The sequence below is a fragment of the Carassius auratus genome, chromosome 37, assembly GCF_003368295.1.
Source record: "Carassius auratus strain Wakin chromosome 37, ASM336829v1, whole genome shotgun sequence".
Lineage (NCBI taxonomy): Eukaryota > Metazoa > Chordata > Actinopteri > Cypriniformes > Cyprinidae > Carassius > Carassius auratus.
Window position 1 is genome coordinate 6,196,050 of NC_039279.1, and position 52,251 is coordinate 6,248,300.

At 35.7% G+C, this 52,251-nt stretch overlaps 1 protein-coding gene across 1 annotated transcript; it reads right to left on the reverse strand.

Moving 5' to 3' along the window:
• Positions 1-467: 467 nt before the first annotated feature.
• On the reverse strand, positions 468-48,481 carry LOC113055984 (serine/threonine-protein kinase LMTK1-like). Its single transcript, XM_026222406.1, is given in 15 exon segments — positions 468-2,297; positions 3,068-3,277; positions 3,366-3,510; positions 3,587-5,658; positions 5,661-7,060; positions 7,783-7,932; positions 8,131-8,252; positions 8,472-8,556; positions 9,116-9,249; positions 9,779-9,866; positions 10,409-10,527; positions 11,260-11,339; positions 17,193-17,334; positions 22,696-22,829; positions 47,953-48,481. Coding segments are annotated over 14 exon segments (4,956 nt in total). The 5' UTR covers positions 48,035-48,481; the 3' UTR covers positions 468-2,297; positions 3,068-3,074.
• Between the last annotated feature and the right edge of the window lie 3,770 nt (positions 48,482-52,251).

Below are 52,251 nucleotides of genomic sequence, written 5' to 3' on the forward strand. Positions count from 1 at the left end.
TCTCAAGAATGTGTTTATACGATCCACTTGGTAGCCCATTTCAGAATCTTTTTTTTTTTTTTTTCAGATGCATTCTCTTTTGTTTTCTTTGTTTTTGTATGTGTCATATCAATATGCACAAATAAGATGTGTAGATAGTCTAATAAAACAGTTGTATAAAATTAAGGGTTACCTGTGTGTTTATCTGATTTATCCTGCTAAAAAATCAGTTAGAAATATAACCAGTGCCATCTAGCATATATGTTGAATCTGTTTTTAAATGTCTTCAATTTAACTCAGGATTGTTCCTGTGGCTCAGTGGCCATTGCATTAGAAGCACAAAAGGTTGTGGATTCTTTTCCAAAAAAATTAAATGCGCTGTAAATGCACTGTAAGTTGCTTGCGTATGCTAAATGGATAAATTAATAAATTTAATGTGGTGTAATTAAAGTTACATATTAAATCAACAACAAACTACAAGAGAAAACTGTCAAACAGAATAGTTTTATTTTTCTCACTAAATTTGTGACACATTTCATGAACAGAATTACATACACTCTCAGTTAACATTATACCGCAATTCAAAACCACCGCACAGGCAAATGTCCCAGGAAAAATCTGTGAATCCGCTGCTCTGAATCATAATAATTTTTAGGATGCAAATCCGGCTTGTGCCACATCACGTCATACATTTTGTTGGCAGAAAATATTTTTTTTCCCCTTTACCTCCTGAGTGCCAATTTGATCTTTCAGTAGTTTCAAATTGTTCAATCAAATACAAAAATAGTACAGACTGTTGTCTAGTTTGATCTAAGCTAGACGATTACATAGAATAAATGCCTTCACAGGCAAACAAACAGAACATATTGAGAAGCATATCGAGATTTATGTTTGGTCGGATGCACAGAAGCGTACAGGTAGCATCGAGTCCCTTTGTACTGTACACTGTTCTCAGTCACATCAGCAGGCTCATCCTCCTTGATCGAGTCTAATGTATTGTTTCCCAACCATATGAAGAAAAAAAAAATCACAAGATCATATGTCCATTTTGTTCAGCAGTTTAAATTGTTCCTATTGGTCAAAGTCCAACTTTAGTTCAGTGTGACAGTCTGTGAAGCGCTGCAATTAGTACAATCTGTTCTTCAAAGTTCAAGGAAATATAAAACATGTTGACTAATAAATAACACTCTTTAAGTATATGATGAACACCCTGATCATAATACCTGGCTTCAATCCTCAAAAGATAGAAAGCATGTATAGCATGTATTAAGCATCTTATATTAATGATGATGCTTGAGTTTAAGTGTCCCTCTTCACCAGCAGTCACCCTAAATACATCATTAAATACATGTCTAATCATGAAATCCTCCATTACATAATAGGTTGTCAAGTACATATTGTTTAATATTTATTTTTGAGATTATTTCGAGTTTTTCTACTTTTCTACTGCATGTTTAAACTTCACTATTTTTAAAAAAGGTCATCTTTTTTTGTTATTATTTTATGGATTTAACTGCAGATTTTCAGTCAGACTGTGAAACATGATTTCTGCCATGAACATGGAAATAGCAATCTCATGTACATACTGATTCATATTGAAGCACTGAATAAGTAAATAAATAAAACAAAGTATCTAAAACACTAAACATTCAAATTATGAAGAGATTCAATAATAATAACAACAATAATCCAAGTTTGATTATTCATAAAATCATAAAAGTGGATTCATAATGCCATGTCACCAAACACAATGCTACTCTCAGGCAGGTGACAAACACAAGGCAGCTGTGTGTCGTGAACTTTTTTTTTTGTTGTTGTTGTCATAAAAACAATTAAATAACTTCCTTTTTTGAAACTCCTCCTTTTCTAGACAAACACTGCATTGATATTTCACAATAGAAATCAGTTCGGTTTAGTTTTGTTACATTTCGCTAAGATTTTAATGCAGTTGATACCATTAACGTCTTTTCAAAACTGTCCAAAAATACAGTAATCAGTGTTTTAAACAGTCACAGTTTCCAGCAGGTCCATATAAACCAAGCAGATCCATCCACAATTTAATTTTAGTTTGTGTTTCCTATCATGTTTTAGTCATTGCCACAAGTTTTTTCTTCTTCTGGGTCCTTTTCAAAAGGGCTGCTCTAAAGTGTTTGTTAAGAGGCACTGTCTTTGAAAGGATCCAAAAATGGTTTCCAAAGAGATCAAAACTTCTTTCTTATTGTGACCGCCTCAGTCAAAGAAGTACATAAACAAAAATAAATAAGAGTCTGCTGGCAGTAGTATGATGATTCATTCTCTTTCCCCATCTTCACTTATTTCTTTAAAACAGAGGGGAAAAAAAAACACATTAAATTGACATAAGCTTTATATTTAATTAACATGCAAATTATCCCAGGAGTGTCTAAAGTATTGGGGAAATAGAACACAGATTTGTCTGTACAATAATTAATGTGATGTGAAATATGTTACAAGTCAAAATATCTTTTACTTCAAAATGATACTTAATTATACTTCAACATTCATTTATGGACATTTTTATTTTAGCTGTTTTGGAGTCATGAAAACGTTTATTATTATTATGAATAGTTTCACAATTATATTATTACATTTTATTTTTTAAAGAAAAAATGTTTTCATTTAGCTTCTGTTAACACTTCCCCATATTTGACAGAATTTTCTGGCAATCCATGTTTTCACAGATAAACATTAGAGGGCAGTATTGTGCATCTTCTGAACTAGTACAGAATCTCCTGATCAAAAAAGCAAGCGAAGAAGTTTTTGTTTAAAACTGCTTTTTATTTAAAAGCAGAGGCTCTGTGTTTTATATATATATATATATATATATATATATATATATATATATATATATATATATATATATATATATATATATATAAATATTGTATGTTCAGATAATCATACAATAAAATATTCTGGGGGCCGTGACAATTTTGTGAAAATTATAAAACATGATGGTAATGTCTTGCAACTTAAAAAAAAAAGAATGCTGGTGGGTAAAGAGTTGATAAGATAATGTTGATAATGAAGATAATGATAAGAACAATGTTTCAAACACGTGCTCTCTCACCTCCAGCTTAATCCATATCTGAATCCGAGACATGTGTGATGGAGAAACGTGACACACTGGATGGAGAAACAGTAAAACGGGAGACCTGTGCCACAGGTTTAGTACTGCCACTCGGTAGGCTCGGCTTTGCAGTGATGTCTGGAGGAGAACCCTTAGAAGATGTGGGAAGAGGCAACAATGGGAAGTCATCTTCCCATTCAAACCCTGCACCTTAGAACAACGACAAAGCAGGATGGAAAATAATTAGTGTTTAAAATACCTGAGAACAGATACAAAAATTAAAAAATGTGTGTCTTACTCTCTTCTGAGATGTTTCCATCAGACGACTCATCGGAGGGATTGACCTTTTCCTGCTGGTTTTGTGCTTTACCCTTTGCACTCGGTTTGCTTGACCCTCCATCCAAGGGAAAACTTTGATCTGCCAGCTCTCTGGTTGGGCTTTCCTGGAGGGGTTGACAAAATGTTATTATTAAACTTCAAAAGTAAAAAAAAAAACTGTGAAAAAACGAAAAGAAATACCTGGTCAAACAAAAAGACGGTGACATCATCAAAGAAAGACACCACCTTCTTTTTGTTCTCAGTTTCGTCAGACAGTGAATCGCTGAGCAGCGTTGGCATCTTAAGCAGACTTCTGAGTTTGTGTGAATCGCTGCAGTCACTCACAATGATAGGTACGGTCAAGATCTCGTCCTCGCTTTCTTCACTCTGTTCCTGGATACTGTAAGTCCGCAGCTCCTCATCAGACTCATCACTATCCTCAGAGTCGCCGTCTTCCTCATCAGCCTCCTCTCCATCTGTGGGAGACACCCGTCCTTCTAATGGAGGGGGAGGAGAGCCAGAACGCATGGAGCTTCTTTTACGTCCCCCTTCTTCACACTCCTTACTCCTAGATTCCAGTACCTCATGTGTAGGGGAAATGTTCCTTTCCTTCTGAGATGCTAGTTCCTCTTCGAACAGAATTTCATCTTTGACTATGTCCTCTTCATTCTCATCAGTAAGGACCTCTGGAATATTGGTGTGTTCACCATCACCCTCAAAAGTTATTTGGTCGAGAGACAGAATATCTTCACTACCTACATGTTTGAAAGATTCCTCTTGCTTTACATCTGGACCAAGCAAAGCATCTGAATCAGAAACGTCAGATGGTACGAGTTCAGCAGAAAGATCTGAATCTACACCAACGTTTTCATCCTCACCAAAATAATATTTTATGGTAGACACTTCATTATCAGGAGATGAAAGAGACACACCACTGATTCTGTTGCAACCAGACATACATTCTTCAATATTTGATGGAGTGTTTGAGGTTGCATCATCAGGCTGTTCAGGAGCCTTTTCAGTTTCCTTTAAAGATGGAAAATTATATTCATCTCCATCTGCCTCCTTTTTTGGAGGAAGTTGGTCTTCTTTATCATTTATAATTTCCTCTGGTCCATCTTTCTGATCTTCAAGTTCATTGATGTCCTCTTCGCTTTCTTTATCTTTCCCAGAATCATAGTCAGAGAAGTAGGCCGAATCTCTGTATGGAGTTTTATCACTTAGTGCGTTCAACTCTCCATCACTGCTCTCAGATGTTGTCAGTGCCATTATATTATCAACACTATCCTCTAGTTTCTCATCCTCTGCCCTTTTAATCTTTTGTTCTTCACTGACAAAATCAGACCCAGATGACACCTTTCCCAAGGGTTGGATAAAAACCTTAGAATCTTGTAACTCATGGGGTTCCTTTAGGACAAACTCTGGAGATTCATTGTTTTCTGTGTCATATCCACTGTCCACTGTCTTGGGAGAGCTTGACGGATGAATGGAGGCAGGACTGAGTGTCTCACTGGAACATGCAGTATATGGTATGTCAATGGAGTCCATGGAGTCTGGCGTATCAACCTGCTTTTGTAATGACTTGAATGTCGGATTGGTGTAGTCAACAGGTTCAACTTCAACGGTGAAGTCCCCAAAAATCCCAGAGGTTACATCAGTGATGTCATCATCGCTACAGTCATCAATCTCCACCAGACTGATACTAGAGCGTCCATGGTCCACACCACTGTCTGCTGCCTTACTTAAGTCTGACTCTGGGTCTGATTTGGGTAACTCAGCTTGGGTTTTCTCCAATTGTGGAGTGGTGGCAATAATTTCCGTTTTGGTATCTGCTGGAGATGCATCTTCATAAAAAGCATTTTCTTGCCTTAAGTTTGTTTCCCTTTCAGCAATATCCCCATACTGCTGGGAGACATCAAACTGTTTAGCACCTTCCCTTGATGACTCTATTTTGGAGACTATATATCCAGCAGATAATGGTGCTTGGCCTAAGTGTTGGTCTTTTTTGGGCATTGGCATGGGTTTCCCTGGAACACAGTCGATCATGAAGCAGTTCCTCACAAGTGTTCCTGTTAGAGGATCTACAAAATGTGAACTGCTCAAAGCTTGACAACATGGCACGGGATATACTTCAGCCTCTCTGGGTTCATGGCACATATGGATATATGAGCTGCACTCAGGTGAAGGGTTTGAAGGTACATGTCTTCCATGCACTAGACAAGTGTTGCTTTTGACTGTTGCATCTAAGCAGTCAACAGGTTTGGCCATATGCACGGCAGGGTCTGCTCTTCTGGCCATGTATCCTCAACATCAGTCATCGGCATAGTGTAGTGAAAATCAGCATAAGAATCTTGGATACAAGACCCATGCCTTTGATGCAAGGTCCTTGTGTTTGTATTTGCTGGATTGCTGGTGGACCAACTTCTTCCTCGCCTGTCCACAAAGATGTCTTCCTCTTCCTCAGAGTCGCTGTCATCTCGTCCTACAAATATAGCACCACCTGATGCCATGTCAATATAAACTGAGTGGTTACCTGGCATAGTCTTCCTCAAAGAGCCCATCATATCATAATATCCTCCTGTAACATTCTTTCCTATAATGGAGTCTTGAATGTTCTCCAAGTAGGGATCAGCATAGTCTTGTGGAGGACTTCCAATTGATGGTGAAATGCCTAAAGGCTCCTCCAGTTCCCCAAGTGCTTGTCTTAAGCTTCGAGACCCCCAGCTCTCTCGTGGATGCTCTGTTCGATCTCGTATCATGTAGCAGTCCATGATCTTAGGAGGTGATGGTTCATAGTAGTAACCTCCATCCCTGTCTTTGTATGAGACATAATGACCAGACTCCCATGCTCTAAGAGGGCTACCATGACCTAAAAGAGGCTCCATAGTTAGAGACATAGCAGGACTGGTGTCTGAATCATAGGCACTGCTTTTGTGGATATCCGCTGACCAATAAATGTCTGGTTTAGCTTCAGGGGGACAGTTCATACACTCCTGAGAGTCTCCACTTCCTGTTAGAAAACTTGTATTGCTCCCCCCAAACTCTGGGCTGTAAGCACACATGGTGAAGTTATCAATATTGCTTTGTAATGGCTCCTCAATACGAATGTAGTACTCATTACCCACTGGTGGACTGTGAGCACTCAGGACTGGTACCACACCAGGGGTGTGTAGTTGTTTGGGCTCATAATATGAAGGAGAAACCCCTAGGGCAAGTCCGTCAACAGCACAGCCCCCCACCATTCCGCCTGGGGGGTAGTAGACCTCCTGGCAATGGGGATTGCCTTGACCCAAAGTGCCAGTGGTGGATGAAGATTGGTAGTGCTGTTCAGCCCGTGCCTGCTCCCACTTGTACTCAAAGTTGAGGCCATGACTGGTTTCAGTAACCGTTAAGATGTCATCTCCAGATTCTGAATGGTAGCCGTCTCCACTGGGGAACTGTTCCAGTAGGGGGAATGAGGAAGTGGTGGATGACATGGGCATGTCGATTGCTAGTGCACCAGCTCCATGGACATTAGCATGACTTGTGTTTGGTCTCATGGAGTTCCATCGTCTCTCAAAGTCTTCCTCTGCCTCACTGGCTCCTTTGGCACATAGGTAACTTAGCAGGAGATGAACTTCTTCTGCATTGGGCCTCTGATCAGGCTGAAGCCAACAGAACTGCATGACTTCATACCTGGTGATATAGAAACAAAAATTTCATACAGTTTTAGAGCAAATGTTACTAAAAGTTGGATTTATTTTTTGGATTTATTTTTCAATAGGAATAAATCTAAAAAATCTTAAATTAAGACACATGTACTTGAAAAGTAACTGCATAAAATGTTTATAATGAAAAAAAAGTATTTTATAGCTCGAGGTCAATCTATAAACAATGTATCTTAAAATCTAATGCAGTTTTGGACCTCAAGCTAATTTATTTTGTTTCAAGGATTTTTTGAAGTTTTAATTGGAAACCTGTTGTAAAAAAAAAAACTGCATATGCTGGTTAGGTATATTATGAAGCATGGTTTGAGCTGGTTATGAGCTTGCTCTGAGCAGGAGCTAGTTGCTTCAATCCAGCGCATGACCAGTTAAAACCAGCTCAAGACCAGCTTAGGATCAACTATGGACCAGCTAATATCAGCTCAAACAAGTCGCCATGCTTCAAAACATACCTAACCACCTTAAGCTGTTTTTGTCAACATGGAAATTGCACAAAAATACAATCAAATTGTGTTCAAACCAAACTAGCTGAATATAATAAAACAAAATTAAAACAGTTTTAAGAGCAAAAGCTCCAAAAGAGAAGGGTGAAAACTGAAAGCCTCTAGCAGAGTGAAAACCCTGGCCTCTAACTCTAGATAATGGTTAATAAAAGGAGAAAGAAGATCAATTTAAAGTTTATTAGACACCCACCAGCGGTCAGAAAGAGGGTACTTGAGAAGTGGCTTGGGCAGTTTCAATTGCTGGTCCTTTACAGCATAGCTGAGAACCTGTCGGTCTGAATAATGACGGTATGGCTGATTCCCCAACTCAAACAGCTCCCAGATTGTTACACCAAGTGACCTTATGCATAGAGAGAAACAGAGTATCTTGGTTAACAATAGCAATTAATGCATCGATCAATAATTACATGATATCTATAATAAGTGATAAAGGTTATTGAGGAGGATGTGTGTTCTTCATAAAACTGCAAAATAAAGGCCTAAATTCAACACTAAATGTATGCTACATATTGCTGAAGCCTCATGTGAAGATACTGACCAGATGTTGCTTTCCTTGGTTTGGTCCGCCACCAGTAAGTTACCATGAACCTCATCAACCAGTTCAGGGGCAATCCAGCGTAAGGGAATCCAGGTCTGGTCTGATGTCACAAAGTAGTCATCCTGGGGATAAACAGACATGAACAGAGAGAGAGAGAGAGAGAGAGAGAGAGAGACAGACAGAGAGTTAATGAAATACACTAACCACATTTTTAGTAAAAAAAAGCATAACATCAACTAGTAAATGAATGCAATATATAATATTCACGTTTATATTACTATTCGTATTATATTACTATTAGACATTTTATACATAAAAATTTGTAGATAAGAAAAACCCACCTTGTACTTGTTGTGTGATAGTCCATAGTCTCCAATCTTAACTTTTATGTCTGATGTTAGCAGACAGTTTCTTAAAGCCAGATCACTGCAGAAAATCAGAGCACCAAAAATAAATAAATAATAAGCATCTTCTGAAAATAGGACATTGCTGATTTCATATCGCTAGCTCAAACATAACTGGATGTCATTTACAAAACTGCAAGCCTGCCCAAAATTAACATACATTTGCAAGTATGACAGATGCAATGCCAGAAATAGCCGTCATTTTACTGCATTGTGATGCTACTTTTGTAAGCTAATTCTTCAGGAACCTTTTCAAAGTATCTTGACAAGGACATGTTGTAGTTGCTTGTAGATGTGTGGTGACCCCCGGCAACAAAATCACTGATGCTGGAGTGGAGTAAAAACACTCAGGCAGCATCAGGAGATTGTTGCAGGGAGAAACCATGAGACAGGAAGCAGGCAATGCAGATATTCACACTCATAAGCTTCACGCTTATACTGTTAAATCTGATGGCAGGTTTCCACTCCTTGAATTGAGAAGATAAAGAATATTGCGATGATAATTTCTATATTTCGGGTTCTAAAGGATTCAAAGGTTCTCCAAACATGGATTTGTACATTTAAAAAAAGGGTTGGCTGACCTATGGGTGAAGTTGTTTTTGTGAAGGTGGAGCAAGCCTGAAGTGATCTCACACGCCATCCTCTGAAGTAGTAAGGGGTCAGAGGTCATGGAATCTGTTGCCCGGCAGCTGCGCAGGTAACCTTTAACATCACCCTGTTGAACACATAAAACACAAGCTAAAACACGAAATGCAAATCAGCATAAACATCAAAATAATGTGAGTTTTTTTTCAGCTAACCACTGGGGGGCGATATATAACAAGACACCACGAGAGCAGCTTTTTGATGTTGTTGCAAAGAAGGGCAATTCTGTCTCAAAATATGCTGTTACACATGTGACCTAGGCAAGCAATAACAGGAGAAGAATGACATCAAATAAAGAAGCACATTATCATGTTGTGACCCTTGCATTTCCACCTTATTTTTCAATGCTGAAGCTGAGACTTCTGATTTATGAGCTGCTATAGCTGAATAGCTAACAAAGTGCATTAATAAAATTAATTAAAATAATATGATGATAAATACCGGTTTGCAAAATCAAGCAGCTAAAATGCTAAAATTAGCTAAAAACGGGCCTACTGGCCAAACTCTCTAAAGTCTCTAAAGTCATATTCTGGTATTTAGAAATGGCCAACTTCAAAGAAAGTCGATGAAAAAAAAAAAAAAAAAAAAACTGGACTAACCAGCAGGCAGAACTCCATGACCACTAAATAGGGTGTAACCTCTGTGCACTGAGCGAGACATTGCACTAGAGCCGGATGCTGGAGAGACCTGCAAAAACAGTTTCAGCCCAATCATCATTTCAGTACACTCAGAGATAGTTCACAAAAAAATTAATATTCTGTCATCATCTACTCTCCCTCATGTTGTTCCAAACCTGTATGAATTTCTTTCTGTTGTAGAACCCAAAACCCCATACTAATTTTTTATTATTAGTATTATTATTATTTTACATACAATGAAGTCAATGGAGTCAGTGTTGTTTTGGACCCCTTTGACTTTGATTTTATGAAACAGTTCATCAACCTTCTTCAAAATATCTTCTTTTGTGTTCCACAGAAAATCCTGCAGTTTTGCTACAACATGAAGGTGAGTAGACGATGAGTGAACATTTATTTTTGAGTGAATTATCCTTTTCATATCTTACATTTTAATGCGTTTATTACAAATTACTCATCTTAGCAGACATTCTAGCCTAATCATCCGTATATATTTTTCATAGGGTTCGTCACCCTAAAATCTTTTTATTTCTTCTTGCAAAAGAGATGAAATAAAACGTATCAATTAAATATACAATGCAATGATTTGTTTACCGGTATGGCCGTGCCTCTTCCAGAAAATGCATCTGTTCCTGCACGCTGGCACTGGCCTTTAGTTCCTTCACCAGCACCTGGGTACTGCTGAGACCAGAGTGAACCTCCCCCAACAATACCTGCGAACAACATCCCACGACACACAGATACACAAACACACAAGGGAAAGACAACAGAAACACACATACAGGTATGAACAGAGGGAAATGGACAACACACACACAATCATGGACAGTGTGACACAGATAGACACAAACAGATGTGCACATAAAGGAAATGGGTAAACAGGAAGGAAGGAAGGAAGGAAATGGAAGACAGACATTCCACACAAACAAACCCAAAAAGGTTTAAATCAAGTCCAGGAATTATGCGAAAAGATGCTCAAAGGGAAATGCAGGAAGATGAAACAACACAAAACCAGATGAGACATTGGTAAACATGCAGCCGCAGAGACACAGACACACAGATGGACATACCCATTCAATGGAAAGTTGGGGTAATTGGGATAGTGTGTGTTTATGTATGTGTGTTACAAAAAGACAAAGAAGCAGAGAGAAAGAGAGAAAGAATGAGAGTGAATGAGGCACAATTATTCCTAATACTAAAGTGATTCTGGAATTCACTGCTACACAGAAATATCATCAAATTCTCGCAAGTCCAACATCAAAGCTTGAGTATTACTAAGGCACTTCAAAGGTAAAATGGCGTGTAAGACATTTTCACATCCTTGGGTCTAAACTATAGAGCTAAATCTTTGATCCGTGGCAGAACATGCCTAAGGCATTCATATCTGTGAGGTGCACAAACATACAAAACAAATAAACAATGAACAATAAACCAACTGCACTTACCTTGCCAAACCAGCCATGCCCAATCTCCTTTATATAAAGCAAACTGTGACGGCCAAGATCTGTGGATCTCAGGAGCTGGACTAGAAGAGGATTATCAGGGAATAAAAGACACAGACAGAACAAGATAATAATTAGCAGCTGAAAACCTGGTATTCAAGGTTTAGGATGGAAAAAAGCGACACGAAATGAATAAAAAAAAAAATCTGTTTTACAGACAATCAGATGTTCTTGCTTCTAATGAAGCACAAGATGCTCTTTAGATCATTCTCAAAGTGCTGCTGTCATCAACACTTCAATTAATTTGTTATGCGGACAATATAATTTGAAATAAAAAATCTTTATTACGTTAGAAAAATGCAGAATAGCAGTATTTCATCTAATATATGTTAGGGTCACTGTGTAGTCAAATAAGCAAATGTATAAAAAGAAAACTGATAAAAAAAAATACAATTAAACAACATTAATAAATATTTCAACACACCCTTAGTGGACAATTGAGCATTGCAAGTGCATAAAACAAAGTTTCGTCAGGATTTTCCTTTCCTCCAACAAGAAATCATCCTCTGAATATCCTCTCCAAAAAGCAGTGGGCGACCTTCTGTACAAAAGTGATGTTGAAAGGCACACAATCAAATTCAAGAGAAATCTCCCTGTGATCTATCAGGCTGCTTGAAAATCATTTTTCTGAAAAGCAGAAGTCAGTGACAGCATGCCGCAGAAGGGACAAATTTGAGGAATGATTTTCTGTACCGTCTGACAGATCCTTGCATATCTCTATCATCTCAAAATCCCATAACAGTCCATTTCTCTCTTTCAGTCATCTCATCGTGCCCACAAACAGTTTATTGTAAAAGTCTATGACGTACTGTCTCACTCTCTGTCCCCTTTTTATGCAGCAGCCATATTTTACACCCATGTGGTGTTGTAGAGGCTGCTCATTCTGCCTGCCCCCTCACAGAAAGCCCTCGCTGGGGAGAATCAGGCTCTTTGTCATGCTGCTGGTGCTGCTTGGTACCACTGACAGGAAGGAAACACTAATGCTATTATTCCTGAGGTTTCTAGCTCAGCACTGGGAAAGCAAATGGCCGGTAAACAAATCAGAAATGTTTGATGTGGGCGCAGGATAGGAAAGAACAAATCTGAATAAATATTATATTACAGTGGGATTGCAAACAACAGTACAGAACATATAAAGAGATTGAAGATATAGTTACAAACTAGATTTGGAATTCAATTATGAGTTAAATCAATTTGTATATCAAACGTTAGCAGCACAAATAAACACAAAGAACACTTTCAAATATTCTATCAGTGTTGTTAATGTTAACTAAAACTAAAACTATATATATATATATATATATATATATATATATATATATATATATATATATATATATATATATATATATATATATATATATATATATATATATATATATATATATAAAAGGTTTTGGTACTTGAAATAAATATAAATATTAGATGAAAATGTTAAATATAATAATAATAATAATAATACAAATGAGAAATATTGCCCTGGAAAATAACTGAAATAAAGTTAATAAAGAATAAAATAATAAAGTTTAAGTTCTAAAATTAATAAAATAAACTTAGAAATACATTAAATCTAGTAATTAAAAAAATCTAGATAAATGTCAAAAGAAATACTTTTAAAATGAGTTACAAATATGACTTCGTTTTGAAATGACTACAATTTTAACTAAAAAAAATTAAAACTAATTCAAAATATTAATAAATATTTAAAGCTTATGGTAGTCATGCTGGTTTTCGAACATGGTCTAGCCAACTTAAACCAGTCAAACCGGTTAATTATCAGATTAGATCAGATAGAAACCTGCTACGCTGTTCCAAAACACAGCTGACTGGATGTTCCAGCAGGTTAGCTTGGTAATAACACAAACTGCTGGCATATGTTTCTTGTTTACAGCTCAAAGACACTGAAATGTTGCTATTCATGTTGCTATGTTAGTCCAGTACTTTATAAATGAACTTTCAAAAAATATAAATCCAAACTGAATAAAAGTTTCCAGATGATAATCCATCTTCCAGTTGCTATTCAGCTGGAAAATCCATGGTTACCAGGTTAGTGTTAGTCTAGCCAAAAAATTAAAATAACTGGCATTTCTGAACTGGCATTTCTTTTTCTTATACAGCCATGACACACCAAAACATTTCTGTTACGTCAACCAAGTTCAAGATTTATACATTAATATATACATTATTCTGTACACCACACACACAAAACGATAATTTAGGAGATTAAATCCCACATTAAACGCACCTGTCACTAAAACTTCAGTGTGTACTTAGCTAAATATGAACAAAACAGGCTAAATAGAAAAACATGGAGGTCTGCCAACAGTATGACAACAACGTGCCAACAAAAATCACATCACGTGTCAGAATTTGCTCAGTGTTTATGTGAATACATGATTGACTGCTCGGCTTGCTCATTACTGGGGTGTTGGTCACTGACAGTGACGCGCTGGCCAGATGGCTGCTGGGAATGCAATCGTTAGGAAAATAATCGAGAGAAATCGTTCCACTCTAACCAAACAGAATTATCATACATTATCAAACACGGTGAAATGTGTTTACTGCTGCGGCGCACGTCTTGCTTTATTGGTCCCTCTAGTCTATTTTTCCCAGCAATGCAAATGAGTTTGAATAACAATTTTAGTGATGTAGTTTAATGAAGTGAGTGTTATAAAGAGGATGTGTGCACGTTGCATATAAAATGATGTGATCTTCAGAGAATTCACTTGCTTAGATATAGATTTGTGTGTTTTAGGGTGTGTTTATGAGCACAGCTGCGTTGGGGTGGATGCTGCACACCAGAGTGCAATACATAAACTCTTTGGCTGAAACATCTCAAATCAGATGATAAACATTAAAATTAGCTTCTTCATTTGTCTAACTGACATCCTAGGAGAAGAAAGACACGTCTGATTACAGACAGATGCTATCTGTGTCACAGTGAATGAGACCGGCGCTCCCCGGCAGGAGGTTTGTATATCTTACCTCAACCTCATCCTTATGGAGTGACATCATTCCAGCCACTCCTAAAACCAGCGCTGCTGATGAAAGTCTTGTTGCAGACTACTATACCATAAAGGAAACCAGTGGTGGCTCCTGCCAAATGTTTGCTTGATCAATGAGGATAGGTCACCCATTCAATTGATAAATTAACAGCTTGTTAAAGAAGTAAAGGGAACTGAACTAAACTGACATTAGGAATCAATCTCTTGTTCTCCTTATGTTCCTATATGCGTGTTAACACAAATTCGGCAGCAAATGAAGACTGATGCCAGGATGTGGTTTTTCCAAAAAATCGTTTTACTTTGATTTCAGTTTAATAAGAAATAACTGAAGTCACATAAATCATTTATATTACATGGCTCATTTATATCACATTCCTCACTTAGATTACTCGCTTATATTACATTTCTCCCTTGCATTACACTACTCCCTACTAACCAGATTCATTTTTGCTCTTTTGGGTTTTTTCACCTTGTCTGGGAGACATTCGATGTCTGTCACGCTCTCGCGATGAAACAAAATGCAGCGATAAATTAGCAGAATAAAGCGTCAGCTTCTTCGCAGCTTATTAGCCTTTTTCTTCGCTCATACCACGTCCTCGAAAATCCTCGTTTATACAACTTCCCGCCCTTTGTAGATATTTGTTTGATGTTTAAATTTGGTCTTGGTTGTCCTAAATCTTTAATTGCCAATTTATCGTTATTGCTACCACGAATGAAATAGTATTTCTTTTAATGACACGATAGAATTAATCTGCGCTGAGGTAATGTTCGCCGTGATATCGATCAAGTTCAGCTGACAAAGGCATAGCTGTCCCAGTCTCTCTGTTTTTTTTTCACATTTGATAAAGATATTAAAGTAGTTTTTCATTTTTTTAAATATTATTGGATGTCACTGTTCCCACCAATCGTTGCACAAGTTAAGGTTACGCACGATGACAAAAGCACGTTAGGACAGAACTCATTGACATTGCATTGCAGTGCCTGCAGTTCGAAAAAAAAATTATCTTTGTAGGGAAGTCTATGAGAGCACTCGGGGCGATTCACAGTTTGACAGAAATCACCCAAAAAGGGGCGGTACTACACAAAACGTGACTCGATGCTGATTGGACTATTTAGAGGCAGCACAAACAGTCTACAGTAGAATAGAGAAAGCTAGCATAACACTGTGGTTGAATGTAAAAGAAAAAAAATACCTCCCTTTCCTTTGGTGGTGCGTCGCTCAATCGCCCTAATAGAGAAACCGCCACTGAAGGAAACCATAGTGGGATTTTTACTTTGATGAACTGGCATTATTATCTGTCCAGTGGAAAATACTGCATCTATTATTCACTTATCGCGTTAATGAAATGCCAGAGCATGAGAGTTCTGTGAGCTGAATCCAGAAAACCACAACCTCTTAACCTCTGACCTTTACTAATCACACCACATTAAGGCCTGCTAGGCTATAATAAAATGAGCTGTTGTGGGGAAGAGGGAGACAGGGTATCCATGGATCGGACTGTACCCATCGTCTCCCAGATTCCTCAGATTCCAAGGCACATTTATGTAGGCTGGCTGAGGCGGCATTATGCAACAGGCAGATGTTGTGCTGATTGAAATGGAATAAGAGAGAGAAAGCCGAAAAACAAAGACAAAAAAAACGTTGGAGTGAACATTTTTTTTGGATTTCAAGATAATTTGCTTGTGGGGTAAGAAAATGTAAACAAGTCTTAATTTTTAAGGATGTTTGTACTGAAAAACAAGAGAATTTGCACCAGTGAAGCGCATGCAAATCACAAAAAAGAGAAGAAAAGTCTTTATCTCTTCAAAGTATTAGCTCCCGCCAGCCTTGTGGTCTCAGGGCAACCCATAAATTACAGTTCAGAGAGACTGAGAAAAGAAAGCCACTGTTCTCCATGGCTTTTAGAGTTGTGCACTATTTGAATTGAGAATGGTTTTTAAATGCTAATTTATTAACTTTGAATTGATGTAGAAAAAAAGGAAGCAGAATTTCAGTATGAATTTTAATGAAAGAAACGTTCAAGTTAACTGAAATTTAACGTTAATTGTAATTTTTAAATAGAGAAGTAAGTTTAAAAAGCCTTTTAGTTTGAGGGTCTGTTTTACAAAGAGACTGACTGACTGTAATAGTGGTAATTGAAAATTCAGCTTTGCCATTAGAGAAATAAATTTAATGTATATATTGTTGTAACAATATTTCACAGTATATTATGGTTTTACTGTATTTTTGATAACATTCATGCATCCTTGGTCAAAGTGAGACTTTTTTTCAAAACCCTCTTTTAAATCCCCAAACCTAGTAGTATTGTAGATATGTCTGAAATGTAATCTATGGAAATGTGTATTTAGTTTGTCTATTTCATCACATGTATTCAATTAAATTTGAAAATCTATTACATCAACTAAAATTGCTAAATTCCTCATCCCTTCCTTTAAATTCCAATTCAACTTCCAGCAGGGCGGGGCCAATTCAATGAAAATTCCCACTCATAAAATTGAAGTTTTATTTGTGAATAAATTGTTTAATTGTGAATTTTGCCTGGGTTCTGAAGGTCCATAGCAAGGCCGTGATGTGGGAGAGAGTCTGTCCCAGGAGGGAAGAGTGGAGGCAGCAGCAGGGCGTTGGTCTCTCCTGGATTTTACACTAGAGATCTTGTGGGTTGGAAGCGGGACCGAACACATTAACAAAATCCTCTGGAAAAAAAAAATTCATCCAGAGAATGCGAAACTCGTATGGGAGTTGCATAAGCGGGGTCTGAGTGGATTCAGGACTGGGAGGAAATCCTCAATGGTCTTGCGCTTTCGTAAGTGCTATCACATCTGGTCCAGCTCATATAGCAATTTCTTCAGATACGTGTGATGATGACCCACCTGATCGGCCTGGTTGCTTGGCGACGGGCAGCGAGACCTCGGTGAGAGGCAGGATGTAGACGTCAGGACCGGTGTGTGATGCAGGCGATGCCGGCGTAGACATATCCGCTTGACATTCCTCTCCCTCTGCATTCTCAAATTCCTATGGTAGCAATGAAAAAGGTCAGAGGTCAGAGGTTACAGCAGCATAACAGTATAACAATCGACTAGAGTGGGTGAATGGGTGAAAAAAGAATTGTCTGCTCATGTAACAAAAATATGCTCTAAGAACAATTTGCTAACATTTCTATTAAGTAACATTATCTCTAGAAAGTTTATTCTTGGTTGTACGTATGAACGTTAGATGAACATTCCATTCTATTATTTTGAAATGTTAGCTGTTAGTTGATCCTTCTGATAATTAAAGGACAATCTGAGAATAAAGAAACAAAAATGTTTACTCCTGAGATTTGGTTAATCGGTTATTTATAATATTCCAAGAATTTTGTTCCAAGGTCATTTTCTAGTAATATTATAAAAACATCAAATGGATGTCCTATGAATATAACTGTCAAAATGTTTTCTGCTAATTTTACAGAAACATTTAGCCAATATTAATAACATCATAAGAATGTTCCAAGAACATTGTTCTAAGTACCTTTGATTTTAATTCGTTAAGTTCAAAGAATGTGTCCTTCCTCAAAATTACAGAAATGTATATTAAATATTAATAGTGCATGTGTATGAGAATGTTCTATAAACATTATATATATATATTATATATATATCTTTAATATATAAAAAGAAAGAAAATAAAGCCATTTATGATAAGAACTTCAAAAGGAGTTCACAAAATACTTTTAGAGATCTCAATAGATGTATTACTATGTTGCTTATCTCAATTCCATCTTTGTGGGAAGGATTTGAGGACCCTTTGTTTGTGTGTGTGTTTTGGGAATTGATGTACAAGGATAAACAAGCAGATTGTTAAACTGAAAAGAAACATCAGTGACTGTTTAGGAGCATGAACCTGATTATTTTAATACAAAAAAAAAAAAGCAAACAAACATTTAATGCTAACTGTAACAAACGACAATTTATTAAACAGTCCATTAAACAGCACGTCATCATAATCAGATCAAATAATGAATCTGTTTAATCTCAAGAGCTTTAAACTTGTATGTCCTCCCTCAGTATGCTTTTCTTTTCCCCATGGGTATGGTGAAACTACAAAGAGAGTCGAGACAGTGCTATGTAAAGACGAGACTTGGCAGCATCTGGAAATCGGAAATGCTCCTCCAGATGCAAGCAAATTTTCTGTGAATTCGGTTGCAGAGATACAGGGTTGAAGAAATGGAAAACAGTGACCTAGAGGGGTCGCACACTCTTAAAAGCGTAAGCTAACAGACATATACACACAAACACTCAAGTTCCCCTAGAGGCCCCATCATCCACATCTTCACACGCCCCACACGGATGCCATATGACCCGGCTCCTGATCTTCTCAGCGCACAGCAGCGCTACCGAAAACTATCTTACACAGACAGTGTAAGGATTCCCAACAAGGCAAGCTGTGATCCTAACTGAGGGACTGCAATATTTTGCCTGAAACCACATTGCTAAACTCAAGTCACAGGATAAATATTCCTGCCAGCTGATTCGCACTGCATTTTTATCACATCAAGCTAATAATCAGAAACATCATCTACTCTGCACTGTTATATCATCAGATGAAACATCTGGTTTAAGCAAGTATTATACTGTCTATTCCAAGAATAGAAAAAATATATATATTTAGTTTTTAAGGATTATTTTTAGGACATGACAGCACATTCAACCAAAAATAATGGACTAGATTAAATATTTTTTTGAAAATAGCTAAAAAAAAAGAAAAAAAGATTATTTTGACACACATGGGGGTAAGTTGTCACAATGAGAACCTGCTATTAAACAATCAGCTAAAGACTTTTCAGCAACATTTAAACAGTACAACATCAAGCACACAAAAAAGTAAACTGTTATTTTAGACTACCGTAACTGTATCCACTATTTAAAATAAGGTGAATTACACTTTTAAGTCAACAACACATTAATGATATGCACACAGTAACTTATAGCACACTAACCATTATTCCAATTAAAACAACTTTCTGAAGAAAAAACTATTCCAAAGTCCAAAGATTAATTAATCTCCCGTCTTACCTGCCCTAAATGCGCAAGTGTTACATCAGGTTGTGCTGAATCTTTATCTCTTCCCTTTCACCCATGAACCTGCAGTGCTGGGCTCTTCACAGAGCACCTGTTAGGTGCCCACATGACCCCAGACGGATCCCTCACCGGATAGAACATTAGGAACTGGCCCATGCTGCTGCACAACCGGAGAACCCAGGTCTCGAGGATACATCATGCTAACTCTCAAGATAACATACTAAAAAAGTAAATAGATCCTCCACTTGAGAGAGAGAGAGAGAGAGAGAGAGAGAGAGAGAGAGACTGAGAGAATGCAGGGAGGGGCAGTTCCTGTGTTCTTCCCATGAGAGTTTGGACAACCAGTGATTAAGAATAGTGGAGACGCTTCCATAAAAATGTGAAGCTGAAAAAAAAAAATCTAACTGGGAAAGGCTTTCACATTCTGTGCTTATGACATCACTCTTTTTTCTTCATCCTTCCTTCCTCGTGCTCATTCTTTCTCACATGTGCATGACAGGCCCTTGCTCCAGCCATTGGCCCAAATGAGCACGCTCACATGTATGCATTTTTCAAGAATCGGCTAAAAACACATCTCTATTTGAGCCTCTAATTTTAGCGCTCTCTATTCTAATTATATTCTTTAAAAAAAAAGACTTGCACTCTATTCATTTACTATCTTTTTATATTCTATCTATTTGTTTTCTTTTTATTCATTATGCAATTAACAAAAGCAAAAAAGGCCTCTAACAGTAGATTGCTCTATTCTTTTTTTCTATTTTATCTGTTTTCTTTTTATTTATTATATAATTGAAATGTGCAATCATTTGGAGAGATCTGATCTTGAATCTTGAATATTTATCAAACTAAAATACATTACTGTTCAAATGTTTGGGGTCATAATTTTTTTAAAGAAATGAATAGATTTATTCAGCAATTAATGATCAAAAGTTACAGTAAAGCCATTTATAATATTGCACAATTTTCTATTTAAAAAATGCTGTTCTTTTTAAATTTCTATTCTTTAGAGGAATGATTTAAAAAATCACTTTCCACAAAAATATTAAGCGGCACAATTGCAAATGCAATTATGATAATAATAATAAAAAAATATTTAGGACCAAATCAGCATATTACAAGGATTGTTTTTTTTATTTGTGTTAATATTTCATAATATTGTGGTTCTTAATGTTTTACTCAAACAAATGCAGCCTTGGTGAGCATAAGAGACTTAAAAAATAAAAAAAAATTACTGACCCTACACTTTTGAACAGTATAGGTGCACAAATAAATATACTACTAATTAAAGTTTAAATATAACCCTTGAATATAATAAAATATAAAATATACAATATACAATACAGAGGAACATCAGTGGTGAACCACACTAAACCTGCAGGTTTCTACATAGGGTCTAAAAACACTGACTTGTTGAAGATTCTGATAAAGCAAAGTAACACTAATTTATTCACCACCACTTGAGTGTTTATTATTAGCCCTGCATATACAGCACTTAACATAAAACACACGTGGTGCATCTTATATAAGCACCGTATTACAGTTGCACTTCAAACTAACAAACGGTTGTTTCTCAGCACTCACGGATTGTGTGTGCATGTGAGGCTTCCAGAATGCTAAAGGGGAATGAATTAATCAATTACCCTCAGGCTTGTCAGACTCCCAACTTGTTTACAAGAATGAAAGAGTGTTAAATAGACAGAAAATGTGTTTGATAATAGACGCAGAGAGACAAAGGGAAGAGGAAGAGTCTCTTCTCAGCAGCTGATGTTTAAGCGCTAAGCTGGAGTTCCACTGAGGGACTGTAATTACAAATATTTGGCCTTTACAGGAGAGCAGGTGCTTAGAAGCATGAAAGAACCATCCTCCGCTTGCTCACACACTCACACAGGTCTCATTTCTCCTGTGCCTTGACCCACTTTAAAGTTGTTGCTGAAAAATGCACAGTGCGCTCTGAGATCTGTAGCCGTATGCCGTTTGATGGCCTCCGCTGTCCACTATAAATTCACGTCTATAGGGAAGCGACTGTTTCCCTGCGTCGATTCCTTTAACCTTATGAGACAGGACTAAGTGGTCTGCACTGAAGAAATTGCTTTTCTCTGAAACTCTGGGGCTCTGTAACCTCAAAAGGGCAAGAGGACATGCAGCTGAACAGAATGCATGTGTTGTGCTACTTTTCAAGTTGATCAAAGTGTTCCTAGAGATCTGAAACAGACTCAGACGTGATTCATGAGTGATGCTCTTCAGACTTTACAATTTCATTCATAAGTGCAGGATGCCAACAGGCCAAGAAATTGCAATAGAGAGAGATTTTTTGTGATAATTCATTGCTGACTGGCAAGTGTGAATCTTTCAGTGTTAAATAGTGATTCAATCTTAAGAAATTTATATCCGGGTATTTGCACTTGATTGTGATTGGCCAGTTGTGGGATTTCGCAATTCATTTTTTATTATAATTTATTTTCTTTTATTTTTCATAATGACTGCTAAATGGTATAATTGATTAATGCTAGTTAGTTTAATGGCTCTCATATCACTAAATGCTTTCTTTATCCTCACATAATAATTTCAACTGATCAATATTTCATTTTATCCTATCCTATTTGTTTACTCACTTGGAAGAGTAAAGTATAGTATAATAAATCTTCGCCTCTGGCAAAGTGTTACATTACTAATGCACATTATATGCTTTATAAATTCATAGTGGTATGAGGAAGTCAGAACATTTACAGTATAATATATAATGATCTTGTTATATCATTGTTGGTGTGCTGCAGAAACTCTAATAAATATGATTTGTTTTCCAGTTAAAATATTATAGCTGAGTGACAAACATGCATTAAATGTTACAAGAAAAATAGTCTTTTATAAACTTTTCACTTCACAATTAACAGAATAAATCTAGACCGAAAACTTACATTTAAAAAATGAAAAATAAAAAAGAATAATTTTAAGGGGAAAAAAGAAAGACAAGCAAGTTTGTTCATACATAGTGGTATTTCAAAGTGTTTGCAGTTTTTTTTTTTTTTTTTAATTTTTTTTTTTTTTTTTTTAAGATGTAAGAAGGAAGAAGAAATAGGTTACAATTAAATAAGAATCAAAATATGATTTTGACTAAAAAGAAACAAGATACTGTGAAAATATTCCGTGGAGATTTGCACTGGCTGCTCGTTTCGTGGGCCTGAGACCAATATGGTGAAATTTATTCAGTGTATTCTGATTGGGCCTGAATTTTGCTGAGTTAGCTCATTCCAAAGTTTGTGTCCAATGGAATTTAAGAGCTACTATTAAAAGTGATTAAAACGAAAGAGGGTCTCACCTTAAAGCCAATGTCTCCTCGTTTACAGCATAGGCAAGCCAGCATGAGGAAGATGAAGGTAAAGAGTCCAGAGAAAGACACAGCCACCACAGCCAGAGAGGACGACCAGGACAACTCACTCAGTGGAGCGCCATCTGCAGGACAGATGCAACATTACACAAACTAACCAACTACTATCACCAATCAGGATGAGGGAGCATGAATACACATAATGCAAATTAGTATTTTTTGTTCCAATACTGTTATTTGTGTTCCTAGACAACCAATAACACAATGGTCTTTACCCATCACATGGATGCTATAAAATGTAAAAAGGTTATTGACAAATTGACATGGATATGATTTTTGTTAACATAAAGATTATAGGTTACAGTTTATATATTGGCATCATTTTTTTTTTGTCAACTGATTACCATTCACCACTCTTATCCACCTTTTTAATTTCACTAGTTGATCTGAAACATGAATTCGAAATTAAGCTGATTTTTTTAAAAAAGATTGCCTGTCTAAAAATTCTTTTCAGGCAGTTTATTCAAGAAAACATGGACTACAATTTTACAGAAATTGCTTTATTTGTAAATGAATCACATTTACACAAGTGTCAACATATATGATCAGTAAGTAAACACCTATGATACAATGACAGGTGCTTTTATACAATATATAACAAATATTTACTAAGTATTTCTGTTAAATATGAACAGAAGGTTGTAATAAATTTGGGGACATAAGGCTATTTTGTATTTTCTTCTCAAAATGTAATGAGAAAATCGAGAATTGATCGCTTATTAACATTTTAAAATCCAAAATATATCCGTTTTATTGTTTTTATGAATAGATAATGAAAGCATGCAATAATGTAATGTACAGTGTAATACATTTATTACTGATGAAATTAAACTGTCCTATATTGTGTACCCATTTGACATCAGCAAGAGAGAATTTTGGCCTCACACACTGAATAATCCATCATTGAGTATTTTCTGATTTCAGTGCATTTGGAATTAGCAAAACAGCCAAGAGAGCCAACATTGACTGAAGAAGACATTTTGTAACATTCTGCTGTTTTCTCTCAATTCTTAAAAACTGTCAGCTCTAATACTGTGATATGCTGCTCAGTGGCACATATATTATTAAAGAAGTTCCAGGGCAAACATATACAGTAATAAAGAACATTATTATCAATAATACAAGGATTATACAATCTAATTCATCATCTAACACAACAAAATAACAAGACCATGACTGATATTCATTGTCAGTAAGGTTGTATTTGTTAGCTTTATTTATTTATTAGACTTGCAAGGTCTTTTTTTCACTCCAGATTCAGCTCTAATAGTTGCCGTGGAAACTAGAATAGATAGAATGAGTGTAACATTTGCAGTTGATGCAAAACGCTCCGTGTGTCAACACATCCCCTCAATCCATCTATATATCTATTTATCTATACATCCATCCATCCATCCACGCACCAATCTATCTAAAACAAGACAAAAAAGTAGAAAACAAAGATATGGATAAAGATATGTTTATTGTGTACTTGGCAGGTTTTAGAAGCAATACGTTGCGAGGTCTCAGGAAATGCATTCATCTATACTTCATTGCCTCTGGTGCCGGGAGGTTCTCTGGGTGCTGAACCACTCACTGCAGTTGCATTACAATCAGACGTGAATCATTCAGTTCAAACCAGCAGAGAGGCGCAAGAAACGTGGCCAAACCACTACAGAGATACTGCTTTAATGAATAGCAGCTGGGTTACTTCTGTAGCGTTTGGTAAAGCAGGTAATCAGTAATGTATTTAAGAGAGATCTAGTGTCGCTCGGAGCATATGCATATCCGGTTATTTTGAAGGACGAGTCACAGTGATCCGCACAAACACTGAAATTAGTATTCATGAATCAGATCGCATGCAGTGATGAGGCACAGAGGGGAAGTGACAAAGACCCTTTCAAGCATCCTTCATTAGAAAAGGTTGATCGGAGGGTAAAAAATACAGTGATTCTGTTGCTCTAGGATGAGGGATAAAATCACACATTAAAGAACATGTCAAATAAGGAGTTTACCTAAAATCATTTGATGTTTCAATTGTAAATATGTTTTTTTTCTTCTTTCTTTTTCAAAAAGGCATAGCCAAACCTGTACATATAACCACATTCTGTTCAGTGTGAGATCAGTCTTATTGAGTCCCGTCTTAATGAAGGCATTGAGAGTGTGCCAGAGAGCCTTCCACTCTTAATGAGAACACATTACTAAAGGCAGGGCACAAAGACACTTTAAAAATGAAGACTTTAGACCCATGCACATTTACATCTATTATACTTGCATTTAGCATTTGATCCTTCAATTTATTTGTAATAAACTCCTTTAGTAATTATTGCAATTTACTAGCTTATAGATCTGGTTTCAATGCTTCTAGTCTATAATCTAAATACGTTTTCTGTTCAATCCACTCAAATGAGACGGAACAATTATTAGATGTGTTAACTACATGCATGTCTGTCACTATTCGTTTTCAGAATTCAGCATTTACATTAACACATTAGTTTAGATTAGAGTCACATTAGTCATGCAACGCCATTCTATTTCTGGGGTGTCTAGTTACCTTCATTTTAACACAATCTCTGAAATGTCGTTTGGATTCTGTGAGATCAAATTCCAGACTGATTTTCAAAGTGCGAGTGCTGCAGTGACAGGAGCATTACAAGGCTTTCAGATTCAGATGCTCTCAAAATATGTTGTCTTTGAGATTTGATGTGACCCCTAACTCTCAATTTTCAATCAAACTTGAGTATAAAGTGCTTGAAGGAACTTCAAATCTTTACATTTTTTTTTTTTTTTTTTTTATCATTCAGTGAACCCAGACAGAAAAAAAAACAATCTAAAAAAACTAAATACAAATGAGCAATAATCATCAGATTTAAAGCAGTATACAGCTTTTTGGAGCCTATATTTTCCCAGATAATAATAATTTCTCAGAAAGCCAGTTTCTAACAGAGACAATAAGCCATAAATGTATTTTCTTTTCACTTGTTAAAGTGTCTTTTAAACCAAATGTACATGCATAGACTCAAAGTGTTAATAGATATAGTTCTACTCTATCTGTTTAAAGTTTGAGTCTACACAGGCGTGTCAAAATTGGCCTTCTCTAAAAAAAGATTTTATAAAGCTGACAGCATAAAAAGTATAGTTTACAGTAAATTTAACAAATAATCCAATGTGATGAAAGAATGATACTGTATGAATGACAACAAGTGATTATTTAAAATGATGTTTTAAGGAGAAATTAACACTTGTATTCAGCAAGGATGCATTACATTGATAAAATCAACAGCGCATTCACAATGTTACAAATATCTATTTTGAATAAATGCTGTCTGTTCTTTTAAACTTTTAATCATTCAATTATCCTGATTTCTGAAGGATCATGTGACACTGAAGACTGGAGAAATGGCTGCTGATTATTCCAACGCTATCTCACGGCCAATTCGTACGTACTTTACGAGGTGGCTTATTCGTACGAATTTGTACGACCTCACTCATACGATTTTATACGATTTGTCTAAACCCCAGTGACGGTTCGGTTTAGGGGTGGGGTTAGGTGTAGGTCATTTTTACGAATTCATCTGAATTGTGCAACTTGTAAAATACGTACGATTTGGCAACAATCGTATGAATTTGTACGGGTGTGGTCGTACGAATTCGTACGAATAAGCCACCTTGTGAAAAATGAACGAATTGCCGTGAGATCAGGTTGGAATATTCAGCTTAAGCATCACAAGAAATAATTATATTTTAACAACAACAACAACAACAATAATAATAATTTCTCACTGCAGTTTGCTCTTGCCCCCCTCCCCCTCCTCCTCCAGAGTAGCTCAGAGGTTGGGACCAATTTTCAGTGAGCTCAGGCAGAGAGCAGAAGCAGCTCTAATGACTAAATGATGAGATGGGTGGGGGATGAACCAGAGCTGAGCCACGAGAGCTGGAGGAAACGTGTACCCTGGTCCTGGTGGGAGGCTACTCGAACTCGACAAAACAGCCCAAGCTGAACCATTCATTTACAGCAGTCAGAAACAACAACATTCAAGCAGATTTATTAACAGAAACCAAGCCTGACCAGATAACCAATCATAAGACTGGATTAAGGAGCTGCTCGTTTCTATGGAGATGACTGACAGGTGATTTAAACGACACAGGCTGGCGCTTACATAGGTCATGTGCTTTTAACTTACGCAGGAACTAAACTGCCTGAACAGCATTAATGGGCCTCTGGTCATGTCAGCACACACACACACACATGTACACACAGATTTTTCTCAAAACCAGACAGCATGAACTGACATAAACTCAGCAGCTCTAATGACTCTACATCCACATTTCCCTTGATGGACTGAAATAAGGAGGCAAAGCTTTAACCTGATCTCAAGGGAAAATGTAACTATTTACAGAGGTGGTGATTTTGTATTAATAAAAATAAAAAAACACCAGCCCTAAAAGCACATTGTATGAAAACGTGCCATTGAGATTGTATAAAAACATATGATTTTGCCAACACTTTGCTAAAAAGTAAAATAGTTGAAATAAATAAACTGCAATGAATAACCCCCCTCTACATTATGTACTTGCGTATTTGTTAGTTAGTTAAGTGTGAATTCATGTTTAAGTTTTGTAGGTAAAAACTACATTATACAGTATACAATTTTACCTTGTTCTCTCAATAGAAAAAAAATAATGCTGAAATAATACAAGATGCATTTTTGTATTAGTAGCTTGAAACAGACACACACACACACACACACACACACATACATATATATATATACAAAGCAACTATTTTTTTAACAAAGTTTAATGTTACAGATATATATATATATATATATATATATATATATATATATACACACACACACACACACACACACACACACACACACACACATACATATATATATATATATATATATATATATATATATATATATATATATATATATATATATATATATATATATATATATATTAGTGCTGTCAATCGATTAAAAAAAATTAACTAATTAATCGCACAATTTTTTAAAATTAATCGCGATTAATCGCGATTAATCGCGATTAATCGCAATTAAAAGACTGAAACTTTTTGGATATGTAAATGCAAAATGTAAATAATTAATGTAAATTCAAGACAAAGAAACTATTTAAATTCAAAATATGATTGTTTATTGGAATTTTTGTTTAACTTGTAACACAGATTTTCTCATGTAAACAACATACCTGCAATAAACCATCAATATCCTCCAAATTAACTGTTGGCTTGAAAGCCATATTTATTACAGAAATTAAAACACAGGCATGTAAGTACCATTTGAATTTCAAAACAATCAATGCCAATAAAAAACAAAAATGATTTCCATGTTAAATTCTAAGTGGACTGCAAAAAAATTCCAAAGTATAGTCATTGCCAGTGCTTTAAGTGGCCAGTACGCACCAGTACTCAGTACCGCCACTTCCAAATATAGCTCTTGAGCGTACCGCCACCTCTCCGTGCGCCCAGAACGTGCTTGTAGCGTACCGGTACGCTCATTTGTGGACATCTGTTTTAATAGAGGTTATAATCTTTTACCTGCACTTCCGATTTTCAGAGCGCCCTTCACAATGCAAGCTTCCTAATTCATCCCACCCAGAGCAGAAACTACATTACCCATTCACCCTTAAGTTATACAAGTGAATAGCGCATGTGTCGCTTTTCCCACTGTTAAGTGTCAACAACTCAACGTGGCCGGAGAAGGTGTGTGAAACTCGTTTTGAGTTATACTAAAGCAAAATCTTGAGTATTTATTGTCTGATAAACATTTAAAACTGTCTGCGGAGGTTGAGTCGTCCTGCAGCCCCCGCTGGCTGTTCATTGGCTGCAGCATCTTTTTTCTAAGTTCTAAACAAATACAGTAGACGGCAAGGCACAAATTTAGATATTCATTTATCTAATTAATCTATAGCCTATGCACAAAGACAATATGATCTTTTTGTTCCCTTTTTGTTTTAAAGCTTGATGAAGAGAGAGAGCGCAAGTTGCTGCAGCTGCGAGGAGGACAGTGATGCACGCGTACAGGAGTGATTGACAGTTCGCGGTACTGTGTACAAAAATACTCCGCTACACAATTATTTCGTCATTTTCGTTTAAGCTTATTAACGTTAGCGTTACAGAAAGGTCTGATTTACGCACTGTTACAGTCATTGTTTTTTTTTTTTTTTTAAACAATGACATTTGATTTCATGATTTTAATGTTGCTGTTTCTTGTGGCAGACTGAATGAAGAGTAATGTTTCTTGTGGCAGACTGAAGAGTAATCCGGCAGAGTTTTATACTGAAACTTTCCGTCTAAAAGTCCTTCCTTGGTCTTATCCATATTTCTTTGCACGTTGAACACACATAGGCCACAACTGGAAATAAAAAAAACTGCAACCGCGTTAATTGCGTTATTTTTTTTTAACGCGTTAAATATTTCAAATTAATCGAATGCGTTAACGCGCTAATTTTGACAGCACTAATATATATATATATATATATATATATATATATATATATATATATATATATATATATATATATATATATATATATATATAATGTGCTGCCAATCGGTCAACAATTACTTTGATTCAGACTGATAATGATAAAAGATTTCATAAACCTTCATGACATTATGAAAGTAATGACCTAAGGTTCAGTAAATCACATGTTAGTTCAGGGGTGGCGAACTCTGGTCCTGGAGAGCCACAGCCCTGCAGAGTTCAGCTCCAACCCTAATTAAATCTCACCTGCCTGTAGCTATCTAGTAACCCTTCAGACCTTGATTATCTTGTTCGGGTGTGTTTGATTAGGGTTGAAGCAAAACTCTGCAGGGCTGCGGCTCTCCAGGACCGATGTTCGCCACCCCGTGTTAGTTCAATAACCACTCTAGCGTATTAAATTAGCTCATTCAATGAAGCATCAGACTGATTCAAACTCGGGAGAGATTCATTAAGAGCAATTCATTAAAAGAAAAGGCTCACATGAGTCATCTGTTAGTGAACTGGACTACACTAATTGTGCCTTATTTTTTTTTATGCACACAGCCAGTGAGGATAATGTAATAGAAAGTGGTAGACTTGGTTTTTACCAAATCACATTTACATTTACCTAACAACTGGCAGATGCTTATAACCCAAAGCATTCAAGCTATGCATTACTTCAGTTCATGCATTCCCTGGGAATTGCACCTAAGGCTTTGGTGTTGCTAGCGCCATGCACTATCATTCGAAATACAAGAAAGCATGCAATGCTATTACAGGAACAATAATGCTATAGGAACCTCTGCAACGACAGTGCATGAGCTTAAACATTGTACTGAGAGAGATTTCTATCTGAAACACACTTATCCTCACACTGATAGTCAGGTAGTTTTAATGTGCTGGCATTATTCACATCCCTCACTTGCTCACCTCCAACAGCTTTGCGCAGTCAGCACAAGAGCAGGAAAAAAGCAAGAGATTAAAGACAAAAAATGAGGGACACTAGAGGATGAATGCCAAACATGCTTAGAGAAAAAGAGAGACAGTCTGTTCAAACATGAACGAGCGATTAATCTAATAAGCTGAAGCGTAATATTGATGAAGTGAAGAGACAGAATGTAAGAACAGAAGGCAAACGGAGGGACGGGTTTAGAGGTGGAGCTGGACCAAGGCCACAGCAGACAAACTGGAAATGGACGTAGACATTATGCACATATGGCCAAAGAGCTGCTCATTCTGTCAGACTGACCCCGAATACAGCCTGAGTGCATGAGAAAGCCAGCACCCTGGAGACATCAGCACACAAGAGCAAACAAACTGGCTCCATCCGGGACAAGATTCAGCTTCAGACTTGTCCTAAATGAGTACTTTAGGAACCTAGTCAGTTCACTTGGTGGCCATCTTTGTAACTCCTCCAAGCAGGCCATTTGCAGAGGATTTTCCTCACGTTTCAATACAGTCAAATCACCAATAATATCAGACCAAAATGTTATCAAAAATCTTTAGCTCAAACGTCATTTTTATTAAATTCAATTTATGTTGATTGAAATAAAGCTAAAATAAATATAAATATTCAATGAAAATGTAAAATTTTGCCTTTGGAAATTCAAGTTCAAATACTAAAAAAATACTAAAACTACACAAAAAATTTAAATAAACACAGTATATTTTGCAAGAAAATATGATTTCAGTTTTTCTACTTCAGAATTTCACATTTAATTCAATGTTTTAATTGCCGTTTCTTTGTAATTAATTGTGAAATTTGTTAGCAGCTTTTTCATTGTAAAATAAAAGTTAAATAGAAATATGATAATAGAGATAATAGAAATATGACAAAATAACAAAACTAACAAAATTACTAAAACAAACTAAAATAAAAACTGAAAACTAGTACTTTGTGTTTCTCCACCTAATAGGGTTTTGATTAGGTATCCACTCATAAGAACATTCTGGATTATAAAAATAATGTATGTTATTACAGATGTTTTTTTTTTTATTACATAAATTTTACGTTATTTGGTAAAAAAGGAATGAAAGAATGAATGAATGAATGAATGGCTGTATGAATTAATGTATAACAATAAACACAAATCAATTCAATATCTTATATCAACACGGTTATATTAAAAAGTCACTTTTATATAATGGTGCTTATACCGTATCCATCCCTATTTAAAAAAATATAAATAAAAATCTGTTCATATTTTTAACTAATGTTCGGTAATATTCAGTATTTTAAATGGCACATCACCATGTGTATATCTCATTTGATGTCCTTTATGATACTCTCTCATTGCTTTCTATTAAATTAAGTCTATTTTTGTCTTCTTTTTTTATGGTATCTCTGCCTGATGCTTTATTTTAAATGCTAATGACATTTTCAGGCCCAATGCGGACTGCTACTTTCTGGTTGTTTTGAGCTCTACAGTAATACCATGCTATGTCACAATATCTAGTCTCCATGGTGACTCTCAAAAACAGTCTCTGTCTCTAATCACTGTAAGCACTAATTAATTCAACTCCTCTCAAAACGTGCTCAAAGGAAGTTAATAAAACATGCACACAATACACAACATTGTGATCGAGGAACTAGACACTCTTTACAGGTATCCACAACAATTAAACATTAAAACAGAGAGGCTGTGTTTATTTGAATAAAAATACATTTAAAAACAGTAATATTGTGAAATATTATTTCACATTTTAAAAATAACTGTTTTCTATTTTAAAATATTTTAAGTCTTCTATGTTCAGAAATCATTCTAGTATATTGTTTTGGTGCTCAGGAATTATTTCTTATTATCTATGCTGAAAACAGCTGCTTAATATTTTGGTGGAGACCATTATATTTTTTTCAGGATATTTTATTTGTATTATTTATTTATTTTTAGCAATGAAGAAGTCTTTACTATACCTTTTTATCAATTGAATGTGTCTTTACTGAACATATGAAAAAAATTAAAGGAGTGTATGAATGCACTGATTTTTCCTCACTGTTTCTATAGACATTCACTATGTAGTGTATAGGGAATTAGTAAACAAGTCAATGGTGTTTAACAGTTTATGCATGAATACATACATTCTTGTGCATAAAATTGCATAAAAATCTGAGTTTAACAGTGTGTTAACATGCTTTTTTAGGCAATCAGAGAAAAAAGTTTTAGGTTTCAATCCCCTCTAATAGCTACGTTTCAAATTAAGTTTGAACAAGAAACTTACTCAAGGGTCTGTGTGTTTTGAAGAAGCTACATGCATCTGTTAATGCACACACACACACACACACTCAAGCATGGCCGTTAGCAGATCAGCTGTGTAGCAGCAGTTAGGTCTGTGTCCCGTGGTGCCCCCGTCTTCATTAAAGCTTGAAGTTCTTGGAGCCGTGCTGGGATCAAAAACATTGGGATTATTTAACTGCCACCTTCAGTGGAAAACCTAGGAATGTAATTGAAAGTAATCCTTTCCTAAACTACCTTACCACCACATTGCAATTGTAATACACCCCTGCATGCTTAACTCGTATTCAAATGGCTATAGGAGATCAATCTTTTACCTCTAAGTGTATTAAAATATGCATGAAAATGTAATATATATATATGTGTATATATATATATATATATATATATATATTATATTTCCCATATCCTTGGATTCCTTTACACCTATTTAAAAATACATCTGGCACTTTGCCATCTGCATGAGAAAGAAGGCAAGAGAAAAAAGATCTATCAAGTTTTTCCCACTGTGCCCTCTCAGCTGTATCTCAAATCTAATTTTCTTCATATTCTAATTATAACTTGAGGCTCTTCCATGCCTAATGTTTATTTTTTTACAGGCCTCATTTAAAATCTGTGTTCTTTTAAAAGCTATGGTACATGCTGATTTTGCCTGGATCCAAGCAGCTCTTAAAGCACGATAAGAATCTGGAATGGTTTATATGGATCAAGGTCCCGTGATTCTCCTTCAATCAAGATCTTCAAGATTTTATTTTTCTATGTGTCAAATAGTCGTATAATCCCTGAGCAAACAATGAAAAGTTGGCAAGCCAAAATGTGTGAAAAATATTTCTGATATATGATTCATGGACATGTCTGATCTATTAAATGCTGTTTATTTAGATGGAACAGTTTGGCTTTATGCTCTAGGCTAAAATCAACAGAACCATGCCAGGAATGACTGAACCAAAAACAGCAGAAATCTGTGTAGAATTTCCTTCCAACTGAAAGTGATGATAACCATAGACTATTTTACAGACATATACTCAAAAAACAAAGCAGTTTACAGTTGGATCTAAATTCACGGAGACTAAGTGGCTTTAACTAAACTCAGTATCTTTCATTTGATGCCACCCTTAAACTCTCAACTGATTAATCCAGCGATCAGTATTTCCTCAAATGCGCTCTTTGCTATAACCTTGTTTCTAGGCGGAATGCTGTGCCTCGACTCCCAAAAGTTGCTTGGCGCCAATCAGATTCAAACGGCCATTTATCAGCTAGTTATGCTAATTTCATCGGATGGTGAGTGATCAGACTGTGGGTGGCCGTAGGTGTTCAGTCTGAGACTAATCAAGCTCCTCCCTCAAAAACATTTTAGCATTTCTTACATACTAAATACTGACACAGACTCAAATTTTTTCACACACCAGATAAGAATTGCAACATATAAATGTTTTCTACTGTACACACCGACAGCACCAAGATACCCCAGTTTTTCCGTTTCCTGTTGCGTCACTGAGTGCCACTCACATAGTTTCTCATAAAATGTAATTATATTTGTCCCAAATCAATGTAAGTGCATAATGACTTCACCCTAGGGTATAGGATTTTTTACTGTGCATTTTTTTCATTAAAATGTTTGAATGAAGACATATGTTTCATATAGAGTGCCATAACAATATCTCACTTTCTTTTTCCTTTTTTTTGGAAACTCACTTCAAACTCACCAGTGCCACTTTCTTGTCTTGAAGTGATCTTTTATCTTTTTAGATTGAATTAACTGTTTTTGCACTGCTATCTGCATGTGATGCATTCGGTGTGCAATACCTGTGAGTTGTACTAGCTGCAATGCAGCGGTGCCTTTAAGGTACTGGCCTAATGACAGCTTTGTACCTTTTTTATTTTTTATTCCCGGAGAATGCAGGGTTTAATGGGGAAAAATGTCACGGATTGAAACAGACTGTTCAGTCATAGCACATGAATATGTGCCCAGTAAAAATGCACATACAAGCTTACCGCTGTTCCTGTCTGTGCACAGTATGAAGCCTTTCTAATCTATAAACTCCCCTTATGTCAGCATGTCTACATGATGCTTGTGACAGGAATGGCATCTCTCTGAATTCTCTGGCTCACCTGAACACAACCTATGGCTACTAAAACATTTGGATCAATCACCTTGTTGTCTTTACCTCCTCCAGCCATTTCATTTGCTTTGTTCCAATACTCAAAAAGCCTTCTTGTTGTTTTACCATCTTAAAATGAAGCATCACAACTGAAATGAGTGGCTAATTTTCAACATTCTACATAGACAGCAACAACATTACAAAATCTCTTCAAATGAAGCACACAAGAAAATTGAACTCATTTCAACAGCTTGGTTAGCTTTCTGCAAATTAATTCAAAATAATTACAATTGTAACTTTTTTTAAAATAATTAGAATTATATAATTACCATCCCAAAGTATGAGGTCAGTAAGAGTTATATTTTTTAATTAATACTTTAATACTTTAATTTAACTCCAGATGAAAATTAGTCTGTACGGCTATATCTGGCTCATTTACATTTGGACATAGTCCTAATGTTTATTAATGTGCATTGTCCCTTTTAAATAAATAAACAAACAAACAAACAAACAAACAAACAAACAATTCCGAAAGGACTAAATTAATCAAAAATTAGATTAAAGACATTTGTAACGTTACAAACAATAAAAGAAACCTGTTTCTTTTGAACATTTTATTCAAAGAATCCTGGAAAATATACAGCAGCACAACTTTTTTTCAACATGGATAGAAATGTTTCTTAAGCAGCAAATCAGTATATTAGAATGATTTCTGATGGATCATGTTGCACTGAAGACTGCTCAATTCAGCTTTGTCAGCACAATAACAAATTCAATTTTAAAATAGAAATCAATTATTTTAAACTATAATAATAATACTAACTATAATAATATGTATGTCACGTTACAATTGGGAAGGAGTGAGGAGAATTCTTCAAGCTATAGCATTCAATCATCAACAGACATACACAGGAACTAAAAGACATTTAACAGCAGACCAAGAACTCAACACATGGAACTCTATTTAAACACATGACACAATGGGACACACAAACTAATTAATGACACACAGCCGGAACCAAATTCACTAAACAGGGAACACCTGGAACTTATATAACTGAGGACAAGAACAGGAAACATGACCAAATAAGGAAAACTGGAATAAACCTGACAATTTAACAGCATTATTGTTTTCAATGTTTTTTAAAATCTCGATAAACGCAGTCTGACTGAGCATAAGATACACTTTTCTAATACATTACATAAAAAATATATGTATATATATATTTCTTACATTTATAGTTTAGTATTTAAGAACACAGGACATGATAACTATGGACAAATATATTTATAATCAACATTTCTCTTCTGTACTGTATAGGATTTTGTTCCCCACTAAGCTTGTCGCAGTGAATTATGGTATTGCCTTTGTGAAGGATACATACTCCTTTTGTTTAAAATTTAACTTTTAAGGCAAAAAAATACATGCCTTACTTCTGGCACAGATCTTGTGTCAGGAGTTACTTAAAATGCTGCATATGTAGGCAGCTCACCAGAGCCCACCTTTGTATCTCTCAATCCATCTACTCGCTGTCATTCCAGCTCCGACACTCTCTCCCTCTGATCCGCTCTGTCTCTGTGGTGAGAACCAGCTGCTGGCTCTTGGGAGTCTAAATGTCTTACTCCTTGTCTGATCCTTCTAGACACCCACCACATCATCTCCTCTCAGAGATGAAGATCTCTGCAGGTTATGTGCCACTCAACTTACGTAACTTGCACAAAAAACAAATGTTGCTAGGCCTCTTTTTGATGTCTTTGCATGCACTCCTAACTGGTTCAGGTCCAAAGGCTTACTGTATATCCAGAGAGGATATTCAAACTCTGAGAGCAAGAACATGACATTAAAATTTAAACATGAGTGAAGTAGGAGATAGCTGAGAGTAGTTGGTGGAGATGTAACTCGGTTCCTAAGAGCCTGCTGCAGCATCAGGCAGCTTGATAAAAAAATAATGAAGAAATAAAAGGAAGACAATTTACTACACAATAAAATGAGGACTATATATATATATATATATATATATATATATATATATAATATATATATATATATATATATATATATATATATATATATATATATATATATATATCTGAGAAAGACTCTGTGTTAGATTTTAATTCAATATTTTTCTGGTTTTCTTCATATCAAAAATGTATGCAGACATACTATCTTTGTTTTCAACCTCAGGCTATTTGTCTTGTTAAATATTTGTATAATAAATATGGGCTCAGTGTTAATTTTGACAGCGAATTCGGATTTAGTCTTAGTCTTAGTCTTTTGAATAACACACCATTTAGTTTTAGTCACATTTTAGTCATCTGAAATGTTTTAGTCTTAGTCTAGTTTTAGTCGACTAAATATCATAAGAGTTTTAGTCTTAGTCTAGTCTTAAGTCTTTTAGTCTTAGTCTAGTTTTTTATTTTAGTAGAACAAAGTCAAATTAGTTGACTTGACTAAATGTTTCCATCAGTCTGTTATGGAATGGTATTTATAAAATAAACATAAGGCCTGCTCTCAATGAAAAATATACATGCTCTCTGAAAAAGATATGCATTCGTCCTGAATGATATGCAATGCATATGACATTCTTTCAAGATGAAGTACAGTATTATTGAAATAGACAACCACCTATATTATATTTGTATTGTTTGTTCATTCTATTTCTTTATTTGTGCTATTTACACAAAGTTTACATTTTTTTAAGTTTGTTTTTGTTCATTTAAAATAGCACTGCATAGTTTTCACTGTAAAATAAAATACACAATCAAACCAAAATGTATTCAGACACCTTCAACGTTTCTTACAATATCATAGTTTATTTGCTGTAGTTTAGAAATTGGTAATAAAATATGACAATAACTCGGGGTTAAACTGTGTCAGAACAACAAATTCATCTTGATAATGTCTGATGCAATGCTTAATTTGGTTCAGTCTGTGGTGTGAAAAGGTTGCATTAGCAATTAAAGAAAGAAACACTTAAGCAAAACATGCTCAGGTCCCTATTATTTTTATTTTTTATTTTTTAGTCACTAGTAAAACAATATAATCTATTCTATCTGATTTTTGGATTGACTTTGGATAAATTCTTGTTAAAACTACAAAGTAATTCAATCAAGAGCAGTGAGTGATTTACTTTCATTTTCATACATTAAAGACACTGACAGCAGAGCTAGTAAATTAGGCGCGGTCACTTTAAGAGACAAATGCATCCATTATAAAGATACGCATCCGATTTCTTTCCAACTCTTTACTTTCACTGAAGACATAACTACAGACTTTTTCGAACACACTTTCCAAGACGGGTATTTCGACATATTTAGTATGTATTTGTTGTCGGTACAAAAGCAAGAAGACTTTGAGACGCGTCTCTGCTTGCTCCCTGAACACCAGAACACCGCGCTGCTGAATTGAGCTCTTTCACTTTTCGCTCTTTTTCTTATGTTTATTTAAAATGCGATTTGTATTTGTTCGTTCAGGTGCAGGAGGACACAAACGTCCTGAAAGAGAGCTCGGTTCAGTGTCGTGCGTAACCATCTGCTCAGTTCAACTTTCCCGCATCGCGGGGCTGAAGCCAACTTGATGTGTTGAATGCTCGGAGCACGTTATAAAACGTATTCTTAAAATACACATTTCTGTTTTAATAAATGCTCATATTAAAACATAGCATTACACATAAGTAGGTACAAAAATAATCAGTGATACATTTACGACCCCATAAAAATTTGGGTCCAAATGGCATTTCAAAAGGTCGCAGTGTAGTTCCCTGTGTAAACAACTTAACTGTTATGAAAACGTCCTCGAAACTGTGCGAATTTCTGCAAACTCATCTTTGTTCTCTTTTCTGTGTAACTGCTCCTGCGTTTGTTTAGCTGTTGCGCTTGCATTTGCCGCGGCTTTTTAAAATGGCTCGGCTGCTTCTGCATAGATCAACCTACCCTCAAAGATTCGCTCTGATTGGATCTCTTCTCCATTCGTCCCTCCCATATATTTTCGTCTAATTTTTATTCGTTGACTAAAGTGTCAGTTATATTTCGTCACGTTTTTCGTCATCATATCTGACTTTTTATTTAGTTTTTATTTAGTTTTCGTCCGTGAAAAAGGTTAGTTGACGAATATTTTTCGTCATAGTCTTCGTTAACGAAATTAACACTGTATGGGCTGAGAGTTATTTAGCTACTTACAGATTTCTAAAAAATTTCAAAGCAGCATTACCTCCTGAAAATGGATAAATAAATGTATCAACCAGTTTAAAGGGATCATCATGAGCAATCAAGGAGGAAGTAGGACTGATACTAATATCCCTAGTGCTGCTCTGCATATATATTTACATTCACATGTAATGTTTATATCAACTAATTGAACTCTCATTCTGACGGCACCCATTGACTGCAAAGGACCCATTAGTGAATGCAATGCTAAACTTCAAATCTGTTCCGATGAAGAAACAAACTCAACATCTTGGATGACCCGAGTGTGCAACATTTTTTTAATCCACTTTTACAGTGTTCACAACCCATTTTACTTCTGTGAGGTGATTTGAGAAATTTTAGAAAAATTATTATGTACTTTAAAAGAAAAACAGACAAATTTTTGGTCAATATTTTCTATCAGTAACTTTTTACATTTCAAAGAAAGATTATAAACGCATTCATTTTCTTAAGAATAACATGCACCCATTGATTATTCACAGTTAGACCAGGGCCACGTACACATTTCACTGCGGATTATTTTTAGAGCTTTGCAAAGAAGCTGTTAAAGGATAAAACCAACTACACTAGATTGAGCATCAAATTTGCAAAAAGTGGTGCTTCTCTTTTCAAAGAGGCCCTTTAAAATGTAGTCTGAATGGAACAACAGCAAAAAGGGGCAGGGAGAATTAGAAAAATAGCCATAAAAAGTTCAATTATATTTCTGGCTCAAAAAACCTTGACTAACTTTCTAAGTGGTCAGCTACCAAAGAGCAAACATCTTCAAGGCTGAAATGTCAAATACTGGTAACCAACACACTCATGAGCCACTAGATATATATCATATGATAATATCAGTATGGTGGCAACAGCATGAAAGGTCTTTGAGCTGCCTGGTGGAGAATGACAGTTCAATTCAAGCAAAATACAAATTTTTCCTTCCCCTCTGGAAAACGGATCTACAAGACCTGAAATCAGGCAGTGCCTCTAATTCCTTCAAACCCTGAATTGGTCTTCCTGCTGTTGCCGTGGTTATAGATGGCCACAGTGCGATTAAGCATTGACAACTGAAAGCTTAAGTGTGCTCACACTGTACCATGGATGCTGAAGAGCTGTTGCCATGGAGACACAGGACTACATATGTTTAATTAATTTCAATGCATATCGCATGATGTGGGCTTTGAATGTCAGGGCTCAATTATCCATAAATAGCAGGTTCAGTTCTGCCGAGTTTGTGCTTTTAGACTAGCCACAGTGAAACAGATCTAGAATCTTCCAGCCTGGGTGATCAGAACGGCAGCTTTATATAACCTTCAGTTACTATAGTCAGCTAAAACAAAACTGAAACTAAAATTCCATTAAATATTACAATATTTATAATTTTTGGTTGGAAAAGCAACATTTATCAATGTAATAACTTGATGTACTAAAACACACACACACAGAGAGACATATATAAACCTCTAAAAATAACAATTACTAAAAACAAAATTACTAAAACGTAAAATTTGAAATTACAATGTATATATAATCAGAAAAAAGTCTTGACCAACATAAAAAATGGACTTCAGGAGAAAAAAAACAAATGCTACAAGTGTATGTGTACTTTAAATAACTACCAGCACCAATATCGTCCTTTGACCTCCTAATAAACTAGAGATGATAAATAACATCTAGTTGCCAGGGGGGGGCAGAAGTGACAGAGGTGACAGGATTAGTGAATGAATGCTCCAGGCCAAGCCAATCAGAGTTTGATTAATGAGACTGAAATGATGGGATGGTGTGAGATCTGTGTCACATGCTGCTTTGGAAATAGAGCGAGGGGCATCTGCTGTATAAACTCACCAGTAACATGTCTGTCGTACACTCTTTCATCACATGTAAATGTTGTGAGACAGAGAAATACTAATGGCCACTTACATGTGTTTTTATTACAAATACATTCACACACATTAATTGAATGCAGCACATTAATGCTGGGTGTTTCCCAGCTTCCCTGCAAATGCACACCTTTACGCCAATCTTTCATAATCACAGAAATCTTTAGAAGTATTACACTTGCTGCCAGGATGTAAAATGGCAGCTAGTAGACACTTTACACTTTAATGGTGTTCCATTAAATTTTTAAGTATATAATAAGATGTTAAAAATAAATGTTTAATAAATAATGGGTCATTTATAATATAACTTAAATCACTAGCAGAGAATGTTTTAAACATGTCAAACGTCTATATCCCATCTACCATCTATAAATAACATCATACTTTGATATAATCTTTTGAAATGGCATTTACAGTGATTCTGTGTGATACTACTTTTGATTATAAACAAAATTTCACTTATAAATTATTTTTAATTATAAACACATTTATAAAAATGTTCTCCCTTTAAAAAAATTCCTTAAAATTGTCACACCCAAAAAGTAATGTCATTTGGTCCATATAAAGCTGGAAGACAAGTAAATAATAACATTCTATTTTCTCAGCTCATTATTAATTAAGTTTGATCTTGGACAATTTAAAAACTGGGATTTTAAACTATATTTAGGAATGTCCAAAATTTTGGTAGCTGCAAAAATAAAATAAAAAATAAAAATAAAAAAAAATAGCTCATAAAATATTTATAAAAATATTAAAAGGCTGACATCAAAGTTTTCTGAAGGTCATTAAGCATAAGTGTGTGTGTGTGTTCCCTATGTGTTCCCCAATCCTGAAAGCCAACACAATTCAATTCATTTTTGCTGAGTTCTATTTCTCTAAATATATTGATCTTCCAGATACTTTCAAGAGAACCTCCATGCAGTTAGTGTTTTTCTGCATCTTATTCAATATCTGTCTATATTCTACAAGATGCTTTGAAATTGCCTGCAACAGGAGAGAGCAAGCAATTGCAATGGATTCTATATTGAGCTTGCATCTTAGCCTTACTGTCCTTCAAAATGGTAATATATATTAGATGAGAACAACATAATGGCTTCTGTTTCTCTCTCTGGAACTCTCCATGGTGCTGACACAGAAGTAAACATGCATTAAAGGGATACTCCACCCCCAAATGAAAAAATTGTCAAATTTTAAATTGAATCATTTACCCCCATGTCATTCCAAACCAGTAAAAGCTTTGATTGTCTTCAGAACACAATTTACGATATTTTGGATGTAAACAGGGAGGCTTTTCACTGCCAACTCTCAAGGTACATAAAAGTATGAAAGACATCGTCAAAATAGTCCATCTGCCATCAGTGTTTAAACCGTAAAATTATGAAGTGACAAGAATACTTTTTGTACATGAAGAAAACAAAAATAATGACTTTATTCAACAATTCGTCTCTGTTTCTCTCCACATCACCGTAGCTCCATTTTTAAGATTATGAGCTGAACGCAGGCAGCATACGCTTTTCTGTATCAGTGGCACTACAAGAAACAGAGGAGAGGAATTGTTAAATTAAGTCATTATTTTTAGTTTTCATCATGTACAAAAAGTATTCTTGTTACTCCCTAATGTTACGGTTGAACCACTGATGGCAGATGGACTATTCTGATGACGACTTTCATAATTTTCTGGACTTTGACAGTGTAACTTACTTGTCAGTCTATGGGACAGTAAAGCGCCTCCCGGTTTTCATCCAAAATATCTTAAATCGTGTTCCCAAGATGAACAGAGCTTTTACGGGTTTAGAACGACATTGGGCTAAGTGATTAATTTTTTAATTTTTATTTTGGGGTGGAATATCCCTTTAAAAGCCTGCTACATACAGAATACTCCACTAAAAGGCAGAATAGTATAGTTTAATACAGGTATACAGGGTGTAGTACCTTCTCGAAACAAGATTAAAAACAAGCCCACTCTGACCTTTGGGTACAAACAACCAATTTGTCATTTTTGACTTAAATTACTCCTACAGTCAAACTCATTTCAACGGTCTCCTTTCAGCATTTTGTTCTATCTTGTGTGAGTGATTTTGCTGTGCAATCCATCTGTATTTTCTGGGTCAATGCAGCCTGCAGTGAGTGTGACAGCAAACAACTTTCCTCAACCAGACACTGAGGACCATCGGCCCATTTACTGCGTGACGCCCTGTAGGCCTAGAGAGGGAGAAACTGAGTAGCAGGAGGTGCTTAAAGTGGGGGCATGGCCCATCTAGAGGGATTCGTTTAATATGTTTGCAAAACTGCTGCCAGTTTCATCAATGAAGTGGATGCGTTGGAGCAACATCTGCCTTAAACACAGATAACAGAAATAATCCTTTAAATACATAAAGGGATTTGCAAAGCCCTCTTAACATTCTGTGCATACAATGGCATGCAAACCCAGTGAATTAGAACCAGTTTATATGTTTTCTTGGCTCTTTCTGTTAAACAAAAATGGCCAAAAATTATTGATATACTGTGATACTATCAAGGAGAGAAAAATCCTTGTCATAATTATTTCTTATGGTAAATATTATTTATAAAAGGATACTCCTTTAAACCTGAATAAATGCCACCATTTGGAAGTCTTCTAAAGATCAGCACAGTTAAGTTACATTGCATTCAACAGTAAACAATGGTGTTCACAGGTAAAATCACTTTAAAATTACATTTAGCAAACTGTTTGTATAATTATTTGACTTTTTACTTTTTACCGTTAATTCTCTAGTGAGCAATCTGTAGCATTTCAATAATTTGAATGAATAATTGTATTTATTATTTAAATACAATGAAACACTCAATCAATTATCTTTTTTGTCATAATCTACTTAATTTAATTGTTTTTGATTGTTATATATATATATATATATATATAGTTGTTTTTCTTAGAGTCAACCTCTGATTCATCAGTGAATATTTAAATGAAGCACCCCGCTATAAAATGGCTGAAAAGTGACTAGAGTTTTTTTTTTTTTTTCCTGCAGGAAAAAAACGTGTTTATTTTAGTGGTGTTCTAGGTCACAATCTTCCTTTTCTCTCACAATGAATAACTCCACTTAGGGCATTATTGCAAGTTCATCAAATAGTCTTGCTGTCTTGCACTTGCACTTTTGATAAAACAGTTTGATAGCGTAGGAGAAGCATTCAAATTTACTGGCAACACACAAAAATACATACAACTTACAGATTAGAAAACTCTCCCTTGAGTCTGAGAATGCGCACTTTTGTTTTTCCAATGTATTTCCTGAGCCAAAGCAAACATACCTCTTATATTTAATTAACATTTATAATAGAGTTTTGCACTGGACTAGCAGACTGTAAACAGACTCCATCACTGGGAGTGGCATCTGTTAATGGATGCCATATTTTGGGGGGAGAGAAAGAAGAGAGATGATGGACTGCTCTTTTCTAACTGCACTAGTCTTCTTTCCATCAGGATCGATTATCTTCCACCATCTCCTGCACTCCTACATACTCTTATTCCCTCACTACATAAACAGATGCAGACACACATGCTCAAATGCAATGGCAGAGGCCATTAGCAACATTCATGGTGGCTTGTTTGTAACTGAAAATGAAGGAACAAACGACAAAGCTTGGATCCAAAGAGTAGGTGAGAGCTTAACTTAAAATAAAACTAATGGGAGCAAATGTATCTTGAAAATAACAGAGAGCTCAATGAAGAACGATGATTCTCTTCCTTATAGTTAATGCCTTTGGCAAATAGGAATATAAAATAAAGCAAAAGGCTATGCAACAACTTTAACTTTACAGACCAACATTAAGAGAAAAATGAGGCATACATTTGATTTTCCAGCACAAGAATTCTCCTGTGCACAAAGCTCAATCTTCAACCCATAACACCTTTGAAATAAACTGAATTGTGCTGTTCAAACATTTGGAGTTATCAAGATATTTTAATATTTTTGAAAGAGGTCTCTTTTGCTCACCAAGGCTGCATTTATTTGATCAAAACTACAACAAAAACAGTAATATTGTAAACTATTTAAACTGTTTTCTATTTTAATATAATGTAACACATTCTTTCTTAACTATGATGAAACTATGATTGATTTTGTCAGGATTCTTTGCTGAATATAAAGTCCAAAAGAACAGCATTTATTTGAAACTGGTAACACCAACATTTTAAACAGTATATGTTCAGATTCTCTACCAAATATATTCAGTCAACCTTAAGTAAATCAAAATGCATATAAACCACAGTGCCACTCACCTCTCTCCAGCTTGTTTACATCACACTCAATGCCATCTCACTGCCCTTCACCATTACTTGTGCATCATGTAACCGCTATGTCCTTCATAAACACATCTGAGCACAAATAATCTCAACCAGACACATTTTATACAAACTCAATTTCAGAGTTTGAAGAATTTGTTGATGTTCACAAAATCTTAAAATTGTCTTGTTTTGTCTTTCCCTTGTTCTCGCTTATCTTAACAACCATACAATCTACTATAATCCACTGTAACGTGTTCTTACCGATCCTTCTGTCAGATCCTGTGTGCGAAATTCACTGGAGGGGAATAAAAAGCAATTGTTCTTTCAGGAGGAGCCCAGTGCTACAGGACAGTCTGATTGTCTGGCAGTCAGGAAACTTGAGCTTTGGAGGCTGGCATGGGATGGCTGCCAACACCACCAGCAATTACCCAACAAACACTGCTTCCGGAAAAATGATGTCATGATTACAATCGACAAGCCTCTCTATCGTTTCAGTTTCTATATTACTGAGAAGTTGCAGTAAATTTCAACATACCCTCAGGAACAATCGTCTAACTACAGCCATGCTGTTCTGGACCTATTTAAAAAGTTTATGGTTTTGTTTTTAACAATCTGTAACAGCCACTAATTTTAGAGTCCATTATGAAGATCCTGCTTGGCGCTACATCACCGTGATTCGTGGTCATAACTGCTGACTTACCAAGTCATTGTGAGTAATTTACCTTCTAGCTAAACACAAACAAAAAGGCAATTAAAATGCAAATGATGGGGTAAGACTTCCCAGACTCTGTGCCTAAATTTCAGACTGAAGTGTGACAACATTTGCATTTTAGACATACAAAATGATGTTTCTTGTCGATAGATACACTGCTATTTATAAATTTGTATTATTTATAAATAACAAAAAGACTACTTCAAACTTCAAAAGTATTACTTCAAAATTTCACATTTAATTCAATGTGCTAATCACCGTTTCTTGATTGGTTTGTGAAATTTGCAAGCAACTTCTGAGTGAAACTTATTTCTGCACCAGTCTTCAGTATCCTGGTCTGAAACGAGCTCAGCAGGACTACAAAAGCAGATTCAGTTTCTTTATCTCCCTCTAATCATTCCCAGACTCTTCAGGAGTCCAACTTCCATTCATCGCTGTGACAGACAGACCTTGTTCCCCTCTTCATCACCGCTGGCGGACATAATTAAATTCTTTGGAGGGGAAGAGGTCTGTGACTTTGTGAAAGTCAATTTGGAACATGGTGTATGAATTTTGAAAAGAGGCTTTGATAGCAGTATCCCATAAAAGGTAATGATAAAAATGCACAGAAATGGAATCAATGCTTAGGTTCCTAAATCCAAGTCTGCGGACCACCTTGGTATCTACAGGAACCATGTTAGGAGACAACAAACACACAGCTGAGTCCCAATTTAGAAGGGAGGGAATACTATTCACTGTTGGCAACAACCCACATGATGGCTCATTTTCACACCATAGCAAGGCTTTAAAAGGAATAGTTCACCCAAAATTTGGATCATTTACTCAACTTCACATTGTTCCAAACCCATTTGCTGTTATTTTTTTAATCTAGAAGAACACAAAAGTATAGCTTTGTGTTAAGAACAAGTAAAATCAAGTTAAACATCAAATGTCTCTCAAAGGAACATCACTGATGTCAAAGACAGAAATTGATCTAACGGCTAACGAAGGGCAAGATTTAAAAAAAAAAAAAAAAACTCCTTACCAAACTATTGTGTGGTACCAGAAGACTTGCAGTATAGTCCAAGAGACATATGGACCAATTCAATGACTGTTTTTGCCCTTTCTGGAGCCTGGCAGACTGTAAACTGTTGTTATATGGACAATATCCTATTCTGAGGATTCATCACCAATCAACCAAATCAAACAATCAATAATATGCAGGGTTTAAAACAACACAAGAGATTGTAATGTGTACCATCAGATATTTTGCATTTTCTCTCATTTCATAAAAAATAAATAAATAAATGAACAGGGACAAGTGCAGCATAATTAATAAAGCGTGAAACTTATCAAACATAATCCTATCAAGGATAATCAAGATCATGTGTACTGTATATTCTTTCATTGCATTTCAGTATTACATTGAAAAAAGTTGTAATTGAAAATAAAGATTTTAATTTTTCAGTTTTTCTACACTTACATACGCTATTCCTCTGTAATTGTTTATGCCATTTTACTGAATGAAAAGTGTTTCCCCAACAAATTTTACTTTTATTTAAAGCAACACCAATGCCAACTGATCATAAAGTGTACCACTACACCTGTATTTCAACCTAAGTAAAAGCCATGAACAATTTCATACCTTTGTTTTCCTTTTTCTTCTCTTTTTTCTTTCTTTTTTGCAGCTTTTTGATGTGGTTTTGCCCAATTTCTGGAGTTTCCTGGGTTTTTCTATCTAATGACAGTGAGTAAATAATGACAGAGCTTGTACGGTACTGAAGTTGCTTTATGGAAATCTTTGTTTTTGACAGTAATTTTAAATAGGATTCTATTTTGTGTACTTGTCTTAAACAACCCATTAATTCCATTAATTAAACTTTCCATGAGCCGAAGGTTATGCTCTTCCTTATTTACCAGTCATTATATTCTCCTCACTACACACACACACACAAACACACCTCCCTGGAGATAGATAGTGTCCTGCTTGTCCAATTAGACATGGCTACATGTGCATTAATCACCCAGTCTTACACCTCCACCTCTCACCTTTGGCATGCGAGTCAATGGACGTGTGGAGAGGCACATTGAGTCATTTTTGTGTGCCTTCACCTATGGCTTATGATTTGAAATAAGAAATCAATCTTATACAGGTCATTATAAAAGCCATAAAATTATCAGTTTAGAGTATTTCCCTGTATAGCCACCTTAAAAAATCATTCAAAACGCTTCTAGTAGAAGATCTCATTCTAGCATCTCTTCATATGCTTCTGAGAGAAAAAATGCAATGTGAAATCATTCTACGTGCATTAAAAAGATAAAATACAGGTACATCCATATATAAAGCCTACCTGAGTCAAAATGAGAGCTCAGCGCAAAACTAGGGTTGAAAACCGACGCAGACATGACCAGCAGTGTTACAGTGCCTGACATGCTGAAGATAACGTGAAGTCCAACAACGATGTCTCTGATGCTAAATAAAAGAGTTTATTTTCTGTTCGAACATGTCATTCCATCGCTCCTCCATGCTATAGAGTCAGAACAAGGGAATTGCCAGACAAATCCACTGGATGCAGTCCATTATCTTACGGATGAGTCTCACCGCAAACCAGCGTTGTGTTCGTGTGAATCTTCTCTGCTCATTCTCGTAGAGAGGGTCTCTGCGGTGGGTTCGGCTGCTTCTCTGCACCAAACGACACGCGCGTCCTGTGGAGCATTCCGTGTGCTCCGACTGCAGAAGAAAGACCCTAGGCAAATTCTGGCTCTGGTTTTAATTGCTGGGTTTAAGCCCAAATGAAACCGTTTGTTAAAAAGCCCGATGGGAGCTGTTCAGTGCTGAATCCACATAGCGCCATCTTGCTCATCTGCTGGAGGGGAGGAGATTGCGCCACAAGCGCAGCTGTGACTGACGCTAACACTCAACGTGCACGAGAACCACAACAAGAAAGTGATTAGAGATGAAACGATACTTTTATTGTAGCTTCATTACAACTCGCGGGACTGTTTTATGGGTTACAACTTTAAAGTTGATGAGAATCATGGGGAAACAGCTGGATTCTTGTATAATTGCTAATTATTGATACTTTTGATTCTGAACGAACTCTGATTGGATGAACCACGTTTGAAGCTGACGTAAAACCACCAATAAACGCAGACAATCGTTCCATTCGTCGAACTCTTCAGGTGTATTAATGCGCCAGGTTGATATGTTGCCAGGCAGTCAGCAAACTGCAGCTAAACAATGAACAATATAACTTGGAGGAAGAATTGCTCATTCTGATTAATGTTTAAGAACAACAGAAACTATTTATCGAATATTTGTGATTTTCTCTAACACTGTGGCATTTTTGTGTAATTCATAATTCAAAACAGTCTTGACTACATCAGTGATCAAACAAGATACTTGGAAAGATTTTGATTACGATAAACTATCCCCAATTAAGTCTCGCAGTAATTAATGACTTGACATATTCCCTTTTTAAAAAATATTATGGGTATGTTTGGTCCAACTGTGTGGAAGTCTATACAGAAAAAAAGTGCAATGTCTACAATAAAATTAATATTTATTTAAAAATAGATTTTAGTAGAACCAACACTGTGTTTGGTTGTCTGTACAGGAGGCTGGTTCAGAGGCTAGAGTCATAATAATGTCAAGCATTCTGTTTGTCTGAGACAACATGTCACTCTGTCAGGGTTGCCATGGAAATGCTGTGGATAGCGAGTGTGTTCATACAGTGCTGAGATTACTGTTAAAAGCACTTTTCTTTTTTCTCTCTCTCCCACTTTTCTCATACACACTGAATTCTGCCTCGGTTCACATGCCTGCAGGTAAAAAACAGTAAACCATGACTTGCTATGCTTTTCCCCTATCTTTTTAAGCCTTTTTGCCTTTTTTGGATAGTAGAAACACACACACACACACAAATGAGTGAAAGAGAAAAAATGGGATCAGAACATGATCCATATTGGATTCAAGTTTGCACCAATGATGAATGTCACAAGCATGATCTATCTATCTATCTATCTATCTATCTATCTATCTATCTATCTATCTATCTATCTATCTATCTATCTATCTATCTATCTATCTATCTATCTATCTATCTATCTATATAAAAACGTACACACCGTCTAACATGGTTTTGCACAGAAATATAATGCAGCTGTTTTCAATATCAATAATAATCAAACAGAATATTAGAATGACTTCATGTGACACTGAAGACTACTACTGAAAAATCAGAATAGCCATCACAGGAATAAATTATAGAAAAAAATATTTAATATAAGAACATTTCACAATATTAAGGGTTCCCATTGCTTTTTTTTAGCAAATAAATACAGTGAGCATGTGTCACATGGTGTCTGGTCTGTGTATCCCTGGGTGTCCAGTAGTGGTCTCACTTCCCCATAGTCACCCCACTGCAGGTACTGCATTTCCCACAAGCCTTTGTCTGGATTCATCACTGTTAATTGCACACCTGTTAATTGCACTCAGCTGTTCACACTTTCATTGTTTTCACCTGTCCATATATACCCTGTTTGTTTCTATTTCCTTTTCATGGAGTCATTGTTTTTTGTCACCCTGCTTCTTCGTGTTCCCTTGTGGACATTCATGTTTCTTGTTCTGACTGCTTACCTGGATTGTGACCTTTGCTTGACTGGATTATGATTTTTGGATTTCCCTAATAAAATACTTCACATGAATCTCCCTGTTTGTGTGTATGATTCGTGACAGCATGATTATGGAAAGCCTGTGTCCATACACAGAAAAGGAAATTCTGTTATTTTATCTGACAGCCCCCCCCCCCCCAAAAAAAAATTGTGATTGAATTTTGATAAAACAAGATTATAAAAGATTTCCTTAAAACAATAATAATAATAATAATAATAATAATAATAATAATCCTACCAACCTTAAACTTCTAAATGTTAAATGTTACATCCAGTCATAATTTTTTTGTATATTTAAAAAAAAAAAAAAACGTGTTTCAATCAACTGGGCATAAAGAAGATTTAAGATCATTAGAAACTGATACAACTGCAGATGATAAAACCAAAGTATGTGCATTTATTTGTTATCTAAATAATCATTCTGGCTAGAAGTGCATCGGAGCTGAAACACGATCTCTTCAAGGGTACTCAGACAGGAGACTTCCCTCTAAAATTAGATTAGTTACTGGCTAGTCACATTGACTGAGATATTAACGGTGTATAAGTGGGAGAGGCCAAGAGTAAGAGCTAAAGCATTTGACTACATTGTTTCATGAACATTAACATTTTAGCTTCATGACCCCCAGTTTTGAATTAGACATAAATAACACCACACAAGGGGAAAATAACAGATGTTTCTTAATTGATCTGAGAGTCCAGTATGGTCTTAAATATCAAGAGCAGACTAAATAGCCTTAACCATCAACAAATGCCTTTAGAAGTTAAGTCTCCACCAGGGAGCTATAATCCCAGAATAGTGTTAACATCAAATAATTAGACTTGAGCTCAAACAATTAAACACAACATTAGCCTCCTATGAACCGTCCATACAAGCTTAAGAGCCCGACCTCATCACAAAGATTAACACGCAACTTTCATTAACATTACACTCACCAGTAAAAGCCACATGAGCTTATACATACAGTGTCCTTCACAAAACAACATGTCTTTATTGTTTCTCAGCTTGATGTTTTATTAATGTACCATGGTATTTCCATTTGATACCATCACTGTGCCACGGTACTGCATTAAGCAGTAAATGTGAGTATCATTTATAGTCTTACACAGCTAATGATAGCTGCATGTTTATGAGAGCTAAATCATAAGTTAAGTGGTATTGTAAGTGACAATCCATACATTCAATTAACATGTAAAATTAAATCAAACCATATTGGCAACCCATGCAGTTTTTATATTTTTTATTTTATTTATCAAAGAAACTCAACAGAAAGGTTCAGTTTCCACACAAATATTAAGCAGCACAAATGTTTTCAACATTGATAATAATAATAATAATAATAATTGGTTCTTGCTAGTATTATTGTTTTACTGTTTTTAGAATCAAATAAATGTAACCTTGTGAGAATGAGAAAAAGAGACAAATATACCAATCACAAACCTTTCCAAGATCTCAACCATAGTTCAACAAAATCATTGGACATGCTTGTAAAGAGAAGATTCAACAAACGTGCACAAACAAACATGTCTCAAATATCAGGAGCCAGTGGTGATTAACGAGAATAGTCTTCAGTTAAAGTGCTCTTATATATTTTTGTGCTGTTATTACCGTAGAAGCAAGCATTAAGGGAAGGACTGATTTGCCTTGAGAGCAGCTAACCATGTCTAACCACCATAGACATTTTAAAGCAAAGAGGGACAAGAATTGCCATTTACAGACACAATTATTGCTAAATTGCAACACTTCATGCACTATTTTCTGTACAGAAGCAAAGATGTGGTGATATTTTCAATGAAAAGGCTCTCAATAGGTGTAATGACTGCAAAGCTTTTGTTCTGCTGGAGGTTTCGGATATAATTATGAGTTGCTCAAGAGGTTTAAAAGCTCTGGTGTGCTCATGACCGTCTCTGAGCAAAGCTTAGTTTGATCTGAGAGCTTCTGCAGATTAAAGAGAGAGAACATTAGGAGGAGGCCAATC